The 72089-nt window shown below is 43.0% G+C and overlaps 2 protein-coding genes across 2 annotated transcripts in view; both read left to right on the top strand.

The window, feature by feature from the left end:
- Positions 1-997, top strand: part of GEM (GTP binding protein overexpressed in skeletal muscle) — an 8880-nt gene extending 7883 nt beyond the window's left edge. The window contains exon 5 of the mRNA XM_082499579.1: positions 1-997. This exon is cut by the window's left edge and continues 203 nt beyond it. Within this exon, the coding sequence (XP_082355705.1) occupies positions 1-75 (75 nt within the window). The 3' untranslated portion in view covers positions 76-997.
- A 24613-nt stretch (positions 998-25610) lies between these two features.
- Positions 25611-51879, top strand: CDH17 (cadherin 17; the record flags this gene model as incomplete). Its single annotated transcript, XM_082479837.1, has 17 exons — positions 25611-25655; positions 28446-28544; positions 29205-29342; positions 30861-30999; positions 32199-32357; positions 33024-33223; positions 34923-35054; positions 35939-36089; positions 36797-37012; positions 38276-38352; positions 39798-39989; positions 41255-41499; positions 43333-43463; positions 44648-44884; positions 46848-46964; positions 47064-47180; positions 51471-51879. The coding sequence occupies 17 exons, from the start codon at positions 25611-25613 to the stop codon at positions 51578-51580; spliced, it is 2505 nt and encodes an 834-aa protein (XP_082335963.1). The 3' UTR covers positions 51581-51879.
- Positions 51880-72089: the final 20210 nt, after the last annotated feature.

The following is a 72089-nucleotide window of genomic DNA, read 5'->3' as shown; positions in this document are numbered from 1 at the left end:
ATAGTTGCCAAGAACAACAAGAACATGGCCTTCAAACTCAAGTCCAAGTCTTGCCATGACCTATCGGTACTTTAAGAACGCTGGACTCTGCCAGAGCTTGTGGCATTTTGTGGACATTATCTAACTATGTCGTGGGACAATCAATCAATCTATATTAGATTGGGCTATCAAAGTGACTTAGGTTCACAGTTGTGATTGTGATACGTGCTGGCATAAGAACAGCACCGTGCATGGAAATATCTCTTTCTTCTTTTTTTTTTTTTTTTTTGTGTTGGTAGTTTTGAAAGAAAAGTATAGTCCAGAATGGCCCAAAGTTAAGCTGGGAAGTGCTCTGGAATATACATCTTGTTTTTCCTCTCACCTTCAGATAATAGTGTAAGAACCTCAAACTGTCATGACTTGGGAAATGAATATTACGCTCTTTATTCTTTCTCCTTGTTATTATTATTTCTTTTTTAAAACTGTCAAGAATTGATGAACAGACTGGGGATTGGTCCTTTGCCAGTTGGCTGGTCAGGCTTGAGCACCCACAGCTGAAAAATCTGCATTTTTGTAGAATAGCCACCAAGACACTTTTTTTTATTTTATTTCAACGATTGGTTTTAATGAGTTTACACATCTCTTACTTTGAAAATATTTAAAGGAAAAATCCTATAATCAAACAAATTTTCCTCTCATATTTTCATATTATGGGACTGTTTAAGAATCATAGTAAAATTAAAATTAAAGTGCAAGTTGTATCAAAGTGCATCAAGTGCAGGATGCCAAACCTTTATAAATCACCTGAGCTTTTTTTAAGACACCACATGGACTTCTTGTATCCAGCCTTGGCCTTTCTCTATGCCAGAGCTATGCTGTATTTATTGTTGTGCAAAATAACAAACATTTTAATGTTGAGGGGAAATGTATTTATTACCAAGTTTCTTAAAAGAATAATGTTAATTTTATTACCGTTTTCTATCTAATATCTTTTTTCAGATATGCAAGTTTTTACTTACATGCCTTGTAATAAAATAAATAAAATATATGACTGCCTTTGAGCCTCAGTGGGGAATCCCTAAGAATTTTTTCAAGTTGAGAAAATATTTTGAACACAGGACAAGATTGCTACATGACAAGTACAGTGAGGATTCTTTACGTTTCTGAATACGGGCTACTTAGCAACCTAGGATCACAAAGCAAGAATTGCCCGGAGCCTCAAAGCTATGAGTGTACAGTATCCCTCATGTCTAAATGTGGTTGTGGTGACAGAGATAAAAATAAATCATTCTTAAAAAAGGTATTTGGCCCTAAGCCTGAAAACACTAGAAATGTAGATGAACACCCTTACCCCAATTTTGGAGAAGAAAAGAAGTGAAATGCTGCATTCAGGGACAGAAATGGTGGTGTGGGGTGTTCACTAATCCTCTTATGTGGACAGGCTGAGAGAGTTGGGGCTGTTCAGCCGGGAGAAGAGAAGACTCTGGGAAGACCTTATTGCTGCCTTCCAGTACCTAAAGGGGGCTTACGGGAAAGCTGGGGAGGGACTTTTTACTAGGGCGTGTAGTGATAGGACAAAGGGGAATGGCTTTAAACTGGAAGAGGGTAGATTTAGATTAGATATTAGGAAGAAATTTTTCACTCTGAGGGTGTTAAGGCACTGGAACAGGTTTTCCAGAGAAGTTGTGGCTGCCCCATCCCTGGAACTGTTTAAGGCCAGGCTGGATGGGGCTTTGAGCAACCTGGTCTAGTGGGAGACGTCCCTGCCCGTGGCAGGGGGGGTTGGAACTTGATGGTCTTCAAGGTCCCTTCCAACCTAAACAATTTTATGATCCTATGTTTAATTTGGGGCATAATTGTGTTATTTTCCTCCTGACTCTGCTGTTTTTTGTGGGCACACTGCAGAGTAAAAGGTAGAGGTACAGTCATTACGTTTTGCCTGCAGATGGCTCAGAAAAGCCAAATCTCCAGCCTGGCAGCTCATCTTCCTTGATGATGAAGGCTACAAAACGTGACAGTAAAAAGGTGAGAATTGGGTTCCCCATCTTGGGCTGTGCAGCTTTCATGCACCAAATGCTCTGAAAAGGAGTGAGCTTGCTGAGTGTTTGCCCAAAACTGCCTCTGTTGAGGGGATTTTTAGCAGTTCTCTAGGAGTAAAATATCACAGAATATCCTAGATTGGAAAAGATCCATAAGATCATCTAGTCCAATCATTAACCTAACACTGACAAGCCCACCACTAAACCATGTCCCTAAGCACTATATCTACATGACCCTTAAATACCTCCAGGGATGGAGATTCCACCACTGCCCTGGGTAACGTGTTCCAATGCCTCATGACCCTTTCAGTAAAGAAATTCTTCCTAATATCAAATCTAAACTTCCCTTGGTGCAACTTGAAGCCATTTCCTCTTGTTCTATCACCTGTTACTTGACAGAACAGGTTGACTCCCACCTCTCTGCAACCTCCTTTCAGATAGTTGTAGAGAGTGATAAGATCTCCCTTCAGCCTCCCTTTCTCCAGGCTAAATAACCCCAGTTCCCTCAGCTGCTCCGCATAGGACTTGTGCTCCAGACCCTTCACCAGCTTCGTTGCCCTTCTCTGAACACGCTCCAGCACCTCAATGTCCTACTTGTGGTGAGGGGGCCAAAACCGAACACAGTACTCAAGATACGGCCCCACCAATGCTGAGTACAGGGGCAAAATCACCTCCCTGGTCCTACTGGCTACACTGTTCCTGATACAGACCAGGATGCTGTTGGCCTTCTTGGCCATCTGAGCACACTGATGACTCATGCTCAGCTGGCTATCAACCAACACTCCCAGGTTCCTCTGTGTTGAGCAGCCTTCCACCCACTCTTCCCCAAGCCTGTAGCATTGGTGAGGGTTGTTGTGGCCAAAGTGTAAGACCCAGCATTTGGCCTTATTGAAACTCATACAGTTTGCCTTGGCCCATCGATCTAGTCTGTCTAAATCCCTCTGCAGAGCCTCCCTACCCTCAGGCAGATCAATACTTCCACCCAGCTCAATGTCATCTGCAAACTTACTAAGGGTGCATGTGATCCCCTCATCCGGATCATTGATAAAGACGTTAAACAGGACTGGCTCCTGTACTGAGCCCTGGGGGACACCACTCGTGACTGGACGCCACCTGGAATTAACTCCATTCACCACCACTCTCTGGGCCTGGCCTTCCAGCCAGTATTTTACCCAGCAAAATGTATGCTCATCCAAGCCATGGGCAGCCAGTTTCTCCAGGAGAATGCTGTGGGAAATGGTGTCAAAGGCTTTACCAGATAGATCTTTTGTCCAGATAGATCATGTTGCAGGATGACTCTGTGCTTGTGCAGTATTCAGATCTTCCTGGAAGGGAAATTCTCATCTAGAATAAACTGTTGGCAAGAACAGAAAACATTTTGAATAGAGCACAGACAAGATCCCTGTTGCTGGATTTTGAATGAATGCTTTTGAGTTGTCAGCATGCAACTTAAGGTTGACCCAGAGCAGTCTAGAGAATGATACTCACTCTGATACCAGTTTTCAGAACTTTTAAACTCTCATAACCTTTTCCCCATTCAAGAATGGAAACAAAATCACACAAATTACACACATTTTTAAGATTATCTTTGAGAACCAAAAGTAGAGGTGAACACGACCAGTACATTTCCTTAGTTTGTTCTGTATCTGTCAACCTATGGATCCAACAAATCTAAACCAAGCAGGTTTTGAAGCAATATAAAATGTCCATGTCGATCATACAGCCTTTAAGGGTAACAGCCATCCATGTTCACAGCATCACTGGATGCATAGATGGGGTCATTAAAATTTGGAGTTACCTAGTAAGGTTTCATGCCTTCAGTTGTCTCCTTCCACTCCTTCCAAGGATAACAAAATTTCCTTCTAAACCATGACTTTTTAAAGAAAAAACCTGATGTGGTAGGCCCGTTCCTGAGAGCTGCCACAAGCTGCCACAAAGACCTGTGTGGTGGTCGTGCACAGCATGCTGTATCACCACATTTTTCCCAGGGTGGGGAACAGACATCACTGAAAGTCTGTTTTTTGGGGCTGCTGGGGGACCAAGCCTGGTCCCTCTGAATAGCACCGCACTGCCTTTGGACCGAATCAGTTTAAAGAGCTGCCTCCACCTCTGCATGTCCCAGTCAACTTCCTGCTGGCCCTCTTGGTCGGCCCTGCAGGCCCCTGCCTTGCCCTGGGTTTTCAGGGAGACCATGGAGGAAGCTGTGGGGTGAGTTTCATCTGGAAGGGACCCCAGCCATCTGCTGCGCACTGCAGGGCTCCAGCGAGTTATAGGCATGGAGGAAGGACTGGGGCTTTCTTCTGCAGCTTATGAGAGGAATCTGAGTCATGGTTTTAGCTGATCATCACCAGATTATCAAATACAGAAATGCTTACTATATATAACAGCTAGCGTACCTGGAATGACTAATTAATACTAATTTAGTCTGGAATGCTGACATTCCAAACCCTTAATATACACAATCCCTCTGTTTGTCTCAAATGTGAGTGTCCAAAACCATGGAATGGATCAATCAGCGATTCTAATCACTGCTCTGGCTATTTATTAAGTCAGGGCTACAATGACAGATCCTAATGTGATAATTACAATGTCGGCCTCAGAGATCTGGCAGTAGCTGTGGAATACGTGAGTCACAGCAGTGAGCGCACCAAGGCCAAAATGGCAAAACTCACAGAGTCCAAATAAAATAAAATAAATATGGAAAAAAAAAAAGAAAGAAGTCTAAGAACACACAAAATGCCAATTATAGAGCAATAGCTGTTATAAAAAGCTCTTTTTAGGAAGGTAGATCAGATCAGCAAGAGGAATTAAGGAGCACGTCCAGCTTTAATTAATTTAATCATGACAGATTAACTGCAAAAAGAACGGTTTACTTATGCTTTGGGACAAAACTACACTAAGGAATTATTCATTATTAAGGCACTATGTGGATTTGCAGGGTGCTATGTGTTTTTGGATTTGGGAAAATTATTGATAAAATTTAGTCAAGTAAAAGAGAGACATTTTCAATAAAAACAATGGATGCACTGTGTGTTTAACCCTCACATATACAAGCTTTTCAGCATGAACCCCTTGGAAAGCTTTTAAGACCGTGGACCAGAGTTATTATCGTTCTTGGGCTGATTGGAGAGCAGATATAAATGGAAGAAAGGCCTCCAGACAGAAGCAGCTGTGGTGATGATAATGTGACCTACAGAGGGCTGCAGCAGAGGAAGGCAGCAGTTGACTTCTGTGCAGTATTGCCTCTAGGATCAGCTACAGCTCTTCTTTCTCTCTGGGAAGGCTTTTCAGAGAAAGCTGTGGCACCCAGAGAAGAGAGGAGGTGCTAAGGAGTGCTAATGCTGTTTTACTGGCAAGATCCCTGGACTAATGCATTCTTGAGTCTCCAAAAGTGACCCCTGCAAGTCAGTCCTTGCAATGCCTCTGAAGACTGTACAGCTGAAAGTATTGCAGAAACCATTCCCCTGTCTGACCCACAAACTCAGAAGACAAAAGTCAGTGAGAACTGTGGGGTTGGTCCTCCCCTGACTCTCTTTTCTGGACTCATTAGAGAGAGTTGCTCAATCAGGGAAAATGCTATGGGCTGTGTGGTGGTGTTCAGCACACCGCTGGTTGTTTAACAGATGTGGCTTCCAGATGCACAAAATAACACTCAACGAGAACTGTCCACCTTGTCTGCAGTCTCGGCTTGTTCTGGCTCAGTGGGGAAGCACAGCACCCACTGGGCAGGTAAAAACGTGATTTCTTTGGTGCTTGTCCACTTGTAGGACCCATGCAAAGCTAAGTGTGTGGTAGCACTCAAGGCACCTGTGGCATCCTGTGTTAAAATTATGCTAAATGTCTCATTGCTGGTCATAACCCACCAGCACTTTTAAATGTGGCAGACTCTGTGAGGGACTTACATAGTGACATCTAGGTCTCTAAATATAGCCCCTTCCAGTTAAAAAAGGGTATACAACTATGTTATGCTCTTCACTATGCTCCAGAAAGACTGTGGAGTAGCCTCGCTCCTGCTGTTGCTTCCAGAAGAGACCATGGGCCAGTGACTAACAGGTGTAGGGAGCCAACATCGGAGAGCTGCAGGAAATAGGGTGAGTCTCAGCGTCTGCCATGACCAGTGAATGCATGATGTGTTAGCATGCAGCCTGACACACAACCCCCACCTGTCCCCTCCTTGTGGTCCTCTCAGTCCAGAAATCTCCTACAGACACAGGGGAGAGCAGGACCTCCTCTCTCAGTGACCACCTCACACAGGGGCTTGCAATATTTCTCTATTTATCCTCTGTGATCACATAGGTAAGATCTTCAAAGTAGTGGCTTTTTACTTAGAGACACTGAAATTGAGTGTATTTTAGCAATTTTGCTGTCAGACAGCGAGGACAACGCACCCCCACATGAGAGCACACTAGTCCTGTGTGGCTCCCTTTGCAGCGGCAGCACCGTCTCATCACCTGCTTAATAATTTGCTAAGAAACTGATTAGTGTAACACACTTCCTCTAGGTTTTGAAACTTGTGCCTGGGTAATTTTGAAATCAAATGATTTTCTAAGTTGTAGTTGTGTCTCTGTATTTATGCCTTCTGGGTTGAGCAGCGCGTTTGTACAAGTGCTCTGACATCAAGAAAACATCAAATTTCAGAGCAGCATTTTCGTGCAGGGGCGACGGGGACCACAGCGACTGCCCCTCTGGAGGACGGACCTCCAGCTCTGCTGAGTTTTGCACCCACTCTCCTCTGACTCTGCGTGGGTCTCCCTGAATTGCTTAGTGGCTTAACATCCACTGAAGTCAGAACAGACCTCACCATAAGTTTCACAAGGCCAGGATGTTATTTCTGTGTCTTACCTGTGGCTTTCACAAGAATGTCCACATTTCTCTCATTCACAACTTTGCTCTGGACGTATTTCCTCTCTAAATACTTTTGAATCACTGAATGATGCTTAGATGGATGTGCTCAATCTTTGCCACCGTAATATCATTCTAGTCACTTTTTAGCTATATTTTCAGTCTTTTGTGCTTTAAGATTTTCCTTCTTCCCTTGATGCAATCTTTTGGCATCAATGGCTGCATTTGCTCCCCCCTTGACTTGTTGCATTCAGAAGTAAGCCACTGGGGCTGGGATGCTCCCTTAGCACCCGTGGCAGGATTTTTGCCCGCAGTTGTACTTGGGAGCCACCCAGCCTCACCAGGATATGCTTACAATGCCGTGGTACGTGGGCTTCCACTGTGCTGTGGGTGGGATGTTGCGCCCAGCTGATGAAGCCCTGGGAACGGAGCTGACCAGTGCATCTCTATTGACACAATCCATCAATAAATGCAAAAACACCTTGGCAGGAGCATGCTGAGCTCCTGTCCATGTCCCAGGTACTCCTTAGGCTGTTGAGAGAGAAAGTGGGGAAACAGCTTCCAGTAAATAATCCTGGGGGTTAGAGAGGTGGTGGAATAAATATGCCTCCCTCAGGTCCCAGGTAAGTGCTCTACCCGTACAGAAATCCATCTTCTGATATTTTTGGCAAAGCAAATTGATATTCTTTGGTTTATGGACTTCAGACTGCCCCTGGAGAATTATCAAAAAGGAATCTAAGAACCCAGTGGGAAGAAATGCCCTACTGCTTTGGGCCAGTGGTGCTTCCAGCCCCGTACGGTCTCTGAGAGGGGGAAGCAAGGTGGCAATAGGAGATGCTGTTTAGTGATATCACCTACGAGACCTTATAAATAGCAGTTTTCCCACTCACTTTCTCCACTAGCTTTGTGAAACTGAAATTATCAGTCTGTTTCCCCCTCAGCCTTCTCCTCTCCACACTGAAAAGTCCCAGACCTTTTAGTGCTTCCCCTAAGGTGGCTGCTCCAACTACTTAACTGTGTTTGTTGTCCTTCTCTGTTCCTTCTCTAATGCTCTCCTACCTGAGAGGCAGAGGCTGCAGCACATACTACTCAAGGTGCTAGGTTTTAGAGAGTGATAAAACATCATTTTCATTCCCACTTTCAGTACCCTTTTGATTATGTCCCACATTTGTTGGCGTATTTGGCTGCCATTACACACCGATTTCTGACTACAGTCAACGTTGACTGGTCACCTGCCATCTTCTTACCCACTCACTTGGTTTTATGAGATCCTTCATCACTAAAAACAGTTTTTATGGAAACTATGCTCCATTTAAATGCACTGAACATCTCTTTCATGCATTAACTTCAAAACAACTAGACAATTTGTACTGTACAGCCCTTGTCCTAATTTGGGATTTAGATACTTATGTTTAGTTGCAGGATACAACTCCTATATTCCAAGTGGAAAAAGTTTTCCTTCATATGGATTGTCAGGTCAAAACCTTCTTGCAGATAAAAATCTTATATGGGAACCTGAAAAGAGGTGACTAGTTGATAAAGGGCAGCTCTGTTAACCCTGTGAGTCCACCATACAATGAATGGGAAGAGGGATGCCTGCCGCTACTGTTTGCAGATGTTTGCTCAAGCAAGTAGTCCAGTTGACGTTACTCATACTAGTGCCATATGAGGACTAGACAGTGTCCTTTTTATTGAACCAAGAAAGAATTAAGTGCCAAAAAGGGATTTTTTTTTAATTTGTTTTATTAATTTGTTTATTAATTTTATTAATTTGTTTTATTTGTAAGAAGTTATGTCATTCTCCCACATGAAAAGGAAATACTTCATGGTTTCATCTGGTCCACCTGATACTTTCTTTAAGGTGTGTTCTTATCTCCAATGGGTGGAGCCCGGAAATGTTCTGCACTTCGGCACACACTGAAATGAGATATTGTACTGAGACTAAGTACAGACTTTTCTCTAAACTGCTTAGCTAGAGGCTGTTGGACAGGGGAAAATTAAACTGTTGTGCAAGTATAATTTTCCATTTGGGTTGTACAGGCAACTTCTTCCATAACTTGCTCTCCATATTACCAAAACCCATTAAAAGTGGCTACAAGCCATGAAATAGCATGTAGATACGCTAGTTGACTCACATTTGCTCTGAAAGAGTATTATCATGCATAGAATTTAGTTGGAGAGAGGCCTCTCTGAATTTACAGCAATCTCTGGGTTAAGGATCACATCTTAATTTTATTCCTGAATCCTTTCTTGACTTCAGATCCTGTTATAGCTGGGGTATTTAACAAACATGTATCTCAGTTTGCCCTCTGCAGGTTGAGAGCAGTACTGCCTCCTTCTCTACCATAGGTGGTTGAAAGAGGTCTTTCTGAATGCCTGGGCAGGCCTTGATGCTGCCTGCTACGTCTTGGGAGGCGTGTTTCTCAGGAAGAAGTAGATGACTTCCAGCCCTGTCAGCCCCCATGCACAGCACAGTGCATCTGCTCCCCAGGGACCTGAGGATGATAAGAAACACGGGCTTTGCCATGAGGAAGCTGAGGGCTTACAGGCCTGCCAGCTGGGAGAGGTACAGGCAAACCTTGCCCATGGTCCAGCTCCACATCTGAAGGCCACTGCTTTAATAGTTCCTACCTGCAGCATTTCATCAGCATGGTGATTGAGTGCTTTTATTTAAATAGAAGAGAGAAATGACCAGAGTGCTGTAGAGCCATAAAAGGATTTAAATACTTGTCTCTGGAAGACAGGATTTGCTATGAATGCCACGGGGACCGTGCAGAACACCTGCATCCCTGTTGGAGGGCACTTACTGCAAGGCTGCTGATGTACAAGCAACCAGTGACAGTTCTGGTTTCCAGACTGGTAACTTGGAGGGGAAAAATGCTTGCTCCCAATCCTGCTGTGGGAGTCAGAAGACTTTGGTTATAAACTTCTAGACTGATGAATGCTAGACGGCAGAGGAAGCCCTTCTGTAGAACTTTAGCCTCAGACACTGCACAGGCTCTGCCACTGTGCAGTGATTCTGGCTACCCTCAGCACAGTTTTTTCCAAAGTTTACTGAAATACAAGTAAAGCAACAAACTCTTGCTAATTTAAAAAAGAGTTCAGCGTGATGGCAGGTCAATGTATGTAAGATACTTAGTTACATAGTGTTGAGATTTTGACCTTGAACTACAAGATTAAGAATTGCATGTCTAGAAGCCACATTTTTGCCTGCATGCAATATGTACCTAAAGCGGTTACAGAAATATTAACCACATTTACAGAAACAGAAGACCATAGTCAGCTATTGACGCATATGCTAAATTCTATCATAAATAATAGACTAGCTAAAGAAAATGAAACTACTTTAAATCTAAATAAGAAAAAAACCCACAAGTGTTTCTAATGTGACTCCCAATAGATCTGCAAGGATTTTAGCATAGCAGAAGCCTCCCTGCACAGCACCTCTGAAAGGCCCCTAGAAGACCACATATTGCTGTTCCCCTGCTCTCCCCGCTGAGTTCCTGCCGTCCTGGGCTGCATCAGTAGCGCTAATGCTGCTCACTTCATATGTCTTCTCTCTCCATTGTCATCTTTGCTGTTTCGCAACAAGACTCTGCATCAAAAGTTATCAGTAAGAAACGTGTGTCCAGAGGTGCTGCCCAGCTGCCTGGCTACCATCTCGCTGGCCTGATGACAGCCCCTGGGCTCTAATGGCTAGCTGGAGCTGACGCCGGCCAGTCCATGGCTACTCAGCAAATGAGGCATGTGTAAGTAATGACTACAGACTCCTTGTCAAACTGGCAAGCAAGCAGCAAGGACCTTGAGGGGCATACAAGAAGTACAAGTTTCTGTTTGGAAAGAAAAATGAAGGGGTGAGCTAGTGACCTGTTGGCTTTGAATTCTCCCAAGCCAATATAATTAAGGCCTTTGGGAACGCTGTGTTGTCTTTCTTTTGTTTTTGCCTTTTTCTTGCCTTCTTCTTGTGAATCTTCCCTTTCAAAATGCATGCAAGTGAGAGTGGGATGTGGCTTGGAACCATAACACAGCCAACCAGAAAGTTTCCTTTCTGCCTATAAAGATAGTAAGGCAATGGCAGGAGTGAGACAAATTATTATTTGAATTAGTAGCAATGCACAGGGCCAGCATTCCACTCAGAAATATTGAGACAGCAGCAGCCGATGCAGGCTTGCTCTGTGCCAGATGCATGCTTAGCTCAGCCACGCTGGCTCCTGTGGGCGACAACTGTCCTCTGGTTGTCACCACTGTGGCTGGTCCCACACGTTCCTCCTGGAAGCCCTCCTGGGGGCACCAAGGGTGATCACAGCTCTTGTCCTCAGAACTAAATTCTATTTCTTAAATAGTGTAGTCATCATGCATCCAGAAACTTTGTTCTTCCTCTTAAATAGCCGTAGTCTTCCAACAAAAAACCAGCCATGTGCTTCTTAGCACCGGCCAAGAGAACTTCCCCAGCAACTAACTGAACTCCAGCTTTCAGCAATCAGTAGAAACCACCATAAAAGTCAGTCTCGATTGCAGTCGTAATCTGCATCTTGTGTAGATCCTCACACAATAGTCACTGTTGTCTAAATACAGAAGGACACCAATGGAAATCCTCAACGGCATAAAAATCCTCAACGGCATGAAAATATATTTCTGGGAGACCTCTGATAAAATCTTTGCTAAGGGTTTTTTTTAGGTTGGATAAAAACTAGTAACAAAAATTTAGATCAGTGCTACAGATACATGGAGTTGTGCTAAATATACAAAGTAAAGTGTTTATATTAACCATATAAGAGATAAAGAATTACAAATAAATTAAGAACATGCATTTATATGCTATATAAATAAAATATTTATTTTTTTAATAGACAATAATGTCATGCTATTTAAATAGAACTTATTTAACATATATATAACATGCCCTTCCATGTGTCCATCACAGCATCTCTGTCAAATACTTGTGCTTATTCAACAAACTGCTTTCCTTTCTGCAAGTAACCTAGAAAATATCTACATAAAAATACACACACATAACTTCCATAGTAGCTAGATATTAAAAGCAAAGAAAAACAAACCTAAAACCATCAAAACTGACATTCATTCTTAAAGTGTAGCAGAAAGTATGCAAATGTGGCATATTTAAAACTGGATTCCACAAGTAGCCAAAAATAAAGAACAAAAACAAAACAAGGAAAATAAATTTGCTTCTGTCATGCTCACCAAGTTTAATTTAGTAAAAACTTGCAGTGGCATAAAGTTACCATTTCTAAGACTAATTAGTACTTTGTAGGAATTAACTGCAAAGATCCTGTTGTAGTCACACTATATACACACTAGTGAAGCTTTTATTTTTACCTGAAATGCTATACCATTGTCAAAACCTGCTACTTCTCTCATGCCTGCTTTTAAAAATAACCAGAATATCAAATGCAATAATAGGCTTGTGTTTCTTTCTCTTTGAGTTAAGATGTTACTGGAAGCAAAAACGGTCTTAGTGGGGGTTAGCAAAATAACCTGATTTGCATTTTCTAAGGAAAGAAAATTCAAGTCTTAGTGAAAAAAGACTTTTAAAATAAAACTACCATTTAAGAGAGAATTAATAAAAGTGTCAACATCTGACAAAGGTGATCTTGCAGTTAGCCAGTACTATTGCATTTTTAGGAATTATTGCTCCTTTGCTACCTGCTCCACTGGAAATTGCTGACTTTGCAGCAGAGTAGAGGGAACATCTCCAAATGTCTCGATCAGTACGGTGCAAAGGACTGTGCGGTGCTGTAAATGAAGTTGACTTGGACTACAGATGTCAGAGTTTGCATTTAAAGCAGCTGAGGCTTAATGGGAACACCATCCCTCTGGCACAGCAAAAGTGATGGACACACCTCCTGACCGGCCTTTCTGGTTTCTGAATATCAGAAGTAAAAAAAATGTATTAGATGCTTTTGCAGAAGTAATGCAGCACAGTAACGGAAAGATACAAATAGATTAAAGCTAAGATAAATTCAGCAAAAACCTATCAAAGGCAGAGATCTGAACTAAAAATTAAAATGTCTCCAAAATAAATATGAATGTAGCTGAACATGTTTTGGTCAACAAAGAACCAAAAAACCTCTCCAGTTTCCTTAAGAAAGCCAACCAGCTACCAGAAAGAGCAACAGCCTGTCCTCATCCCATCTCTCATCTCTGTGATCTTGTCACAGTAGATATTGCATGAAAATCCAAGGCATTGAACACATATTTCTCCTCTCTCTACATTAGCTGCTCATTGTGCTGTTTGACTTTCCAGCGAAAGTCATTCATAAAAGTTTACTACTAGCACTACTGTTTCATGAACATAACTCAAAGTCCTTAGACTGGTAACCTCTTCAGATTAGTTAAAGATATGAGCTAAATATCTCTGCAGTTCCAAACAGCAGAGCAATTAATTTGAAGAATACATAGAAAGTTCAGATAAAGTTATATTTTTGTTTTCTCAGCACACTGTGTTGAAACAATCTTATTTCTTTGTTTGATAGCTTCTACGATTCTATGAATACGTGAGAAGTTTTCTTTTGCTCAAAAAAAGTCTAATCTTCATAACTATAAAGAAATATTATGAGTCACACAGCAAAAGGTGAATAAAGACATTAATTCATGTTACTGTTCTTATTAAGACCTTTTTAAACCTATCATGGTATTTTGGGGCCTGAATTATGGTTTTTGAATTCCTGGAATTGGTGGCAGCACTACTTTTGTGGACAGGAGATGATTTTTCTTACAGAGAACTTGCAGAATTGCATTAATCCAAGCCTGCAAGATGCTTGTAACTCCTATAATGCATTATCCAAATGCCAATGTGTCATTAACCAGTAATTGATATAATTTATTCAATATCCCACAAACTGCTGGGTCCACTCAGCACTTACCCATTTAAACCAAGAAATTCAGGAAAACTGTTCTTCAACAATCTGGGGCTTTTTTTGGTTTATAGATACGCTGCTAAAGTGTGATGGTTTCCCTTTGGACTGGGAGGAGAATCCACCCCACGGCAGTGAGCTTGCTGGGTGCCAGGCGTTTGTTTGCTCAGCCCTGCCCTGCTGTACCTGTGCTGGGAATACAGTCTGGGAAGCAGCTCCGGGAGGGAAAGGCAAACCTGAAAGCAGCCTAGAGACGCCGCTCTGATCCGAGCCCAGCTGATGGCAACAGCTCCCTGGAGTCTGGGGTAAAAGGAAACAGCTTTGCGCTTTTGTTTCTTAGTGAAACCTCTAACCTTGTGTTTGGGCTCCTCAGGAAGAAGCCTGCCCTCTTTCCCTGTTGTATTTGACTATGAAATAAACTCCCGAATGCACAGCATTTAGTTTCAGTTTTGCCAGTCCTGCATCCCTGTGGGGTAGGACGGATGTTGGTACCAGCAGCCCAGGCCAGCACTGCCGCACCTCTGCTCACGGGCACTGCCGTGTTAAAAGCACTGGTTCATCCCCTGGCTGCACTGACCTTGAGATGCAGAAAGGCAGAGGTAGCTCTGAATTGACGAATTTATCCCACTGGCTGCCCTTTTAACTCTACAGGTAATGAAACAGATGCAAGTTTGAGACTTTAAGGTGGGAGATGAGGGAGGGCATGAAGTCATAGAATCATAGAATCATAGAATTGCTGAGGTTGGAAGGGACCTTTAAGACCATCAAGTCCAACCATTAACCTAACCTGACAAAAACCACTTCTAAACCATGTCCCTAAGTACCACATCTACGCTCTTTTTAAACACCTCCAGGGATGGCGAATCCACCACCTCCCTGGGCAGCCTATTCCAATGTTTAATAACCCTTTCAGTGAAAAAGTGTTTCCTAATATTCAATCTAAACTTGCCCTGACATAACTTAAACCCATTTCCTCTCGTCCTATCACTTGTCACCAGGGAGAAGAGGTCAGGCCCCACCTCTCTACAACCTCCTTTCAGGTAGTTGTAGAGAGTGATAAGGTCTCCCCTCAGCCTTCTCTTCTCCAGGCTAAACAACTCCAGTTCCCTCAGTCGTTCCTCATAAGACTTGTCCTCCAGACCCCTCACCAGCTTTGTAGCCCTTCTCTGGACATGCTCCAACACCTCAATGTCCTTCTTGTAGTGAGAGGCCCAAAACTGAACGCAGTACTCGAGATGGGGCCTCACCAGTGCCGAGTACAGGGGGATGATCACTTCGCTAGTCCTGCTCACCACGCTATTCCTGATACAGTCATGCAGTTTTTATTAATGTTAAGCAAACAGAGGTGTATGTTCAGGGAGGCGTTTCCATATAAGTCACAAGTGAGGCCAGGAAAGAGCTAAAATGGTTGCACTGCAATCTTTGGAAGTACAGAAGAAGTGAACGTGAAGTACATATACTGATAGCCCAATACCACAGCTATGCAGTCACAGAAATAGTCCCTTGAGGTCCTAGCTTGTGTATGGTGTGCCAATGAAAGCTGGTTATCCACTGCTGGCAGAAATAAAAACTATGCGGTATTTCTGGCATTTTCTATTCTAAGCACAGGAATTAGTCCTTTAAATAGTGCTCACTGTAGGTAGCTGCAACACAAAATGTGCACAGTCCTCTCTTCCAGACCGTAGGCCTTATCCTCTAATGGCTCGTCCATGTAGTTAGGTCTTGATCACCAAAGTAGGTAATTGAAATAAATCAAATTATTTATGTTTGTCTTGGCTTCTAATGCATGTAAAGTTCCTTCCAATAGGTAAAGGTCAGCCTCGGCATTGATTCAGGTTTATGATGTGAGCCATAAAGTTTAACTCTGAAGTGAAATAGCCAGATCCCTAGAAGGCTCAAGTCCACTTGTAGCACTTCTCTGGGAGTTCATAGTACTTTCAAGTAGAAGGCACAGCTGGAACCAGACCTCATGGTCCTGCTGAGATAATAGAACTGATTTGTGACAATTTTTCTGGCAGGGATTACATTTATGGCCATCTGGCAGTTCCTCTGAAAAGAATGCGCACTAAAACGAGCCCTGAATTTGATATTTAGATGTAACATACCTTCATCGCTAGTCAAAATCAATAAAATTATTCAGTTCCTTGCTACCAGTTCCTACCCTTGTCAAAGTCTTTAAGGAAGCCAATTCAGTGTTGGAAACGCAGATGTTATTTAGGGAAACATACTCTGGGAACTCAGCTATCAGTAAGAATTCCTGATGAGCTGAAGTTTTCTGCTCTTCTTGCTATTACAGTTGCCGGGACAAATATTTATGAGAGGTACTGTACTCAAGGGAGCCACTTGGTATCTTATCAGGCTGTAAAAGTTCCACCCTGTGATGCAAAGCAACACTGGCTACATGGGGAAGAGAAAGGTAAAACCAGGGGCTGATCCCTGCTTAGGGAAAGAGCATGATTTCTTTTAACATATCCCAGCAGAACAAGCTGGTTAGAAACCTTAAAGCTGAAGCATTTTTGTCTTCACTGGACAATCTCTCCATTTCTTAGGTTTATATTAGCATGGCAACAATAAATCCTGCCATTTAGAGGACTCATCAAACTCGAGACGAGGGTGTTGGAATGATGCCCTGTTGCTGGTTTTAACTCCATCCCAGCTGAAACCAGGACACACAGTCAGGGAAAAGTGAGAGTCAGGAAAGCCTGAGCAACAGAAACTAATTTTGTATTCAGAGCTGGGCAGGCGGGAGGGAGAGACAAATGGTACCAGCTTCCAGTCACTTGTCCTGGTCTTTGAAAGAGGTTTTCATTCACAGGCTGGTTTTCCCGGTTGCCAGCTGAGGTGTGGGACACAGGGCTGCCCAGGCCCTGCAGGTTTATGTGTATGGTCCAGTGAATTTTGGTTTAGCTTTAATTTGTATTTCAGTCACTATATGCATATTGCATTCATGTATATGCACTGGATGCATATTGCATCAGATGCATATTGCATATTGTTATAGTAGTTTTTAATAAAGAGGTTGAGAATCAGATATAAGAAAGATCCTGAACACTGCTGGGCTTTTTTCTTAGGCATTTGATCCCCAGAGTAAAATCCAATCCGAAAGCTCCGAGACCTTATTCCTGTCCCAACTAAGAGGGTCACTGAAACACCTCGGGAGGGCAAAGCCAGGGGGTGAGGAGGCGAAGCAGTGAGCTGCACAGTGCTGGGCTACACCTGCGACACAGAACCCCAGTTCCCCCCGAAGTCCGTGGGGATTGCCTGGCCATGATTTCTGAGGAGTGGAGACGGGAAACTGAGTCCTGCTTCAGTTTGCAGGGGCCGCTATTGCCATCTGGGCTTTGCTCCTGGGCTTATTTCTGATTTTTATCCAGTGACTGCAATACGTAACAGTCCAGGCAGCAGAATCTGTGATGACAGTGATGAACAGAGCCCTAGAGACTAATTTGTTTTATCGTGCCTATTTCAGTGTCCTACAGGTGGGCATGTACATCCAGATGACCAAGTGATCTAAGACCACCTGCTTCACAGGTCCTAAGGCCATCTGTATTTACATATGAGCGTGAATAAACAAGAAACAGAGTCAGCCTGCCAGCTTAATGGTTGTTTCATGTCATGATACTAACATGCTTCCTAAACAGGCTATAGTTGAGAAAAGTCTTGGGTTTCCTATTTTGTTTTGAGACAGTGTTATATATTTTGAGCTGTGCAAATTGTGGACATGTCTTTATATGTATTGAGTAACGAATGAAAAAGGTAAAAAAAATTGCTTCTTCAGCATTTATAAGGAAAAAAATGTAATTTTGAAATCTGCAGTTCATAACTTCTAATGAACATGCCACCATAAGACCTCATGAGAATTAACTAGAGGACACCACCATGCTGAAAGAAAGTGAATTTCCCCGTGCTTCAGTATGGAGCTCAAGTTTTAATCTCCTTTGGAGGTCTTGCAATAAATAGTGTAAGCACAAGTAATCTCTAGAATATGCATTGTTTATTCCAGAAGAGCCATTTGGTTCCATTATGTCATTGCTTGCAAGAAGAAAAAGGGAAACTAAAATCTATCATCTTGACCTGGGCAAGTTTAATAGCTCAGAAGTTTAACAGCATTAGCTCAGCACCTAACAGAGGCCAGGACCTGATGGCAGCAAATGGGGGAACTTCTCAACAGGCCTCTTCTGTCAGCAGTGAAAAAAGCAAGCCAGTTTGGTCTGTCTGTGTGCGGTGGGAGAGGTCAGATATCTGTGCCTGGGGGAGATGGATGCCGTGGCTGGGAGCATCACATGTGCGGGGCAACCTCAAGGAGGCATTCTGGGAACAAAGGTGGGGCTGTGCTGCCTCATTAGAGCCAGGTGTGCTGCTGATTCAGCTTCCTCCTGCTTTCAGGAACATGCAAATGAAACCAGCTTGAGATATCTCCACCCAAATCCCAGTAGAAATTTATTGAACTGTGAGGTAGCATTGGTGTCAATGTGAGCTGAGAGCAAGGTACCACATGGGTGAAGGGCTGCCAGAGGGGGTGGTTAGGCTGAGGTGCATCAGCAGCTGGGAGAATTTCATCAATATAACAGACATGGAGTCCTCCAAGTATAGCCAAATGAAGATGCTGGAGACAGAGCAGCAACAGCGGGGAAGGAACATGCCCCTTAGTGGGGTAGAAATGGCCTGCAAGCTTCCCTGAGGAAGGACAGAGCCCATGTCTTCCAGCAGATGAGCAATTCACAATGAGAGCTCCAAGAAAGAAAGCAAGATTCTGTCTCTGCTTCTGAGGCAGTGTTGGAGACCTTTTTAGGTATCTCACCTGAGCTCCTGGTGGCCTGTTATCTGCTTCCCCAGGCAGGATAAATGATCCGACTGAGAATTAAGATTAACGGGTCAAAAATTAATATCAAGTTCTGGGAACAGGGATGATTCAGGTAAGATTTTCATCATCTGAGGCGAAGTCATTCATGGGCCAGTCAGAAAGCCACATGTCCTGGGTAGGAGAACAAGGTTGCACAAACGGTATAGCTTCATTCACCTTGGCTGTCAAGCATTAACACCATGAACTGCTGGATACATCTGCTTACCCTTTCTGCAGGGAACTTGCTGAACAGTCAGTGCCATACTTTGTTCCTATCCCAACGCATGCCTATATAGCTCACCCCCATCTTATCCCCTTTACCACAATGCCTCTTGTTTTGCATGATTGCTCACAAAAATGTGTCCATCTGATCTTCATGGTTTGTGCTTTTTGTCCAAGTTCCCTCTCCCCAATCCCACATTTTGCACCATCATATAGATGAATTATCTCAATGTGGACAGGGGTCTAGACAGTAGAAGGGTCAAGGCTGTCCAAATAGAGTGAGAGATGTACAAGGAAGGTCTGAAGAACATCTGAAATGCAAGGCCCTGTAACACAATATGTTTTCAAGATTACGAGAACCACAGAGATTTGGCTGAATGACTTAAAACTGGACTGTTTGTATAGAAGAGTAAAGTGCTTCAGAAAACTCTCAGAAAAAAAAAAGTGAAATGGTGATGAATATATTTATTTTGAAGTCCAGAGTACAGGAGATAGGGGTGATGTAAGTGTCTGGTAATTTTACTGTGATGGGAGTCCACAGTCCTTGCAAGGAGAAAGAGGGAAAAGGAAAAAAATGGCAACAGACTTTAAAAAAGCTGATTTCTATAAAATAAGATTATTGATAAGAAGGATTTCATAGAAAACAAGCCACAGAAAAGCATAAGCTGAAATGACCGAGTCTCTGTATAAATGAAATCACGGGCATGATATATCCCAATGCAGAAATAGCATTAGGCAGAGTAGTAAGAATAAACTACTTTGTTAAATCAGAGCTCTTCGGTGTCCTCAAACTCACAACGGAAGCACAAAGACAGTCATAAGCAAGTTACACCACTAAAGGTGAGTATACAGCATAGGCAAATACAGACAAAATCAGAATTATGGAAGTGCAACTAACAATGCAACGAAGATAACATGAAAATACTTCATAAGTGCATTGGTAAGAGTCGCATTGCTCAGGAAATACTGGTTGTAAGAGCCTGTCCTCAGCAGCACTGGAAAGTCTCACCTGGGAGAACCTGGGGCACAGCTCATCAGCAAAGGTGGAGAGTGACTGAGCCGTGTTCAGAGGACAACAATGTGAATGAGCAGAAGTCTGGAAGTACCACAATGGATTACCTATGGAGACCAAGAGTGGCCATTATTTGCATTTTTTACAATCAGGGAGGTTACAGGTGGAGCTGATTCTGCCTCAGGAGGAGTAAAGGAACTAGATAACTAGAAACTTGAGTTTCTTTTAAACATTATTTTTCTGTGCTGCTTTTTCCTCCACTGGTGCTAGCTCATTTTGACACATACTGATGATGTTGTGAAATCACCATGCCCTAAGAAATTCCTAAAAGAAATATCTTCTGAACAAACAGAAAAGGAAAGAAGCTGAGGTCAGGGAGGTCATGTTAGTTTTGGAAATGGAAGAGGTACATGGAGAGACATCAGGTGAATCAAAACCAGGAGTAAAAGTAAAAAGACAAAAAGAAAAAGTGGAAAAGGAGCAAGGGAGGAATGATAAAGCTGATAAATGGGAAGAGTGAAAAGGATGTGACTAATGATATGAGAAGAGTTGTTTCTGGAAAAACTGACTCGTCAAACAATGATTCACACAATAAACACCTGGACTTTTGCTGCCTTTTCCTCAGATTTGCTCAGAGAAACAGCTGGCTCAAGGCACCAGTCTCACTGTTGAGTTTCTTCTTGTGATTTTATCTGTGGCACCATGTTATGACTGTTGTAAAGCTTTAAGTGCTTCTGGACTTTGTAATGTATTTGACATGGGAGATTTTATTTTTTTTTTTTTTACTGTGTGGTTACAACCTGTGAGCTGTTGCTTTGTAGCTGGGAAATTATTTCAGCCAGAGAAAGACACTAGGGATGAGCAGGCTCACCTCTTCCAATGACTTTAGAAAATACAAGCATTCAATTGAGCATATTAGTTACCTTAAATTTGTACTTCAAGTACCCCACTGCACTACCTAATAATTGGACTTCCAAGCAGAGACTAGCATTTGAAAGACAAACGCCTAACTTGTTTATTAGGCTTTGGCTTCTGACATCATGACTTGTGTTACTCTGCACTTGTCATGTACTGATGGGCTAAAAATGAAATTAGGAATTTGTTTATGTGAATTTATTATTGCAGTATGAATTCCGGCTGTTTTGACATTTACACTTCAGGCTGAAAGTACTTCTCATTCATATACAACTAGTACACAATTAATCTGCATCTAAGTCACTTAAAGTCAACATATTTCCAAGAAAGTTCAATTCCCTCCCCCATATTATAATTACTTTGAAATCCTTAACGCTGAGTTCTAATGCTTTAATGGAAACTATTGGTTTTGAGCTGTGCTCTAAAGATAACCAACTGCTAGCAGGCAGCTTTGAGAAAGTCTGAATCATTCTGAGTGCATGAGCAAATGGAGAAGAGTTGTGTTTGAAAGCATGCTGAAAGCACAGTCTGGAGGTGTTTTCTAGGAGAACAAATGCTGTTTTCAAGGGAAAAGTGTGATCTGAAGCACAAACATAAAGCTCACCTTTCCCAGAATTGGATTCTAAACATTTCTTTCTTCGGATGCAAAATACTTAATGCACTGCACAAATAATTTAACGATGTTCAAAAGCAATCTAACATACTGAAGAAACTGAAAGCAGAAGTTTGAACCTGGATGAAAAGTAGAATTTCACGAGAGAATAAAATAAGCCTGTTCAAAACTTCTGGAATAAGCATGATATTTAAAAAAATGTTAGCAGAAAGATTAACATTTAAAGGATTATGATTTTTTAAGAGTTTCTGGTTTTCCCAAATATATTTTGTTTACTATTAATTTTACCATAGTCCTTTACACTCCAGTTGATTTCAGTTCTCCTTACTACAGGTGCTATAATGCAGAGACTAGCAGGGACTGGTTCCCTTAAAGGGGTGAAAACCAAAACAGACATGAAAGAAGACACACAAGGGAAAGGAATCATTACATCCATTATGAGATGAGCATCTGGAAACGAGCAGATAGAGTCATTTGCTCAAAGTTATCCAAAGTAAATTTGTTTTAGAGCTCAGACAGAATTTGAACTTTCTGAGTCGATGACTGATTCTCATAACTAGGCTGAGTCCTTCCCATGCACAGATCTGCTGTGAAAACAAGCCACCTTTATGTCCAAATGCTTGTCTTCTGAATGGGAATTATCCCTGAGACTAGGCAAGTAGCAAATGTTACCTCCGCCCAAGGCCCATACCTTCTCCTTTCCACTTCCTCTCCTACAGAAAGGACTACTTTGCCCCCGCGGCGTCCAACCCATGCCTCGCGTGTTCTTTTCTCGCAGCCCTGCTGAAAAAACTGAATTCAGGAAGAAAATCCCAAAGGACATAAAAATACAGAAAGCTGTAAATTATCTCGGAGCTAAATTGCTTGCTTACATGGCTGCCATTTCATACCACACCTAGTCATTAAGAATCAATAATTCTCCATGCTGTTAATGTTTGAGCCGCTTGAACCTCTAGGGCGAGTCTGAGGAACTATAAACCGTGTGGAGAAGCAGGGACGGACACTACCAACCTGTGCAAAGCTGATTCCCACAGCTGAAAGAAAGAAGCCTTTTTAGAGCAAAATAAACTTTTCATGTTACAGGTAAGGGACGATCTAACTGTCATTTCATGGAAAGATTTAAAAAGCTGAATCAAGGGTTTTGCTGAAGACTTTTCTGGCAGCGTCAGGAACTTGGCTGTCTTTGTAAAATGGATGACTGCTGTGCTAAGGCTTAGTCTGGTTTGTATTTGATTTGGATCAATTTCCTCTGTTTTCTCTTTACTGAATTTGCACATCTGAAATCAATCATTTAAAGAAAATCAAGATATTTTTTTTTTCATGGAACCAGATACTTGTGATTCTTACTGATCTTTAACCTCTGGGAATATTCTTTGTTCTCTGAATGTTTATTATTGAAAGTCACTGGGATATTTGTAGTATGGTTATCTCAGAGATTTCTGTTCAGGCAGGGGAACCATAAGGGATTATTAGGGATATAGCACTGAGATGAAACTAAGACATGAAGGGGAAAATATGGCTCCAGTCCTCTGCCAGATCTCAGGCTGCTTTTAGTTAAGCTGATCCTATTCTAATCCTGAGGCTGTCTATTATTGAAAACTTTTGTATGAGTTTATATATACTGAAACTCTATTTTGAGTGACAGAGGAGTATGTATTTTGGGGCTTTGGTCCTTGGCAGTGTGATGCTTCATGAGACTTGGTAGCAGCTTCCAGCCAAAAATGAATGATCAAGGGCTGATCAAGCCACTCATCCTGACCTTGCAACTGGCCCTCCAAATGGCATGACATTAGGGAATGATATTTATATTCAAAGAGAAGGGCACAGCAAAGGCTGTTTTCATGGAAACCTGTAACCTAACAAAATGGCTGTGTTTCCCCTGCTGCGTTTTGTAGTTGAATCTGGACAGAGAAACCTGGCTGAGACACAGCATGGTCACACAGCCACATGAAGGAGTGCATTTTCCAACATTTTCTGTCCCCTCTGCTAGGGCTGGACGTATCCCTTCCTTGAATTTTCTTCTCTCCATAGTAGATCTTCATACTTCTATTTTCCCTGAATCCATACTGTGGTATCTCCACACCACCCCATACCCTTTTTCCTCACCTCTTGCCAGCCTCACCCCCGGAAATTTTTAGCTTCCTGGTGTCCCCCTGCTGCGGGTTGGCCAAGGGGCATGTAGAGCCGTGCCTCCCCCAGAGGCGCAGATGAAGCCATGCAGGCAGCCACTGGGCACACACTGCAGCCTTACCCTCAGGGAGGGCATGCCTTTGTGCTCTCCGTCCCACCTTCCACCCCAAATTAATAAGGAATTAGTTTTTTGAAGTTCCCACCCTGCTATTAAGTGTGGCTGAAACTGGCTGACATGTTCAGAAAAGAGCAGGAGGAGGGGAGAGGCTGTTGGAAAGATGGAAGACCTAAACGAATTTCTGTTGACTACGTAACTGAAATATCAGCAATGGTATTGGATCAAAGTGTCTTCCCAGGAAGTTCAAAGTGTCTTCTCGACCGCTCTGTCCTGCCTGTGCCAAGCCCCAGCTCCTCTGGCTGCAGGCAGGGCAGTGAGGGACCCTCTTGGCAGGCACCACAACAGGCAGCTACAGGGACTTCACCGTCAGTCCTCATTTCCTGGCACATTTAGTGATTTTCCTGATCGCTTCTGGTTTCAAAGGAGTGCCATTTTATTTTCTTCCAGTACACACACAGCTAGCTCCAGCTCAAGGAAAGAGACCAGTAATTACAAAGGGCATAATTGCACACACAATAAGACTCTGCTCAGAATGGGATTTGCAAGATAAGATGTCCTGCGGCTCATCCTGAAATGAGTGCTGGAGATAACAGCAGTGTGGGCAGCAGTTTCTATATGAACAGGTCCCCTTTTTGGTCATCTAGTGAGGAAAGAAAAGGAGGAGGGGAAAAGGTGTGATGGGAAGCCCAAGTCGGAAGGCATCTGGAGGGAGCTGGGCCTCCACACTGCCTTCTTCTCCTTAGGAGCCTCCATGGGACAGAGCTGTGGTGGTTGAAGGACACCTTTAGGTGTGAGCCACATAACACGGAACACCACTGAATATGACAGCACTGTGCACCAGCCTCACCTCTCTCCAGAACTGACCTTGTCCTTTCTGTTAAAATCTAGAAGTAGTGAGAAAGCAGGATTTCCTTTTTAAGGAACCCATCTAGTTTCCAGGATGATATAACACAAGTCACAGCAGTGTGTGCTCAGCACTTTTTAAAATTAAGGCAAGCAGTGCTCCTTACAGAATCATAGAATAGTTTGGGTTGGAAGGGACCTTTAAGGTTAACGTAGTCCAACCCCCAGCAATGAGCAGGGACATCTTCAACTAGATCAGTTTGCTTAGAGCCCTGTTGAGCCTGACCTTGAATGTTTCCAGGGATGGGGCATCTACCACCTCTCTGGGCAACCTGTTCTGGTGTTTCACCGCCCTCAATGTAAAAAATTTATTCCTTATATATAATCTAAATCTTCCCTCTTTTATATTAAAACCATTACCCCTTGTCCTATTGCAACAGGCCCTACTAAAAATCTGTCCCCATCATTCCTGTAGGTCCCCTTTAGGTACTGAAAGACCACAGTAAGGTCTCCCTGGAGCCTTCTCTTCTCCAGGCTGAGCAACCCCAACTCTCTCAGCCTGTCCTCATAGGAGAAGTGGTCCAGCCCTCTAATCTCCTTAGACTTGGAAATTTTGCCTCCAGTAGCCATGTTGTTTTAAGGAATGCAGACACCTCTGGCTGCCTCCGCCTCTGCAAGCTGCACTGAACGGTTGTGTTTTGTAACCGGAAGACTCAGGCCTCAGGATGGTCCCTGCAAGACCTCTGTCTCCTTGTGGTTATAGTGTTTCCTGTGAACTTGTTGCTGCCTTCAGTAAAGCAGAAATGAAAATGAAGCTTGCAAATAGGGCTTGTGTGACAGAATCATTGCAAGAGTGAGGTTACACAGCTTGAAGTTTTGTGCCAGTTTCAACTTTTGACAGCCCTTTGAGGTTCTCACAGCATGTGGCACCTCCTGCACCACTGGGGACAGACCTGATGGGCACGACCTTCCCGGGCAGCCCAGGGACACCAACGGTCTCGCCTCCCATGGGCAGAGCTGCACCTCGTCCTTCAGAGCTCATTCCTCAGCTGCTCTCTCCCTACAGCTTCGGGAAAGCTTAGCTGTAGCCTTTATTCGCAAATAGATTGGGCCAACTCTACGGGATTAAAGTGACTATTGCGTCTTCTTTGCAGGAGCTGAAGCAAAGCATATTCAAGTATGTTTAAGCTGTGGGGACTTCAATTTCTGCTTGTCGTTCACTCGGTGAGTTACAGCTTTTCTTCTGTTTATCTGGGAGCAAATGGCAAAGGTTGACTGTGAGCCTCTGAGCTCTAACCCGTGGGGCATCCCAGTCTGCAGGTCCAGCCGACAGCCTGTGCCGGCAGAGCGGCTGTAACACTGGGTGTGGGAGAGCGTCGCTGACACGTGTGTGACCCCACGGCCAAAAGTTAAGGAGACGTGTCAATCATTAGGAAAAAAACTTTAAAAAGCCTAAGAAACACCAATTTACCTATTTTGCCTCTTGTACTTCCTCCTTAGATATTACTTTTTCCAATAAGTGGATTTCATGCTAGAAAAGATATAAAAATACTGCAACAAATCACCAAACAGTGAAGAGATCTGCATCATGTGTTCTGTATTACAATCCTTACATGTGCTGACATATTAAATGTATTCTAAGACATATAATGGCACATAGTTTAAACCGTGCATATTAATTATTTGTCCTCATTATTCTGTCTATGTGAATCCCTTTTCAGGGGATTTTCTGGAACTGAAATGTATTAATTATGCTATTTATGGACCTCATCTATTAAATTCAATAGCTTTACTGATGTTTGTAAAGACTACAGTGCTGTCTTCTACTTTCACAATTGGAATTAGCAGAAAAGATTAAAAAAAGAGTCAAATTCAAGTCTATTAACAAATGCCTCAAAATATGGGGACCCTGAGGGGTGGGACTGATGTGCAGTAGTGAGCACCTCCTCCTTCCTTCCCATTTCAAAAGCTGCTGCCCATGGCAGTGCCAACCCCCCATGAATCCACTCCGCAGGCATTACGGCCATCTTCAAAAGGGATGCCAGATGGGTACGGGCCAAGGAGAAAACCCTATTTCCCCTTCAGGCCCCTGAGTAGTGATTCATGCTGTAGACATACATTTGGAAATATTTATGGTCCACATAAAGTAATTTTAATTGACAGGAGGAGATATCTCTTACTTGCTTCACAGCCTGCACTTTGAACCCATTGGGTTTTATAGCGTCAGCCTTTGTTCCTCCACGGCGAGGAACATGACCAAGCAAAACCTCTCCACAAAATGGCCCTGGGAAAAATGGTCCAGGAGCCAAATCGTGTCCACCAATGCCACATGGGAACAGCCCTAGCAGGTCAGATCCAGGGTCCTGCTATCTTGTTGCTGGCAGAGGCCAGCAGTCAGCATTGTGCAAAAATAGTAAAGGGTAGCTGTAAAGTACTCTTTTCTGGTATGCGTACTTATATTACATGGCTTTTTTGGATATTTTTCTGCTGTCACTAGTGTTCACTAGCATCCCTCCCCCTCTTTCTCCAGTTCTCCCAGTATTCTAGTTTTCCTGATTGCAAAAGGAGTCACAAGCCCTTGTAAGTGAGGAGGGCAGCATCTCTGGCTATTATTGAGCAGAATCTGGCGTTATTCAAACACCACTTGTGACACACATACGCACACACACAGAGCAGCACTTTAGGGTAAACTGCGCTGAACTTAGCTATGTTTTTGTCATAGCCAGAATTAAGTTTTCCCTTGGTAATAATGTAAGCTGTGCTTTTCTGTGAGAGGCTGAATAGCTGTCCCAGCAGCAATAGGACCAAATCCAGGGGAAAAGTCATGCAGCAGAGAACATGCATTCCCAGAACCTGACTCTGTGGGGTGATGGACAGCGCGGCAATGGCACTCTGAATCCATAAAGCAGAAAAAAGTCATTTTCACATGAGAAGAAAGGGACTTTTACCTGTGCAGCCAAATGATGGAGCCCTAATTCTGGCAGGCGGCTCCTCAGTGTTGGCAAGAGGAGGGTGACAGTGAGAGAAGGGTGGGCATTTAAGGCAGTTTGGTATTGCTTTTGAAGGAACAGGTAGATTATCTGAACCATAGGCTGAATTATCTTGTGTGCAAGGGCTGCTTTAGGAGAGTGATTTTTGCCTTTTGTTTGTTTGTTTGTTTTATTTTGTTTAAGAGCAAGAACAGCCCTGAAAGATTAGGGCAGGATTGTGTCCAGAGCATTTTGGGCACTAGGGAGGCAATGGTTATAAAAGTCATAAAAGATTTGCCAGAAAAAACACCATGGGAAGTCATTGCCAGCTATTAGGAAGAAAACAGAGGCCCGAGACAGACTTACACAGTATCTTTGCTGTGAGGTAGAAACCAGAGATCAGCAAGATGTGTTTGCTCTGGCTGCGGTTTATACTCACATGCAACTGATGTGAAGGCGCGGGGCCTGAGCGGCTTGCTCAGATCACCAGGGAGCTGAGGGTGGTGGAATGGGGGACCTGGGGAGGTCCACCTTTTTCCCTTACAAAAAAGGTTTGTGTTTACTGAGGAAATTACAAGGGGTGCAGCCCCAGTTCCTCCCCATCCCCAGGTGTGGCGTTGGGTCTCCCAATACTTGTGGCCACAGGACTGTGCAGCTCCTGGATGGGATGTGGCTGGTCCTGCTGGGGACACAGAGGTGATCCAGAAATGCTTTTCTGAATTTCCTCTTGCTCTCAGTCTACCCTCCGCTCTTCGGTGCTTCTGTTTGCTCCTTAAGTTAGATCAGATCTCATTTAATTATGTAGTGGTTAGAAAAGGGCAGGGACCAAATGTTTGTTTTCAAATTAATTAATAAATAACACTGCTTTTAAAAATGGATGTGTACTAAAGGACCCGGAGATGTTCAGTGCAAGCCAGTGTCTCGTCCATTATGCTACAGCAAAATAACTTGCAAGAGGCTCAATGATGGAGAGCTGCTGTTCATGCATGGTGACAGCAGACATCCCTCAGCTGCTTTCCTCCATCCCTTTCTCTCTCTCTCTCAGGCTATGTGCCAGAACTTGGAGGACCTGCATGTAAGCGGGCCTCTGAAGGACATGAATTTCTCTATTCCAGAAGGAGGCGGAGTGCGTGTCGTTTACCAGGTAATCAAGTGTCTCTTGGTATCCACTCTGGTCAAAAAACACATGATTTGCCACACAGTGACCTCACGGGCAGTGTTGTCATCTGTGCGGGCAGGAAGAACTAGTCCCCTGAGAAGATCTGAAATTAACTTTAACTTCCTCTATCTGGGAGCTCAAGACTCTAAATACAAAAAGCAGGAGAAAATCCCTTCTCTCAAACACATTTTAAGAGGATATCCTAAGACAGGGATTAATAAAATCATCATTCCTAGAGAATAGGTTTCCATGTAACTCATGTCATCATTTTCCTTCAGCTCTGCGGTTTTCTTCTCAAAGCCATAACCACAGAAGGACAGATCCAGCTCCCGGGCAAATGGAGGATGTGTGTCATTTTTTTCCATTCCCGTGCTCAGACAAAGCCCTGTCCTAAGCAGACGTTTGGTTTGGAAAGAGACTACAGTTGGGATTTCCTGCAGCATTCAGGAAATAATGTGAAAACTCCTCTGTTGAGGATCAGAAAAGAGTAGATTTGTTTGAGCAGACTCTTGAAATATCGTTCCCCCAGCCAAGCACACTGTTGGCAATAGACTTTAAAAGACACAAAAACATGAAATTATTTAGATTATGGTGAAAATGCTGAAAAAAAGGATGATTTTCCCTCTGATTTTTTCCCCATTCTAGTTCACATCCGAGCCACCTGCTGTGAGTTTCAGAGTAACTGGTGAAAAAGACGGAATAATTGACATTGTGCCGAAGACAGGTATCCTGTATCTCAATGGGTCTCTGGACTGGGAGACCAAAACAGTGCACAGGCTGCAGGTAAAAACTCAATGAAAAATAGAAAGGGAAGGTTACTTATATCCACCCTTTTTTTTTTGGTAAACCTGAAATTAATGGGAAACTGTTGAAATTTCAAATTCTTTCTTTCGTCTGTGTTTACAGACAGTTTTTTCAGTTTTAATATTGAGCTTTGCCAAAAGAAGCATGGTTTTATAGTTCTGACTTTGCACAGGAAAATGCTCCTTAGCACAGGAAGGTTATGTTGAGAAAACAAAAATTACCCTGATACCAACACCAATCCTTTAGTTCTCCTAACATTAGGAGGACGCTTGACTGGAAATGAAATCTGGTCCCATGAATGAGATTCACTTGTTATCTCTGAAGACTGATAGGGTGAATTCCATGGCTGGAATGGGAAAATAAACTATTGCAATCTATTTAGGAAGATTATAATCTATTTAGTGACAAATGCTCTGAGTAAATGACATTTAGACACAGAGGCACAGATCTAACCTCTGTTAGATAACAGCAGAAAGCTGTTTGGCAGATGCCGGAGGCTATTAGGGGCAAGAGCATTGTATGCATGTCTTGGTATTATGCTCCTTTCATAAGGATCTCATCATAAACACTGTTGGGAGTAGGACGGCAGGTAGGTGATCTTTTGGTCTCAGTATAGCCTTGTGCTCTTATTCTGTGTCAAAAATGCTACTGTCTTTTTCTGAGGCAATAGCAACTGAGAAGGAGATGATCAGGAGAGGATCAGTATCTGAACAAAGTACATGGTGACGTTTTAGTTACTCTTAGCTGTCTTCCCATAGTCTAGCGCTTCAGGTTTAATGGTTCTCAGCTCTAAAGCACCCTCGGATTGCAATTAGAGAGGACAATTTTCTAGCCCCAGAAGTCATTAAACCTAAGCATGGGAAACCTTTACAGGCAAGAAGAAGTGATGACAGAACTGAAAAATGGTACTCGGTTAAGCATAAATAATCATGATTTGATGTATTATGTGCAAACAAAATAAAGTCTGACAGACATAATATGTACTCGGTGCTTTAAAGTCAAAGGCTGAAAAATAAGAAGTCAAGTTGTTTGCAACAAAAATGTGATCAGAACTAAAAATTTTCTTTACAAACCCTTAGATCAGTCTATTTTTGTGGTTGATATTTACAGCAGCACACTTGAGTCCACTGTATTATGTTGGGTTTTCTTCTTGTTCTTTAGAAAGTATCTCTTTCTATTTAAAGAAAAGCATGAAGTCTAAGCTGTGCAAGAATACAAGTAGTCTGCTGAGACTGTAAGAAATTGCCTTCTGAAAAGTGTCAGCACAAGCAGGAGTAGGTTATTTTGTTTTGTTACATTATATACTGTGATGAATTATTGTCAGTGAGCTACCATGGTAAATTTGTCCTTGTAGGTGGAGCCACCCAGTGATGGCTCTCACCAGATATGCGTCACAGTAAGAATGACTTGTCATTTGACATCCTGATGTTCATTTATGTCTTTTAATTTGTCTACATGAAAATATGTCTTTGCTGTTCCTTCTTTTTCCAAATCAAGGTGGAAAGTCTGGATGAAAAGGGAAACATAGTGAAAGGCCCATATGCTGTTACAATATATGTGGAGGATATCAATGACAACCCACCAGAATTTGACCAATTAAAGTACACTGGAGTAGTGAGGCAGAACTCCCGTCCAGGTAATTGTCATAATAATAAAATATTACAGTTAATGAGAAGCTAGGTAAAGTAGTTAAACAGGAAGATAAAGTGGGAGCTATGCTTCAACAACTGAAAAAGATCAGTTTTCCTTCCCACAGGACTGTACAAAATCAGGATGTAAGCAAGTGTAATATAATGAAAGGGCAAATAGGTGCCCGCTATGCAGTGTAAAAGGATGAGTCTAATCAGATATATTTCATAGTACTTGTTGCTTTGCAAGTATCACTTGAGGCAAATATTCCTGTCCTCTCCATTACACTGAAAAAACCCCTATGCTAGGAGTTTAAAGTTTAAAGATTGGCAAAGACTGTACAGATGAGAACGCTAATATGTGAGTCTTTGCACACCAGTGAAATAAAATGCTAGCATAGATATGAGGTATGTGTTTACTGTGACTGATGCTTCTCAGAACATGGGCTGAACCTTAATGTCTAGGAGAGAGTCTTAGATGATGGATTGCAGTGATCCAGTCCGGAAATCAGGAAAGTATAGAAGAGCAGTTCGAGACCCACATCTTGAAAATGAAACAAAGGATTCAGCCAGCTGTTATCCCCACGACTATGGACTCAAGAAGAAACTTTTACTAAAGAACACGCGCATAAAGCTCCATAGGGTCAGAAAACCATTCTGCAATATTTTGCCGCATTCTTCAACTGCATTCAAATAAAAAAGGTTTTGAATTTTGTATTGGTGATCAAAAAGGCAAAAATTCACTTATGTCACCATGCTCTTCAGTATTTTTGTCTCTATATGAATGTTCCTTTAATTGTAACTGTTTTGCAGCTGTAGGGCGTTTTTCTCAAGGTGCTTTGGGTTTAATTGATTTGTATAAGGACTGCAAAGTGGCCTTAAAGAGAGGTACCAGTGAGCTACGTTCTAGGTGCAGGCACTCTTGGGTGGTAGATAGACCTCCAATTTAGCTCTGTCACCTTCTTCGTCAACTGGTCTTCACACCTATTGTGATCCTGCTATGCAGAGCTGGTGGAGAGGGAACCTGTGGGATGGTACACAGGCAATGCAATCTCTGTACACAAGCATGGCTTACCATGAGAGATGCATGATGAAACAGTGGCAGCTCCCCATAAGCTGCCTTCCTGGCTTGAGAGCTCTGCTCAAACAGACTATGTGTTCAGGTTTCAGTCTCCTCTTACCGTTATTTCTTCTCTAATCTGAACAGGCAAGCCCTTCATGAACGTCCACGCCACTGACCGTGATGATCCTACAACTCCCCATGCACAGTTGACGTACAGCATTCTCCATCATTTTCCCAACCCTTATGGAGAAATGCTTTTCCAGATTGATAATGTAACTGGAGCAATCTCACCGAGTAAGAAAGGTATGTAAAAAGAGTCTTGTTTGTCAAAAAGCAAACATGAGTTCCTGGGTGTACATAGGAACAAAACAACACAGCTCTGATGTTAAATTCTGAATAAACATAGTCAGTGGGACATACCGCACTGAGGCTCTGGTTTTGGGGAACTTTGTGTCCCAGTAACTTCAAGGAAAGTTAGAAGAAATTGAGATTGGGATCTAAAAGTACCTTGAGAAGAGAGGTAGATCCTCTGGTCCTCACAACTGTGCTGAGTCATACCTTGGGATTAATTCTCTTCCTTGAAATCTAGAAAATGAAAAGCAGTAAAGTGAAAAATGCAGAAAAAACTCAGACGGCCACATGATCCTGACAAAACTGCAATGATTTAAACCCCCTGTCTCTTCAGCTGGGCTGAACAAGTGCCTAACTGGAGTGAGGGCTGTTCAGCTATGCATCTGCACAACATGAGAACACAGCAGTGAGGTCTCATATGGTTATCTCCTCCTGATGTTGTGCTGCATCGTTCACAGAAGCCAGAGGAAACATCTTGCTGAGATTTGGCACAGAGGCCAGTCTAAGGCGTGAATCTGGCACAGATGAGGCAGCATGGTGCATGTGGGTGGCAATGGGCAGGTGAACCATTTCCACCGCCTCTGATTTATTTCACTTAGGTCTTTGCTCTGTCTCTAGGCTCTCATTACTTAGATCCTCAAAAGCAAGACACCTTCACGCTCGTTGTCACTGTGAAGGACATGGCAGGGATGACAACGAATGCTTTCACCAGCAGCACTGATGTAATCATCATTGTGAAGGAGAGCCTGTGGAAAGCTCCCCCCATCATCCGCATCCAAGAAAACTCAACCCAGGTCCATCCTGTCAACATCAGCCAGGTAGGGTCCTTGGAGTAATTTTCTCCCAGCTAACTGTGAAGGTGTCCCCACTGCATTCAACACCAGGCTCTTCAGAAGGACTTTGGCACCTCCCAGTTATTTTTTATATGGTATCCTTTGGAAATGATCTTTAGTGCAGGTCTCATTAACTTATTGTTAGTACGAAAGTTAATGGTTTGAAGGTTACTGAGATACAGTCAATACAAACATTAAAGTGACTGGACTTTGCCCTTTAGTTTGGAGAGGCTGTTAGCACCGCCTGTGTGTGAGCATATCCCATGGATAGAAGAAAGATTTGGAGAATTTTGTTACAGCGTAATGACTGGAAGAAAAAGGGTGCTTTACAAGGCTATTTGGCACAGTATGAAAGATAAAGCTCTTGAGATACCCCAAGGGAGCTCCCAGACGGACATGTGACAGTTGGGTGCCTCTGCAGAGGTGCTTCTCTTCTCTCCCAATGGGTTTCTTGGAGCACTTCCAGGCGTACGCTAACACCATGGGCCCTCCAGGCTTCGGGCAAACCAAGACCTAACCTGTTGAAGGTTGTTTTGAGGTTAGCTTCTTCCATCTGCAGAAAAGCCTGACAGGGGACCAGCTCCAATGCAACCCTGCTGTGGGCAGTCCCCCGCACTCAGGGATATCTGCTGTGACAAGTTTTGTGTGATGCAGCACACCTGCTATATCAAAAGTAACTTGTAAGGACTGAAATGCCCTCATCTGGCATCCTGCATTCCCATGGTATTCCTCTTTTCACGGTGCAAAGAAAATATTTTGCCAATAACTGCAGACCAATAGTGATGTATATACATCAGTAAATATTAACGAAGAGGCCAGCAGCCTTTCAGAAATGTTTGACTTAAAAAAATGCCTTGGCACTCACACTCCCAGTGCCGTCATCCCTCGGACATGGCAGGATTCCTCGGATCCTGCTTACAAGAGTAACTGACTCGGTGCTATTCCCACTGGCCTCAGTGACAGCCCAAAGAAGTCCAGAGTGAAAACAAGTGGAAGAAAAACTAACGTGCAATGCTGCTCCCATTCTAGGGTCACTTGTATATAAATTTTGTGTGGCAGCCAATGATATGTTGATTCTGCCAAGGGAAAATGAAATGCAGTTACTGCTATGTAGTATAAAACATAAACAGTAATACTGACTCCATTAATCTGGCAGTCTGTTTACTGCATTTCATTTTAAATCTGAAGTACCTCACTAAAGATCCTTCATCACAGACTTTGATGCATGTAAAGAGCACGCACACACATACGTGCAGATAGGTACTGGTTATTCGTTTTGTTGTTCCACATCTCTGAATTAGACAAACCAAAACAACAGTCAGGAATAGACAGTGTCAGCAGATGGAATAAACTAGTGGCAGGGCATTCAAATACATATAATGCTTTCTTCTCATGTATTTAGCTCTACATCCCAAAACCCTTCCATAAAATGATGTGTCATAGCCCATCTGGACAGCTGGAGAAACTGAGGTATAATGGCTTCACCACAACAATTCAGAGAGCAGAGGTGGATTATCAGTCTGGTTTTCTGCAGCTCATCCCAAGAACCTGCCAAACTGTTATTTTTCTGGCTTACGAAGCTAACAGGAATGCAATCTTTTCTGTTTGTGGCCCAGAAACCATCCCTGTTAAATCTCAGTCTACACTTCTGACTTCCTATCCTGACTTATTTTTGTGTTTTTAGGTGCACTCAAATGAGCCAGATGTAATTTATGACCTCTTTGAAAAAGAAAAGCTGCCCAGGCTCCCATTTTCCATCGATCAGAATGGGGTTATTTATGTGACCGAACCATTGGACAGGGAAGAAAAGGATACTGTAAGTAAACACGTAAAACCTTACCAATGGGAGACACCTTAGCAGGAAGGTGTGGGAGTAAATACGAGAAAGCTCATTAGAAAGGACAGAGGGGAAAAAAAGAAATAAAAGCTTTGTTTCTTGGTTTTTTGGTTTTTTTTTTTGGTTTTTTTTTTTCTTCTGTTTGGGAATGACTTGATAGATACGAAAGCACATTCATTTACTACACCATAAACAGCCTTCAGTTTGGTACCCTACAACATTTTTCCACGGGTCTGGCAGTAGCAATCCCTGCCCATAGTGTATGTATAATGCACAACATGGACCAGCCATAGCAGGATTGTAGGTGCATGAGCAAGAGGTAGGCAGCGGCATCTGTGGAGGGCAGAAGATTTGGATGTTTCAGATCTACTCTGGATCCCAGGGGCCTCAGGGATCTCTCCGCAGAAGAAGCAGGGTTTAACTTGCAGGTGCAACTGTTAAGTTACCCTGAAATTCCCCATCTGGGGGTCTTTTAGACAGAAAACCGTCTCTGTCCTTTTGTTCTGGGAGGAAGTTTGGGCACAGAATAGGCCAGAGATCAGATATGCAGCAGGAATCCTATCTTTGTATGTGACAGATGAATTTGCAAAGTGACAAAAATGAGATATTCCTGCTTTCCTTGATTTTTTGCAAAAGCAAGTTCACAGTGCAGTGACTTTTGAAGACTTTTAGTCTTCTGAGAACTCAGACCTCAGGCACTAAGGAGTGATGGAAGAGTTCTGAATTAAACAGAGTGAAAATACTAAACAAACATATGAGAGGATATTTCATTTGCAAGGAACGCTCCCATAGTTATACATTTAAATGCAAAATATTGTCACAGTGGACATTCAACACATCTAATCTCAATATTCTTATTGCAGTATTCTTTCTTTGCGATCACAAAAGATAACCAGGGAGAACTGGTGGACAAGCCTCTGCACATTCAAGTTATTGTGGAAGACATTAACGACAATCCCCCTGTGTGCCAGCCAGCCCTCACTGTAATTGAAGTTCAAGAAAATGAAGGTGGAGGTAAGAAAACAGTTTCTACTAGGTTATACACATCATTCTAGTCCTGTTATTGTTTCCAGCTGGGTGCAAATAAAGCTACAAATTCTGATCCCCAAAAGTAAAATGTAGCTCTCCAAGAGAAATGTTTTCCTGTGCAAATAGCCCTGTTGTTTTCACTTCATTAATTCATGTGGAAAGGATTTCAATAACCTGAGAATGACAGATCTAAGACCCCTAATTAAAAAATGCTGTTCCATTTAAAATATAAAATTGCATTTTCCCGCAACCACAGTTTTGGACAACTGCTTAGAACGTAAAAAGAAAAACATCCCTTTTGTTACTGATACAAGAAATACTGCTCTAAAAGTGTCATAAGCCCATTTTCCCTCAACCAGATGCTCCTCTAGCATAATGCCTTTGACTTCAATGAACCATTACTGAAACCTGTCCCTAAATCTTCACATCAGTTATTTTGTTTCAGGACTAAAGTGTCTGCTGTTACAGTCACTTCTTCTGACCAAAACATGCGGCCCAGTCCTTTTGGACTGCCCGAGGCCTGAACCAGCTGTCTGGGATGCTAAAGGAAAAAATCCCATTACAGTGTTTTCCATGCAGTTGTATTTTCATTGCCCTCCTTTGCATTGGTATCACTGTTGTCGGCGTGTACCTCTGTGGAGGAATAAGACCTCCGCATAATCTCACTGACTCCGGTTTCTCCTCTGCCACAGGAAGTAATATTGGCACCCTGGTTGCTACAGACATGGATGAGAAGGACACCCTTAACTCTCGTCTGCGGTTCAAAATTGAAAGCCAGGTTCCTGCTGCTCCTTCAAGTAATCTGTTCTTTATTCAACAAGACACCGGGGTTTTGCAGTTACCCAGCCATTCATTGAACAAGCGCATTGCATCCAACTATTCCTTGAAGGTGCTGGTGACAGATGGAGGTACGTAATGCCTGCTGTTATACATCGGAACCGTTTTGTTCACGCTGGCATCCCCACTGCTCAGCATCCAAGGGATGAGAGGAGACCTAGAGGATGCACTGGAAGCAGCGACAGCACTGGGAGCAGGCTTGCTCTGGCATTGTACTGCTTTGTTCTTGAGATGCAGAGAGGTTAACCATAATTCATAACGCACGTATGGAAAGCAACCAGCTCTAGGGCAAAGCGTGGATAAACCAGGAAGCTTGTTAGCAAGTAATCCAGTAAGAGATTTCCTTACGCAGGGGAAAAAAAATGAGATCATGATTGTGGTTTCCCCCCAAAATCTCTCAAAGGGACTCAAAAAGTCAAGAAATCAAACACAGCTGCTTAGAGAGTACAGATAATGTATTTTAAAAGATTAAGAGCTGAAATTAATCTTCAAAAATAATCTTGTCCATTATGCAAATTCCCAGGAGTCCTTTGTGGTTCACTGAATGGAAAGGAAATCAGACTCCATACTAAAGCTTAAAGTTTTGTGCTGCTGTCCTTATAGTCAGGCAACACTGGTGGATGGAGGAACTGGCATGTAAAGAAAGCAGTGTGACATGTCTGTAAATAAGATAGCATCACTTAGGCAGATGATATGAAAACCTTGCAGGGACAGAAGCTGGTGATTCATTTTGGATGCTTATTTGAATTCCATCCAAATAGTTTTGTTTAGAATATTCCTTAACTTTCATGTCACGAAGCACGTCTGTAAAACACTGAAATCCAGCTACATATGAATAGCACGTGACCAGACAGAGCATGCTTTTAATCACAAGTTCCCATTGCTACGGGTGTCCCTGCTCAGGTAGAGCTCAGGTTTACATAGATCTGAAGGTTAAGTCTGGCTGTAATGAAAACAAGGGTGCTGTCTGATGGCTCACCGAGAGGACACAGTAGCATAACAACCTGGGGCTTACTTTTTGACATGCAAAAGTGATATGGAGAAAGCTAACACAGTTCATAGCCATCATCATCCTGGTAAAGGGATACGGTTAGAAAAAGTGAGGGAAATGAAATGAAACAGGCTGACGAAATTGGGAAGGTGAATAGTAAGATAGAAGTGAGGTTCTCACTGACTACAAGATACTTGAGATCAAGTGCTTCTTACAAAAGTAGGGTTTTGCTTGGATTAGGCAATTTGGCAGGGCTCACTTTTGCTCACAGTCAACCCTTTTGAAGGAAAGTTATTTTCAGCAGAAGAGTTGCCATGACGTTGTTTGTTCTCTTTCCAAGCAGCATTCCAAACAATCTGTGATGTGCAAATACATGTCATCGACATCAATGATCAGATTCCCATCTTTGAAAAATCAGATGTGAGTATTTTTAACACCATTTTTGATGTCCCAATCACTTTTGACACTGTTGAGCACGTGTGCAATGTCTATAGAATGTCAGTGGGAAACCAACCATTTATAGAACAAGTAATAGAGCAATCTGTTAGTGAAAATAAAGGCAAAGTATTGCTGCAAAGCCTGCATATAAGGTCTATCTAGACAGTAGGCAGTGGGACTGACTCATAGTTAATTCTGAAATGTAAAGTAATTTGCTCAGTGGAAAAATATGTGTACAGAAAGAAGTGATTCTACTAATGCAGTTTATTCCAGAAATGTAAGATCTGGAGGGAAAGGAGGAAGAAAAGGTTTTAAAATTAATTAAAATAGCTAAATGGAAAAAGCTAACATCTCCCAAGTTCTCTTCCAAACACAGTATTAATGTATCCAGAAAAATCAGAAGGTGAATGGAAATCAAAGGCTATATTTTCTTTAACCAGAAACAGTGGCCCAGTGATCCATACTCAAAGGGCGTACCTGCTGGCCCTTCGTTCAGGCTCTTGTCTCTTCCTCTGATGGAGGTGCTGGTGTCTGTCAGAGAGACCTTCCATTACTTCTGCCTGCTGGCCCAAACCTCCTGCAGACACTGCAGTGGCTGGAGTGTCTACATTTAGGTGCCTAAGCTCCCACCATACTTGTAGGCAATGCAGGTGGTGGGCTCTGGAGAACTGTCTAGCTCAATGGGTGTAGATGTTCTCTTGGGGAAGCTGTGTTGGGTTTTGGCCTTTGCTGACCGTATTGCTCAGCTCTCTGTTGATGATAATGGTGCTTAGACACATGCAGACTGTGTGCCTACATAGCAGGCTGTTGACTTTCTCACCTCAAGGTCTCGGTCCAGGACTTGGTCTCAAGATGAGACTGCTGGGTCAGAGCACACGTCAGAGTGAAAGGAGCTAGGCTGCTAATGTAGCTATGGCCTGTGGTGCATGAAGCAATTAAATATTTAACAGTCAGTGGATGCTCACTGGGTACAGAGGAGATCTAGGTATTGCCCCTACTGCTGCGAGCATTGCGCATACGTGGAGTAAATCCAACAGGGGAGGTAAATGCTTCTCCAGAGGGTCTGGGACTGCTGCTCTACTCATAGCTCACCCACTGAAAGAGAGCCCATCATCTTTGATAAATGTATGGCTAAAAAGGGGGATATAGCAACATTGCAGAAGATCTAGTACCCATCTTGCATCTCTGGGCTCCACTGGGCTGTGTGGTAGCTGACCTGTACTGCTGCAAGGCTGTTCACTGATGATTTTGTACATCTCTCTAACCTGGCTACATTGTGAAATGCACCCACCGCTTCCCTCCCTCACATGGCTGCTGTGCGTTGAAATACATCCATGGTCAAGAGTCGCGAGTTTGTTGTAGCACTCAAGATCTTATCTGCAGATGGTGCTCAGTGTGTCATATTTCAACAATCTCTCTCTCCTCAGTATGACAGCGTGACTATTGCAGAAAATGTCCCAGTAGGAACAGTGATATTAGAAATTCAAGCTACTGATGGAGATGAGCCTGCCACAGGGAGCTCCTACATCATTTACCAAATGAAGGAAGGAGATCCAAACAACTCATTCATCATAGAGACAGATCCTGAAACAAACCGAGGGTTCGTCAAGATTAACAAGGTGAATAGACGGGTCTATTCTTCTCCTTTATACATATATATACGCATATATACACACACACACTTTTTTATATATATATTTGGCATAAACAGTATGTGTCCTGGTGAAAATTTGCAGAGGGAAGTGTTGGCTGGTAGTGGGGTGAGGACACCCTAAGCATGGTGCAGACTGCAGGAGGTCCCAGTCTTGGGCTCAGGCGCTGTGCCTGTGCAGTGCTCAGGCACACCTATACTCCCGCCTTTGCTGCCCCCTACCCACCCACTGCCACCAGCAGCTCCTTCCACTGCCTCTGCTGCTGGCCCCTTCTCCATCAGAGCACACTCTGGCCGATGAAGTAGGTCTTTATGAACTATAAAGAAAAAAGTGGCATTATTTGAGTGATTTTGCAGCAGTGTTTCTGGAAAAGAGAAAGCCAGCTAAATGCTTCCATGAGCTGTGTTCATGGTGGTGGGCTGTCACGGGGCAGATCTTCCTCCCTGCTGGTGCTCTGGGCTGTTGGCGGTTTTTGCAATGGGAGGTGCAAGTGAGACCACCATGTCTCACTGTCAAGATGGAGAGGCAGCTTGTTCCTGCTGAAGCAGACATTAACTGTGACAAAGCCAAGGTCAGCACGTGCTGCGATGGGTGATGCATTCCATATGTTGAATGCTTGAGACAGGAACATAAGGAACACTTTTTGCTGCATCCATGAATTTCAATAGCAAAAGTGGTCTCCCTTTGAAATTAGCCTTCTCAGGCGCTTGAACCATGGCTCCAGAAAACCTATCACTCATTTGCCAAAGGGTAACATGTTGTTTGCCTCCAGTCACCTGCCACTGGCCAGGCCAAGGGTAGTCAGATGCAGCATTTGATGGACCATCTTCAGGCTCAACCTCGCATCGTTTTTTCCCAAGGAGGCAATTGTGAGAAACTCTGCGGTGTAACAACCCTTGCATGACTTTTGTCACCCAGAGGTCACCCAAGGCCTTCTCATACAGAACTATAAATACTATTGCTGTAAACAGGATATAGTTATTAAACTTAGTCAGGCAGGTGGCAACATTATTAGGAAATGTAGTTGCTGAGGAGGCCTCCAAATGCGCATATGGTTTCATTTAAATTGACTGTTCCCAGTGTTATTTTGCTCCTGACAGCTCTCCCTTGTTTTGTCTCTATCTGGGATGCAATCTCCTCCTTGAGAAGAGGGGGGCTTTGTGGTTTCACACGGGAGCTCCCCATGGCAGTGGGGCCATTGTTTAAAGCACCTTTTTTTCTCATTTATCCAGGCTCTTGATTTTGAAGCAGCTCCAGTGTACAACCTGGTGATCAATGCCACTAACCCCGAACCCTTGGTGCCGGGCGTGCAGTACAACTCAAGCTCTCTTACCTTGTTTAAAGTTTTTGTAACAAATGTGGACGAGCCCCCTGTTTTCCACAAGCCAGTTTACAAAACAGAAGTGTCTGAAAACATTCCTATCAACACCCTGGTCATGACGGTGGAGGCCTATGATCCTGAGGGGGATACTGTACGGTAAAAGAGTGACCATGATTTATTTATTGAATTTAAGATTTAGAAAGTTGTTCTAGAACAATCTAGTACAAGGAAAACACACCCAATATTTGGCATGCAGGAAAAGACTCTCATAAAAGTCTCATTTCCTAGTGGAGGTGTGGTGGGGTGGTGGCCGGTGACCTGCTTGCAGCAGACTGCTGGGCAGTGCTTTTCTAACCAACTTTGTCTCTGTACTGTTATAAGCATCAGCCGGGGGGGGGCAGGAAACTAAAAGGGAAGAAGGCCCATAAATGTCTTCAGTAAAAAGGCAAAACTGGTCTGAGAATAACAGGGTTTCCATATCTGTAATGCCTTTGACAAATGAATGAAGCATATACTGTGTACTCCTAGGGACCAGTGGGGCAGTAGCTGCTTTTCATGTCACACAGGAAACCATGCAGGGCTTTTTCTCCACCAAAACAGATAACCTGGACTGAAGCCCAAGTCTATAATTGACAATTCCTTCGTTTTCTCTTCCAACTGCCAAAGATGATGTACCTGCTTCCGCTGCGGATGCAAAGCTCTGTGCAAGGCAACTCCTATGCTCATGGGTTGGATGCAAACCCTCAAACTGCCTCATTCAGTATCCATATTGTATGGTCAAGTCACCTTGAGTCCCTGCCAGCTCACGGATCTATGCACAGCGCTGTGTTGCATGGTGTAAATGTACCTTACACAGTAGAGTCAGGTACAAGGATTATTTGTGGCTCTTGCTGCACGGTTTCCAGCTGGGATGCTGAATAGACCAAACCAAAACAAGCAATCCCCGAAATTTAACTAAAATTCAGTGAAACACCAAGTAGTTAATGGAGTTGCAGGATATGACTGTTAGGCTTTCCCTGGATTTTTATTCCCAGAGGTTTCTCATCTGGCTTTCTACTTTCCCCTAACTTTTGGGAACTTAGCGTGTTTGGCCTTCTGTCAAACTGGTTTGAAAGTGAGCCACATAGTCCAGAAGCTCTGGGGATGATGACAGAGACAGATGACAGGAATTCATATTTACACAAACCACTTTTCTGCTAAAAAATAGGTTAAAGGACATAAAATACAAAGTATTAAAAGCAAAAGATGTACAAGCATGTCAGCATGCTGTTTTTAATGCAAGGGGTACTGAAAGAACAAAAGCGTTGAATGAGAAGGTCAGGTCACTTCTACCCAAGCAAATGCCCATGCTTTAACTGGGTCATATGTTCATGGTTAAATTTGTGTAAGTAAATACCCAGTGACCTTGTGTTGTTTTGTTTGTTTGTTGCTTTTTTTTTTTTAAAAACAATAATATAAAGGCAATTATGTGGTGATATTTAAAGCACTCTCTGTTCCAAGGCTGCCCGGATGATAGTTACAGGCTGCTCCAGACTGGCAGCAGATGACCATTGTAGTCCAGCTTGGGGTCCCAGCCCCTCGTTGGGGTGCCTGGATGCACTTCTCCCTCTGCCCCCCAGCCTTTGGCTTGTGTCCCCTTCGTGGGAGATGTGATGGGGAGAGAGGGACATGGGGTTGGGACAGAACGGACTTTTGGACCAAAAAGCTCAGGAACACCCCGTGTTTCCCAGTTAGGAGAAAGGTGGTGTCGCAGTACACAGTTTGGAGGAGCAGTGGCGTTCCCACTCTTTATTCTCGATGGTTTGGCCTTCCTTCTTCCGTCTGTCTCTCCTGGTTGGCCGTAGTACTGTGAGTCTTCCAAGAAACCTCTCTTCGAGTACAGTTGTAATCAAGCCGCTTGCCTAAAATCAGTAAAGAACTATTTGCTTTGTCAGCAATATTCCCCAATTTTGAATAGTATATGTGACTTTTTCTTATTTCTTTCCAAAGATACTCCTTAGAAGGTGACGTAAGGAAATGGCTGAAGATTGATTCAACCACTGGGCAGATACACACTGCTTCCACTTTGGATCGAGAACAGCAAGAAATGTACACGGTTGAAGTTGTTGCATCAGAACAAAGTAAGTGATGAAACAACTACATATACGCTCGGAGGAATCCCCTGCTCTTACTGCTTTATGAGGAATTGTCATAATTCCCATGATTAAACCCCTGAAATGTACAGGAACATGTGATGTATACTTAGAAGTCTATATTTCTTAAGCATTTATCTTTCTTAAAAGAAATCTTGATGTTGTAGATAATGAGGATTAAAATAGCTTTCGTGAAGTTAGCTATCATATGCTGTTATATTTGCTTGAGCCACATGGCATATAGAGAAGGTTAGAATTTCTTCAGTGTTTTCAGCATCAACATTTTCTGCCACTTTTTTCCTCTATACCTATAAAGATTTTAGTCTTTCCTGTAGGTATGCTTAGGCTTCCTGAAAACATAACTTGCAACCTCGTACAGAATTTCATTTTATTATGAACAAAACTAATACACTAGTTAGTCTGAAATATGTTAGGGCTTCTAGTTCCAGCCATTAGAATCTTTTAGATAGCCCACCTGGGGAGATTTCATTACCTGATTTATATTGAATAGGGGTTAAAAACTCTGGACTATATCTGATTGAATGAAGTATAAATCTAGGTTTCCTTTATTAAACACAAATGAACAATAATGCTGTCCACTGTTTTGGGGGATATGGGTAAAGATGCAGTTCCTGTATGTCAGAAAAAAGGATTGCTTCGTCAAGCACCAAGGTGGTTTGGGGCTGTTCCTGCAGGAACAGTCTGGAGAAATTATAGGGCTCTGAAAGCTCTTCTTGGGGCCCTTGTCTTGGCCCCAAGGCAGAATATTGACTTGCATTTCCTATATATAGAAGATAGATGGGAAACTGAAAAAGTTTCATGTCTAAAAGAGCGCTCCAAAGAGAACTGGTCACCTTGGATCTGACCACTTACCAGATATGGTGGATGTGACCACTTACTAGATGCAATGGTCTATCTGCCTCCTTTCACTTGCTCATGTTCTGCAGTTAGCAAAAGTTGGGGGTAAATAATCCACACTTTTTAAGAAGTGGTGACAGCTACTATGAGTCCCTCAGGACCTCCTGAGACCTTGCCCCTGCAACCTGCAGACAGAGTACCACCTCCCACTGCCTGCCTAATGGTGTACATAATATACAATAGCCGCAAATGCAACAACCCAGCGTGTAAGTTCAAGATGTGCATGTAACTTTGCATTCTGTTAAACCCTACAGATAATGCAGCTCAGAAATCCAAAACAAGCTTTGTACTACACTTAAATGATGTGAATGACAACCCTCCAAGGTTAGTTATGGAATATCCTCCTTTCTTCTGTCACCCGCTCATTGGAGGAGAGAAAGCTTTCATTCAAGCTACTGATGATGATGAACAATGGTTTTATTCATCATTTACTTTTTCTCTTGTGGAGGATATGAATACAAAAATTAATTGGGAAATCTCAAAAGTCAATGGTAAGTTAATAAAGCTATTCTTATAATGATATGGGACTCTCTAAGTACTCCAGGAAATATCAAGAAATACTGAATTCCTTTTCATTCTACTATTGCATATCCAGTATTCCATGTTGAAAAAAATTAGGGTTTTGAGAAATTACATGCATTTTGGCATGTATTTATTTGAACACTTAAGTCAGTAATTAGTTTTTCAAGAGATGGCATCTAGTGTGTTGCAAGCTATAATTTCACTAGTACTTACAAGAGAAGAAACATGTAAGAATAAAATGTACTGTGTACTTAAATGAATACAAATAACTTGTGCTAAAGAAATAGAGCCGTTTGCAAACTGTGTATTTTGGACATTTCACGTGCAAAAGGAAATCATGCCTCACAAACCAACTGGAGTTCTTTGAAGGGGATCAGTAAGCACATAGATAAGTGCTTGGCTGATAAATCCTATCTGAATTCCTAAAAGACGTTTGATGAAATGTCTCAATATAGAAAGCTGGGTTGCCATGATGTGAAAGGGGCAAGTTTTGAAAGGATAAATAATAACTTCAAATTCAGGAGTTGGAGTAAATGGTCAGCTCTTGCAGTGAAGGGAGTTCACATGTGGTTTTCCAAAGGGTTTTTTGCTAGGATCTGTGTAGTTCGGTAAGTATGGGTGTGCAATGAGGAGGCAAAGTTTACTCATTATACAAAGTTATTTGAATAGGAACCCAATGTGAAGACTTGCAGAACATCTTTGCAAGACTGAGCTGGTTGAACAATAAAACGGCACATTCAAATGAACCTCGGACTCCCAAAATCATATTTGAAATCATGGGTGCCTAGCTGGTCATTACAAGTCAGGAGTGAGACCTGTAAGCAGTTCCATGAAAATGTGAGATCAAATTACCAGTAGTGTTCAGAAAAGCAAATTTTTCCAAATATTGGGAATTACTAGGAAAGGACCAGAGAAGAAATCAGAGAACATCATTATGCCCCTGTACAAATCCATGATTTGATCAGATCTTGAACTCTGGTCTCTCCATCTCCAAAAAGTTGCAGTAGAACTGGAAACAAGTTCAGGTAGGGTGACAAGGATAATCAGAGTTATGGAGTAGCCCGATATAAGGAAGTGTATGGAAGCAGTAAGGTAAGACACTGCCTTTTAGCTTGGAAGAGTGTAGGGAAAAAACACAATAAAGGTCTATAAAGTCATGAATGCTATGGTCAGGGTGGCCAGAGGTTTGTCATTTGCCCTCTCTTCCAGTACACAAACCTGTGAGCATCAAATGAAGCTTATGGGAGTTATCTCCAGTGCAGACAGAAGGAGGAGGTAGTTGACTGTGGAACTTGTTGCCACAGGGTGTTGTGTAAGTTTCTACAAGTTCAAAGCAAGAAATTACCTCTCGCTCAAGAAGTCCCTGAGCTGAAAATGGTTGAAGGCTGGGAGAGCATTAGGAGAAACTAAAATACATGCTTGCATTTTTATTGTAATCTCCACTTATTCTAGAGACAAGATACTAACATCGATAGACCTTTGGTCTGATCCCAATGGCTGTTATAGTCTTACTTTTCCAAGTTTTAAAGAGGATTAGATGTGACAGTGTAAGTGTGCTAGAAGGATGGTCTGTCCTAACTAAGTTATCTTGGGAACAATTTAAGTTGGTTACAGCTTGTATGAGTATGAGGGGGTATTCTCGGTTTAAATGTGATGCTACCTGTGTAGCACCACCTAAGATCAGATTTGGCCTGCTGTAGAAATTAGGAAGGAAATTCTCTGATCATATTATGCTGAAGGCCAGACTAGGCGTTCAGATGGTCTCTTTTGACTTAATGTCTGCAAACCAATGAGACCTGGGAAGACATAGGGGAAATCAAGAACTACCATCATGTGCAAAGCAGCCTTAAAAAAGAGTATTTGCAGCTGGTGTGAATATTGAGCCAAATTTCTTTCTTGTGCTGACATGAATGTCCCATTTCCTACTTACAGCTACTCATGCTTACCTCTCTCCGAAACATCCTAACTTTGAAGAGAAGGTGTATAATGTTCCAGTAATAATTAATGACAATGGAAGACCACCTTTGGAAAGAAAAGTGAATCTAGAAGGTATACTGTGCACCAGAACTATTCATTTCAAGACAGCAGTTACATTTATGAATAAGACTACTAAACTTCCCATTAACCTCATGGCATTTCTTTTTGCAGTAAACGTCTGCAAGTGTTCGAGTGAAAACTCATGTTTTATTGAAGTAGAGCGTGAGCACTCCCGGCCAAGCACCGGCCAGGCAATTGGAATTCTTATTGGGGTCCTGCTTATCATTGGTAGGTCACTTTTCCTTGGTTGATATGAAGCCAGATCTCCAAGATATGATGGTGCTGCTGCATTTCTGACACTGATTCACTTGTTAGGTGAAGACGTGCCATGAATATTGCAGAATCAGCAATAGAGGGAAGATCTCATGTCTGTGTATCATGATTGCTGCATAATTCTAAGATTTTGGTCATAGGAATAGCTTTCTTTGGCCTGTGCTTCTGCATGCATGTACAATGGCACAGCAAGCAGCTATGACAGAAGAAAATGTTGCACTTGTAGCATGTTGTTGCTTCATTGCTACCTACTGTATTTTCCCTGTCAGGGAAGGGATTGGAGCCTCGTCTTTGGCTTCCAGACTATAGTGAAAATAGTGAAGCATCCAGGGATATCACGTTTAAAATGTCTGTACCCATAGCTTACAATTATGATTTTATTCACCTATTTCAGCTTCGTAGGTTTCCATTTTTCATATGGAGAATTGCTTTGAGCTGGCATTTACATGAACAAAGTACAGTTATATTGTTAAGTGGTAGTGAACAGTATTATGTTCTTATAGGCATGAGCTGATGCGACTTCAACAAGAAGTTTAAAACTTTTTCCAAAACAAGACAAAATCTTTTTTTCATATTAGAATAGAATAGAATAGAATAGAATAGAATAGAATAGAATAGAATAGAATAGAATAGAATAGAACAGAACAGAACAGAATAGAATTTTTCCATTGGGAAGGACCTACAATGATTATCTAGTCCAGCTGCCTGACAACTTCAGGGCTGACCAAAAGTTAAAACATGTTATTAAGAGCATTGTCCAAATGCCTCTTAAACACTGACAGGCTTGGGACATTGACCACCTCTCTAGGAAGCCGGTTCCAGCGTTTGACCACCCTCTCAGTAAAGAAATGCTTCCTAATGTCCAGTCTAAACCTCCCCTGACAGAGCCTTTGAACCATTCCCACATGTCCTGTCACTGGATACCAGGGAGAAGAGATCAGCACCTCCCTCTCCACTTTCCCTCCTCGGGAAGCTGTAGAGACCAATAACATCACCCTTCAGCCTCCTTTTCTCCAAATTAGACGAACCCAAAGTCCTTAGCCATTCCTCATAGGACATTCCTTCCACCCCTTTCACCAGCTTTGTTGCCCTCCTCTGGATGCATTCAAAGACTTTCATATACTTCTTAAATTGTGGGGCCCAGAACTGCATACAGTACTCGAGGTGAGGCTGCACCAATGCTGAATGCTCTTTTGATCGGCTGGTTGTGCTGTGTTTGATGCACCCCAGGATGGGTTTTTCCCTCCTGGCTGCCAGGGCACACTGCTGACTCATGCTGAGCCTGTTGCCGACCTGCACCCCCAGGTCCCTTTCTGCAGGGCTGCTCTCCAGCCACTCCTCTCCCAAATTATACTTGTGCCTGGCATTACTCTGTCCTAGGTGCAGAATCTGGCACTTGGACTCGTTAAATTTCACGCCATTGATGATTATCCCATGCCCCAATCTATCTAGATCCCTCTGCAAGGCCTTGTGTTCCTCAAGAGAGTAAATAGCGCCTCCCAGTATGGTATCATCAGCAAACTTGCTAAAGGTGCATTCAACTCCTGCATCCAGGTCACTGATAAAAATGTTGAACTGAACTGGGCCTAGAATTGAGCACTGCTAGTGACCAGTCACCAGCCACATGTAGCCTCATTCACTACAACCCTTTGAGCCCTGCCCTTCTGCCAGTTCTTCACCCAGCACACTGTGAACCTGCTCATCCCACAGTTGGACAACTTGTTCAGAAGGATGCTGTGAGGGACAGTATTGAAACCCTTACTAAAATCCACCACCTTCCCTTCATTCACTAGATGGATGACTTTATCGTAGAAGGATATCAAATAAATTAAACAGGACTTTCCTTTTGTGAGCCCATGTTGGCAGTGCCTGATGTTCTTTAAATTGTTCTTTAAATGCCTTTCAATAGCACCCAGTATGATGTTGTCCATAATTTTTCCAGGGACTGAGGTTAGACTAATAGATCTGTAGTTCCCTGGGTCTTCCCTCATTCCCTTTTCGTGGATTAGAATAACATTGGCTAGCTTCCAGTCAGCAGGGACCTCCCCAGACTGCCAAGAAGTTTGGTTGATGATAGAGAGGGGTCCTGCCACAACATCCTCTAGCTCCTTCAGTATTCTCTTTATCAATGTAAGTGCAAAAGTAGTGAGGATGACTGTTGATGGGATCCAGTCCCTTAGGAAGCAAAGCACAAGAAGAATTCAGTGCTCAGTCCCATGTGATTTTTGAATATGATGGTCACAAGAGCCAGACTGGGAAACTGTGACTCAGCTGTACAGAGAGGAGGGAGTGTGAAAGACCCATGGAGAAAATCAAAGAAAACAAATTAAATATGTTACAGACCTCATATTCAAAAAAGTTGGATTAAATTAGAGGATAAAAGGGAAAAAAACCCAAGAACTTATGTAAGTTGCCATTACTTCAATGCTAAAAGAAAAGAGAACGAGCCCCCAAGAACAAGTCCAGTACCTAAAAAGACAAAACCAAAGCTCTGTGTTGATTTTTCTTTTGTAATACACAAACCCCTAAGCAAGAGAAAGTGCCGATGCATATGCGATGCATATGTTTCTCTTTTGAAGACAAAAAGAAAAAAAAAAAATTCAAAGAACTTAAAATGGAAGAAGCCATACTCAGACCATGCAGTTGACAGAGAAATCCCTCAAACTACACCTTTATCATCTCTATTCAAGCTTCTCACGTCGCTTATTACTGCCAATGCCTTAGTCTGATCCCTCACTTAGTATAGTGACACATTTAAGTGAAAATTATGTTGGATAACTGACTAAAGATGTTTTCATTACAAGAGAGCTAGTCAGCTTCAGAGAGCACAGTAAAAGTTACTACTACTTCATGACTTTTCAAAAACACAGTGTATGTAGCTTATAAAGGATTTCTAAAAGAACTGCTGAAATGAATACGCAGGTATTTTCAATAGGAAGGTTTTTTTCACTTTAAAGGCAAAATCAGATGATAGCCTTTCAGGTGTATTTAGCAGGATCAGACATGGGCAAGGAAAAAACAATGAGAAGTATCTAAAGATCTTATGAAACCTGGAGAGATTGCAAACATTGTGTTTGGCCATGAAGCTCAGAAAATATGACCATAAAACCAGCCATCTCTTGGGTGCCTGTCTGACACCAGAATGAATTCCTGCATGAGCTCAGGCCTCTCTCAGACCTCAGCACCTTTTGTTCCAAGACCAAAGATCCTCTGTAGTTTCACTTTCTTTAAAAGAAACGTGGAGCATACACACTGGAAAACAAAATACAAAAAGTAAAAAATGCACCCCAAACCCTCAGCCAATCCATTCTGATGAGAGAAACTCTTTCATTAAGACAAATTGTCTTCCTCCTGGAAGGTATTTCCCCCTGAGATGAGGGTGGGAGAATAAATATAAGGTGGCAGATACTAGTCATGGTCCTTGGTTAACTACTCAGGTACCACAAGTATGAATGTAAAATAAGAACAACTACAGAACAGATATTCAGAGCAATGAATGGGGCAAGTGGAGTAGCTGAGCACTATTATATACTTTACTAAAGGAACAGAGATCTTGAAAGTGATAGATAATCTAAGGCTGATAAAGAGGAAATAAATTTACATACAGTGTAACAAGCTTATCATGATTTAAAAAGATCAAATATATAATATGCATATTTGATGTATGTGTATATATATGCATATGAAGAGATATGAAACCTTAGATTGGATATGACAAGTGATGATAAAGGGTGTAGGCACTTCTAATCCGGGCTAGAAGAAAATCTCGGTCATTCTCGGCCATAGGTGCACAAATTTCTGGGGTCCATCAGCTACCCCTAAGAGATACCAAGGAGTTCCCAAAGAACAAATTTGCTGTCAGTACTCTCAGCTTTACTCTGACAGAATTGCCATTCCATTGGGAAAAAAATCCCCAGCGACTACAATTTAAGAAAAACATGATAAATCACTGCTCAAAGGGATGGGGGTTGAAGAGGACACTTTGCCATCTAGTCAGATCCTAGACGAATTCTCCTTTGGGGGAAGTCTCCTGAGCCCTGAAGCATCTGATCCTGCCCACCAGTGCTTTGGGTCCCTAAACATGCTGTTGGTTCAATGCTGCGTGGTCATTCCCCAAAGCCGTTTGTTTCTGTTCAAGTCATAAAACAGCACGGATATTACAGTGCGGGTGTGACATCCTTTGCTGAAATACTTCTACAGAAAAATTTCTTTTCCCTTTGCTGATAAGCGCTCTCTGTTTTTCAGGTGTCATTATAGGAGGTGTGTTTTTTCACATGAAGTACAAACAGAAAAATGAAAAGAAGAGCCACCAGAAAGATGTGAAGGATAATTCTGAACTCAAAAATCTGGCTTAATGACTGTTTCATCAAGAGAAAAAAAGTGCTCTTTAAGTCGGGAAGGAGTGAGCTTCATAGCTCCCAAAGCCCAGAAGTTTACTATCACAAACTGAGGATATGAACGTGCAAAAGCGGGCTCCCAGGGTTTTGACCTCACTTTTGTAATACTATTCAGTCACAAAACAAAAAATGTACATACATTTCAGCAGCAGCCATTAGTAAGAATATCAGCTTTGACTGAAGTGTTAACTCATGACAACACCAAATGCTGAGCTCCTGCAAGGATCAATACATGGGACGGACCTTCTTTGTTTGGCAGCTGAAGTAAATATGGACTTTCCAGCTGACTACATTTTATCTAACTGCACATCTTTTGCTCTTTCCATCTCAAGTTACTGAATAACAGAACGGGGAATACAGTCTTGTGCTACATTTGAAGATGTCCCATGAAGTTGCAGGAATCTCTCTGACTCTCAGCAAAGGAGCTCCCAAACTAATGGCAATCTGTAAACTGCACTGAGTCATGCCTGCTTACATTATGTTGGTGAATTTGTGCTATCAATATCTACAGAGTATATCCAGTTTGTGAAGCACTGTCGCCTTTCATTACAACTTCTAAGTTAAATAATACGTAAATAATGTGGAATTGGGTAATGTGCTGTTTTATCATACTGCTGCAAGAATAAAAATGTTCTTTAAAGGCTTTAGTGTCTGCTTATTTTATTAAGAAAAAAAAAAGAGAGTGTGGATGAGAGCAAACTGTTGCTGATTGGTTATCTATTGTATTTAACCCTTACTTTCATATAATACAGATTAAAAATAGCTCTCAGGCCAGAGTGACACATGTCCAGCTGATTCAAGATGCAATGATTGCAGGAGGCACATATATCTTGGTTTAAATAAAATGTATTTGAGCCCAGAGTGACACTCAGAGAAGGAAAGTCGTTCTCCTGACAACATGCCTATAGAAGGGCATTTTTGGTGACAGTTTGAGGGAGGCTTTTCTTTTAAGCTATAAATAAAAGCTGACAAATATTGTGTTAAACTGAAAAGACAATATACTTTTGAAAGCACTGAAGAAAAGGTCATATGGAAAAGAGTATGTTTGTTTACGCAGGATTTTTTTAATAGATTTTGCATGCAGCAAAGAACTAGAAAGAAAAGAGCACTTTTTTGGTAGCATTGCATTATAATAGGTTTTCCTAGAATGCTGCCAGCAAAAACTTTGCTTTTGGGCTTCAGCGGCACAAGCCAATTGTTGTACCTCTTACCCCAGCTTCCCCAGCTGTTGGAGCTCTGCTATTTGCTGTGGGGCTCACTGCTGGAATGTATTTATTTTATGATGGGAATGCAGTCCATTATATTTGGAAAGTATGACATTCAGTTACGTCAGTGTGTCCAGGGATTGGGATTAGTATATTGTTTTATAATTAAAGGAGCCAAAGTTCAGGAGTTGTTGTACTTGTGTATACCAATACGGCTTTATCTGAAGATGGGGAAAATGTGCAGAAGTTCCACTTTGCTTTATCTCCCTGACCTGTCTCTCTGTTTGCTAGTTTTACCCAATGCATTGCCTATTTTCAACAATTTATTTTCTGGAGAAGAGTCAAAAAATTTTATGTTTTGTTTGCCTACATTCATGGCTCGTTTGATAGCAGGACTTTATCCCTTTCCTCAGCCTGCAGAGGCATTGCCGCAATTTCTTGTCTCATGGGGTAATTCACTGTGCCCTCTGCCCAGCTGCCCTTAGACCAGTGGATAGCAGAGCTCCTAGGACAAACAAAAAAGCCCAACCTCTATGGGGTCTTGACCATGTCATCAGTCTTGAAGACTTTCAGTCTTGGTCAATCAGGGGTCAACCCTCCTGCTGGTATTGCTCTACCAAAGGTGGTTCCTGTGTGGTAGGAGAGGTCTGAATGAAACCGCCTCGGGGTCCTCCCTCTGCGGTGGCTGCCCTGGATGAGTATCTCTAGGGGATGAGCACATTTTCCCTCACTGCTGCAATGACCCCCCACTTGCGCAGAGTCCCCTGCCCTCGAGGGATGTGCCATGTTCACGCTTGCATGGGCATTACCTGAGCAAAGTAGCTTCTAGCTAACCTCCAGCTGGAGCACCAGGCACTTCTTAGTGCTTCTTGTACTGTGCATTAGTCCCACCCTAAAAATAAACCAAAAAAATAATTAAAAAAAAAGAAAGAAAAAAACATTTCCAACCCAGCCACAAATATTCTTATTTTCTTCACCGTCCTCCTGCCGGCCTGCCTGCCTGCCTGCCAGGAATTCCCCCCCAGCTCTCCAGGGGTTTATTTAACCCAGTCCTGCTCTGGCTCTGGAGCCAGACAAAAGCTCTCACCCAGCCTTAACCCTCTCCCCCGCAGCAGACTGTCACCCCCGACCTCCTTTCCAGAGGACAAATCCAGTTTTCTTTGGGTCTCTGGAGAGGAAGAGAAGCAATACTTATTATTGTTCCTTCCCACCATGCTTCCCACCATCCCCAGCTGGTTCCCAGGTCCCCACAGAAACGGCAGATACTGGGTCATTTTACCCTTGTACATTAGATTTTGCTCTGAATTCAAGTGTTAAAGGACGAGCACCTCTTTTTGAGCTCCTCAAATTCCTGTCAAAGTCTGTTAGTCACTGCATCCTCCAAAGTAGTTTCACTTCTTGCTAATAACTAACAACACACAAAGTGCACTTTACACATAAAAGTGTAAAGATATAGACAGCACTGAAAAGAGAATTTAGTACAGACCTTCAAAAAATAGTTCTCTGAAGCTGGCCACATTTTTTTTAAACAACTTTGAAATATTGGCTTATATTCATTTTTTATGCTTGAATAATAGGTATGGCACACTGGCATAACTTGCACACATACAGGTTTCACTATGAACAAACTTGTAAGGTCTGCAAGCATTAAAACTGAATTAGTGCTTTTAATGCATGATACTTAAAAGAAAATGGTAGAGAAGCTAGAGCTCTCCTACTTTATATCCATAAGTTATTAGAACAACTTTATACATTGATAGCAGAAGGACAAATTTTGAAAACAGTGTTGATGGTTTCGGACTCCAGTTTCAACCTTTCTGCCAAGAACAATATCACAGAAGAAGTCCAGTGATGAAATCTGCTGAGAATATGTCCTCTGGCACCGTTCCTTTCCATGGCTCCTCCTCCAAGCACGCAACATCTCATTACAAGGTTCACAGATAACAAAAGATGTTTCAGTGCTTTCTAATTCTTTTTTACAAGATTAGAGACTTATCGGGGGTTTGATTATCTCCAGGATTAATAGCATACATTAATTAAACTGTCATTATGCCTATTTTTCAACCCATTTGTAAATATAAACTTGAAAAGTACGAACAAGATTTTTATCTGGGTTTATAGAACGAATGCCACAGAACAGCAGCTCTTGGGGGAAAAAAAAGTATCCTTAATCCATGTTTTGAAATATGGTTCATCAGCTCTGCTCACACGATCAAACGCACAAGGCTGTATCCACCACGCATAGCTACTGCTGCGCCTGTTAATTGGGATAAAGATAAGGCAGTGACTTGGCGATGGGTGGGGAGAGCTGTGTGCCAGCAGTGCGGCCAGGACTGTGCTGCTGCCCAACTGGCTGGAAACACTGACAGTAGCAGAGGGACAGACTTTCTCCAGGCAGGGTGGGACATCTCTACCTGGAGTATGAAGGGAGAAGTGTGTCTTCACCTTCAAAACAGGTCTGTAGTGAGCTATGCTCTTGGGGTAGACAAGCCCCCTGCGGAGGAGCACAGAGGGCACTTAGGCAGGATGAGGAAGCTGACCTGTGAAAGGCAACTGGTTTTGGCTGAAAGAGGATGGATGCTTTCCCATCCCCTCTGTGTAGCAGCTTATCCTAGATGCACCTCGCTAGGAGTTTGAGAAGGCTTTATTTAAAAAAAAATAAACACAAGTATTCCTTGGGTTATTTCCCATAGATTTGCCAAAATTGGGAGCTGAAATTAACTAGTTGCTTGGGCAAACTAAAGCAAGGAACAACATAATCCATAGATTTACCACTCTTTCTAGACACCAGATATCTTATGCCTAGTCTCTAAAGGTTATTTCAGTGGCATTACCCCCCTCAGAGCATTCCTCCTTCCCTGTTGGCTGACTTTGGACCGTGAACAGGGGACCCAGAAATTTGCAGCTTAAACTACAAGACAAAGTCCTAGAGCTATAGGTTGCTGCAACAGCAGGGGAATATCCTCTCTGCATGGACCTTGGAGAAGTGAGGCACATCAGCCTGTGACCAAAGAGTTACAATGATGTACATGAGCATCCGTTAGTGTGGTAAAATACCATAGAAACATTCAGAAAGACGGACAGCATCGCCTTGTCAAGGATCTTAAGCCAGGAAAAATAATTCCATATGTTTAATTCCGTATTCCAAAAGCAAAACAGAAGATTGAAGCAAACCAGCAGCAGATCCTTGAACTCATTGCTGAACAACATGTTCCTCCACTGATAGTGAAAGACTGTACAGCACAAGGAGATGAACTACTCGAGCCTGTTCTGTTTACAGCTTGGGGGCCAGAGATAGGCAACAAGTACAGTTGCAAAAAGATATTATGCCGCAGATCAGCTCAAGGGGAAGAAATGTCATGCGTTTGCAGCTGGGAGGATGACAACTGTTATTGCCATGAGCTGCATGCATACTTACATCCAGTTCATCTGGTTACGATATCAGTATCATAACCGGACTCATTTTGCCATTCCTGAACCATTCTGTAAGACATGCGTTAATGCTGAATATGGTCAAGAAATATGTTTCCACAACCTCCTCTTCCAGTGCACTGCTCCTCAGGACTAATATTTAGCTTGCAAGTCCTCTAGGGAAGTGTAGGTGTAGCACATCATTCCTCGTTCTCAGAAGCAGGAAGAATAGCAGCTGGAAGCTAGAAACCGAGGGTGGTCTCTGGTGCAGTAATCCTATCACTGGGGTTGGTGTCCGGTTGCTAACAGCCAGCATAGGAACACCTTCTGTCATTTCCCCGTCTGCCAGAAACAGCCTCTTTGAAGATTTCACACCCTGAGGTCTTCATTGCAGAACTACATTTCCTACATTTGAATTATTTCTTTTGCTCGGCAAATCCGAAGTGACACAAGTGCTGATCCCACAGGACATTTCCTCAGGTGAGACTCACGGAGGGTTTATTGCATCCCTCTGCACAGGGCAGCGAGCTCACTCACAGTGCTTGTCCCTTCCCAGCAAAGTAGCTTGTCTGTCCTCACTCAGCACTGCGAGGCCATTGTGGGAAAGCAGTGGAGGACCAGCAGTACCAGAGTGGAGCCAGTAAAGATTTGCTGACTTGATTTACCTGAGTTACAACTCAAGAAAAATTTCAAAACCGGCTGAGCAGACTAACAAGAGGTAGGGACTGGCATAGCTGGTGCTGCGTTGCTTTCACACACTCAATCTAGACAGTGAAGGGTTTCCAGAAGAGGTGATGGTGGGAGAGCATCAAAGGGCAAAAGGAACAAGGCAGCAACACTGAGCAAGACATACCAAAAAATGAGAGAAGAAGCATACTCAGAGCCCCAGTTGAAGACCTGCATGAGCGGCCATGCCTGAAGGCTGTGCAGCTCCTCTGAACCACCGCTGTGTTTCCTACCTGGAAGGAGGTCAGTGAACTTCAGGATGCACATACATCCTTCTGGATCTGGTGGCTGCAGAAGGATTAGAGGCAGCAAGTGCCAGTGGCTTCAGAAGCCAGGGGATTTCCAGCTGCCACCCCTCTTGAGCTCCTTTTGCTGGTGGTTGCTTCTGCCAGACCTGACTGAGAAGGCGCCTGTTTTTCTTTCATTTTTGGCCAACATAGGAAAGGCTACAGATTTTTTTCTTGCCCTTTGGATAACTCTGTTGATGTTAAAATCAACTCTTATGAAACTTTTTCCATTTCCCCGGGAAATTTTTTGTATTAATATATTCTTATCCTTTCCTTATTGATTTTATCTGCAACGCCTTTTGCCAAGTCTAATTTTTCGAGCCTTACGTTTATTGTCTTAGGCTGCAGTCATTAAGTGTTTTGCTGGGCTCCTTTTTTTTTTTTTCCATGATGCACAGTGCACTTCTTTCAAGTGAGGCACAGCTAAGAGGGGTTTGTTTTTTCTGTGTAAGTCAGGCTGTCAGTGTGGTCTAGCAGACAGGGTGAATGAATCAGGGGAGCTGAGGCCAACAGAAAACTGAATGATGCTTAATTATTCAAGATAAGAAGGAAATGAGAAGGGGACACGTGGGAGGCCCTAGGCGGTGACTGTGTTTGCTCATGCTTCTGGCCATGTGGGTTCAAGCATTAGTAAGCCATTTTGTGCTAACAAGTCATTTAGTTATAAATATCTTGTATTTTAGGAGCACCCTGGATGTTGGGCTTGCAGGTTTGCCACCTGCTAATGTCTCTTACCTTTCCAGAGCTCTGTGATGGTGCAAGAGAAGGTGACCCTGGGGACAAAAGGACTCTGAATGCCCCTGAGTTAGGGCAGGTCACAACGTACCCACCCTGTGTCTCTTCTGCATGGGCCATTTGTTTGCTTTGCTGACATCAGCCCATGTGCTTGCCTCATTTTTTTAAGGCCTAGCTCCTGAAAGCTGGAAACTGTAGTTACAAAAGCAGGTGGGGTGGCCACCCCAGCAGAGCACCCTGGAGCAGTGAGGAGCCCTGCCTGGGACAGCATTGATGCTGGGGAGGGAGGGAGCTTGGCAGAGCCACCGAGATGCTGAGTGACTCTGTGAGGGCCATGTAAAGGATGTTCAGTTTGCAGGGATGTGGAGAGAGCCGTTTCCCAGCGACTCAGGGAGGTGTTATCACAGCAGAGCTGTGACGATAGCCACTTTCCCAGAATATTTGGAGTGAAAGATACTGTGAACATTTAAATATTATTGATACTAGCAATCTCCAGAGCCTGTTTGATTTGCAAGGGCCTATCGCCCGGCCTCAGTCTGCCTTTGATGTGCATTCCTGCATACGCACAAAGCACATTCATTTCCTTTTGCAGTGTTTTCATTTGCTGCTAGGGAGCCTCTCTGTCCCTCAGACAGGCCTGTGGCTATTCAAACAGTGTCAGTAGCTTTCATATCACTGGGAGTCTTAAACAAACTCTGCTAGTTTTCTGCTGCACTGCATACCAGCATTTTACCATGGTGCAGAGAGTTTTAAATTCCCACAGTAAGACCTATGACTTCTCTTCAGAAATTACCCACCATTACCATTGCAACTGGCCAAAATATTTGCTTGAAAATTGAGTTCTTGCCAACACCCACTGTGGAGTCCCACTTTCTAACACTATAGTATAAAACAGGGCTTTTCTCTCAAAAAAAAAGGAATCGAAGGGCGCCACGAGAGCACACGACAGGAGGAATAAAATGAGGTACAACTCAAATATATTCTGAAGATGCTCTTAAGCTGCACAGGTTTGCATGTGGCAATGTAGCTGGAGGTAGTCTTAACAAATAAGTCTTTCCATAAAACACTTCTACAAGAAACATCCCTGTAAAAACTAACATGTATGGGAGACAAGGCAGTTCTCCGGCATCATGCTGTTCCCTATGCCCCTTCTACTTGTGCCATTTTTTGTCATTATATGATGCTCACAGCAAGATGACTATAATCAATCTGCCAGTGGCATTACTGTTTCTCAGCGTTCACCACTAGGCCTTCAGAAGATGGTGACATACAATGATAGAAACGTCTAGGTTGGAAGGGACCTTTAAGATCATTGAGTCCAACCATCAACCTAGCACTGCCAAGTCTACCACTAAACAATGTTCTTAAGTGCTATGTCTACACGTCTTCTAAATACCTCCAGGGATGGTGACACAACCACTGGACAGCCTGTTCCAATGCTTGATAACCTTTTCCATGAAGAATTTTTTCCTAATATCTAAACTAAACCACCCCTGGTGCAACTTGAGTGTGTTTCCTCTTGTCGTATTGCTTGTTACTTGGGAGAAGAAACTGACCCCCACTTCGCTAGAGCCTCCTTCCAGGTAGTTGTAGAGAGCAATAAGGTCTCCCCTCAGCCTCCTTTTCTCCAGGCTAAACAACCCCAGTTCCCTCAGCCACTCCTCATAAGACTTGTGCTCCAGACCCTTCACCAGCTTTGTTGCCCTTCTTTGGACATGCTCCAGCACCTCTATGTCTTCCTTGTAGTGAGGGGCCCAAAACTGAACACAGTATTCAAGGTGCAGCCTCACCAGTGCCGAGTACAAGGACATGATCACTTCCCTAGTCCTGCTGGCCAGGCAGGCATGAAAAGTCAGGCAAACATGTTGCAACTGAGGTGTTTTACCAAGGGTGTAGGGTGGACCAACTGAAACTGGAGGAAAGCAGAAGTAATGGCAGTACACAGTAGGATTTGCATCAGAACAGGCTGGGACCAAAGCCAGGGTAGAGGTGTGGGACAAGGTGGGCCCATGGTTGAGTGCTAGGTCATGATTCAAAATATCAATGAGCCTTGAGCATGGTGCACCCAGTGGGAACACAGGGGTGCAGTCTGGAGTCACAAAAATATCAGGAAACTTAAAAAGCAAGGAGGGTAAGGTAGACAGTGACTGGAGCAGGGTAAACAGGCTGATCAGGAGCAGTCACCAGCACCTATGAGCCCTTAAGCTATGGCTGAGTGCTTCTGAGGAACACTTGGGTATCCTGCCTGGCCTACAGATATTGGGCCAGGAGGCTGCAGGTCCCCCACAGATCCTGGGTGACGTCTGCAAGGCCCAGGCAGATGGCAATGACATAAGCTTTCCTAGCATGTCAATATGGGAGCCTGTGGCATTACCCTCTAGGGTTCAATATGTGTTTAACTATAAAGCCGTCATGACCATGGATAATGACTAATGGGGGACGAAAATGAGGAGGATGTGAGGAAACAGAAAAGGGTTAGGCAGTGAAACATGACAGTCTTTCCTGGACTTTTGTAGTGGGCAAGAAAGTAGTAGTTTCTTGGGCAAGAAAACACAGCACGCATCGGTCCTTTAGCTGAAAACAGGTCCAGATTACAGTGGCAAGTAGACCTGTTGTTTGAGGACTTCCAACTCTTAGCCGTCAGCTGAAAAGTTAAAGGCTTTCAAGGAGAAGCAATGCAGATGTTCTTGCCAAACTTTCTTGGCATGGTGGTTGATCAGCTTTGCTGCACTGGGGGTTCAAATGAAGCCAGTAAGTGCAGAGTGCAGAGGAAACCCCCAGCTGACAAAGAAGCACCCCAGGAATTAAAGGCATGGATGGCATTGTCCTGAGCAAGTGTAGTCAAGGATTAGGTGTACACCACATAGCTTTGATGAAGTTTGAGAAGGCAGTGCTGTTATCACAGAATCATGGAATTTTCAGAGTTGGAAGGGACCTCTAGAGATCATCTAGTCCAACTCCCCTGCTAAAGCAGGATTGCCCAGAGCACATTACTCAGGACTGCATCCAGGCAGGTCTGGAAAATCTCCAGAGAAGGGCACTCCACAACCTCCCTGGGCAGCCTGTTCCAGTGCTCCCTCACCCTCACCGTAAAGAACTGTTTCCGTGTATTTGAACGGAACTTCCTATGTTCTAACTTGTGCCCGTTACCCCTCGTCCTGTTACTGGGAACCATTGAAAAGAGCCTGGCTCCATCCTCCTTCAACCCACCCTTTAGATACTTGTATGCCATAATAAGGTCTCCCCTCAGCCTTCTCTTCTCCAGGCTAAAGAGTCCCAGCTCTCTCAGCCTTTCCTCATAAGGGAGATGCTCCAAGCCCTTAATCATCTTAGTTGCTCTTATCTAACACTGATTTCCATTGCTGGGGACTAATTGACAGACACGTAGCAGGATTTGAAAATGATGTATAGAAGACTAAGGATTTACCACCAGGTATAAGAAATGAGTGTGGGCCTTAGCCTGAAATTACTCTGACCAACACAGCAGGGAAACCAGAAGCTCTAAAGGGCAGTGGGCAGTGGGTTACCCTTGCATGAAGCCATCCATCTCTGAGGATGCTGGTCACCAGATACAGTCATGTAAGCAAGGCAGCTCAGAGGTGATTTCTGAAAGCAGAATCACTGATGACTGGAAGGAATGAAGTGCTGTGAGCCTCTGTGGATTGGAATGATCTTAGGTACTACATGAGTCAACAGATATTCAAATCTTGGGTTCATATGTCTGGCCACCAGAAATTGTCCATGTTCCAGTATTTCCAACCCCATTTGTACTTCCAGGGTGAAATCTCACCTTTTTATGAGAGTAGCATTCAAGTCTTAATTTAAATCCAAGGTAGATGGTTTTGTCTGTCAAGGTAGGGCAGATCTGTACTAGGATTTTTACTGGAACTATCTTACTAGGATAATCCCAGCAGAACAACCTCTATAAATTGCACGGTTTTTCACTGTTGTAACTGGGAGGTCTCAGAACAGTATAACTTGTATTTGCTCTTTACTGGGTGTCTGCCTTGGTGTTTTGATTACTTTGCTGATAAGTAACAGAAATCTAAACACTGAGGAGAACAAGGACCATGCCGCCTGTTGCTTTGATAGCACAGCTTTAACTGCAGAGTTAAAGGCATCTGCCCCCACAAAAAGGAGCTCTGCTGGGTTTCAGTGTGCATGTGTAGGGTGATCACCTGATGGTGATCATCTGCTTTGGCTACTCCAAACCAAAATGGACCTCCCTGGAACATTTAACCTCCATTTTGGAGAGTGCAGCTAGAGGGACGACTCACTTGAAAAGCCTTTGATGAACCTGTAACCTAACGCCGACAAGGAAGTGTGCCTTTTTTTTATTTAGTTGGAGCAGCAGCCAAGCTCCCAGTATCAAAACAATGATGCAGAAGAGAAACGTCTACAGTCTCTTGGAAGATGTTATGAAGAAATACCATGACTGTCACTTTGTTTGGATTAGATAGATTAGCTTGACAAAGATGTCCCAGGGCAAAAGAAATGTAAAGATTACTCTAGTTTTCCAACACAAGACGTGATTATTGTATCATGTCATGATACGTGAATCTAATGATAAACCATTATGGATAAAATTCTGGAACATCAGTGGAGCATTTAAAGACATTTGGGTATTTCAAGATACCCAAACATCCATATCAGATGTAAAATATGATCTTCTATTCACTGCTCTGATAGATGCAGGTGTATTCCCTGAAAGCCAGCTTAAATTTAAGATCAGTGCTTCCCACTATCTTTGAAATACTTCATTCCTGAAGAGTAGGGGATATAAATGTCCAGATTTGACTTGATTCATAATCCTGTTGTCTACAAAAATGACAAAAGCCTGAACTTGCCCTTCACTTTTAACTAGCAAGTTCCAGAGAATCCCTGGATACACCAGCAAAGAGTGTTATGGGCTTGTTCATAGAGAGCGGGGCGAAAATGTCTTTATTGTTGCTAACTCAGTAGAACCACATGAAGGCAATGCATCAGCTAGTCCAAGATTTGGCAGAATACCTGCAATGCTCCCTCACCCCACAAAATAATGTTTTGCTTTGTGTTTTTAACTTTCTAAACCCAGGGCCAGGAGCATCGGAGCTCAGGTACTGTATCGGGTGTCTTGACTATGGCAATGGTATGGCAGTAAACAATAACAGCAGCAGCTGTATCAGGAGGGGCTTCAAGGATGAAATTCCTCACATTTCAGGAGCCGTTGCTACCTGCAGGACATGTGAGGACACTGAGGGTATCTCCATGATTATGCCACTTAACTCCAGTACATGGGGAGTGGAAAGAATTTTCCTTGGCTGACTAGACCAGGCATAGCAAAACTAAGAGGAAACCAATGAATAAAAGACTATAAAATGGGAGCTTAGAGTTCCCTGCAACAGCTGTGAAGGAAAATGTCAAGGATAAGGAAATTCAATGATGGAAATTTAAATTTGTTCTTTAGGCAGAAGTGGAGATATTTCCAGGAATGGATGTGATGACAAAGATGACAGAAGCTGCAAGAAGACTTACCTGACAGCAGCTATTTATGCATGAAGTCCCACCTGATGTGGCTGATGGAACAGAGCACCTGTGGGCAAGCAGTAACACTGCAGATGGTCAGGACGTACAAAAAGGCATATCCTGGTGTAAGAAGTGGAGAAGGATAAGTGTGTTATTGAGAGAAGAAAACAAACAATGAGGAAGAAAGAGTAAAAGAAAAAGTGTATACAGGAATACAAAGAGGAAATAAAGAAGTAAAGAGGATGTGGTTGCACTGAAGAATAGAAGAGCAACTATCTCCACCAAAAAAAGAGTAGGATAGAAAAGATACAATCTTTAGAAATTGAGCTAAGAACTGGTAGGAGACCATCAGTGTACGTCTTAGTCATCAAATGGAAGCAGAACCTAAATGTTTAGGGTGTAGTGATTCTAACCTTCTCTACTCTAACCTTCCAAGTTCGGGTTGAAGGAAAAACTCTATTGGACCTTTGATGTTCATAGATGTACTAGCTAGAAGATGCTTTCAAAAAGTTACTGAACAAACATAAACAATACTAATTCAGATTTGACTTGAGTAAGTGGGAAGAAATTATAGAATGGCTCGTTGCAAGTCCTAAAACATGAGCTTTGGTAAAATGAAGACAAATGGTGAAGCTGGCTGAACGCAAAAACTCAGAGAACCAAATGAGGAGTAGTCTTGGTACTTCTTTCAGTCAAAGATGCAAAAACTGGTGGTAGAGACAAACTTACAGAGAAGCACTCCAGACTTAATTGGCTGAGTATCCTCTCAAAGAAGATGTTAAGAATAGTCCTTAATGAATACAAACAAATTCTTATGAGCATATAAAGTTATGGTCCTTAAAGAATACAAACAAATTCTTATGAGCAAATAAAGCTATGGTCCTTAAAGAATACAAACAAATTCTTATGAGCAAATAAAACTATGTTTTGTACATCAGGATGTGCAGAGATAAACTAAGAATAAGCCAAAAATCATAATAAATTTAGATGCTGCAATGAAAATTAAAAACAAAATGTTTTTTCAGCATTATAATAATGAAAAAATACAACGGGGAAAGAGGAAGTGGAGCCACAACAGAGCAAGGACTAAATAGCTGAAGGATTCACTTCATGCTTTGTCTTAGTTTACGATAAGAAAAATGAAGTAAAGCATGGAAACAAGCAAGGCAACTAAAGGAAATTGTTGCATTTGAGGCATGAACAAAACTTCAGGTACTCTAATAATGGGCTTCCATCTCCTAAATTCTAGAAAAATCAGTTACATACAACCACAGTTTTAGTAGCCACAGTTTTGTTAGCAAGTTAGAAATGGTGCAATTATGAGTAGACAATAGCAAATATGATGCCTCTGAGGAAAGAGGCATATTTTGTTTATTATATTCATTAATGACTTGGATGAGGGGACAGAGTGTATCCTCAGCAAGTTTGCTGATGATACCAAATTGGGTGGGGTGGCTGACACCCCAGAGGGCCGTGCTGCCATCCAGCGTGACCTGGACAGGCTGGAGAGCTGGGCAGAGAAGAACCTAATGAGGTTCAACAAAAGCAAGTGCAAGGTCCTGCACCTGGGGAGGAAGAACGTAAAGCACCAGTACAGGTTAGGGGCGGACCTGCTGAGAAGTAGTTCTGAGGAGAAGGATCTGGGGGTCGTGGTAGACAGTAAATTATCCATGACTCAGCAATGTGCCCTTGTTGCCAAAAAGGCCAATGGAATCCTGGGCTGCATAGGGAAGAGTGTGGCCAGTAGGTCGAAGGAGGTCATTCTCCCCCTCTACTCTGCACTGGTGAGGCCACAACTGGAATACTGTGTCCAGTTTTGGGCTCCCCAGTTCAGGAGGGACAGGGAACTGCTGGAGCGAGTCCATCAAAGGGCAATTAAGGGCTTGGAGCATTTCCCTTATGAGGAAAGGCTGAGAGAGCTGGGACTCTTTAGCCTGGAGAAGAGAAGGCTGAGGGGAGACCTTATTATGGCATACAAGTATCTAAAGGGTGGGTTGAAGGAGGATTGAGCCAGGGTGTCTTCAATGGTTCCCAGTAACAGGACGAGGGGTAATGGGCACAAGTTAGAACATAGGAAGTTCCGTTCAAATACATGGAAACAGTTCTTTACGGTGAGGGTGAGGGAGCACTGGAACAGGCTGCCCAGGGAGGTTGTGGAGTGCCCTTCTCTGGAGATTTTCCAGACCTGCCTGGATGCAGTCCTGAGTAATGTGCTCTGGGCAATCCTGCTTTAGCAGGGGAGTTGGACTAGATGATCTCTAGAGGTCCCTTCCAACTCTGAAAATTCCGTGATTCCGTGAAAGAAAAACTAGTGTTCTGGGCCAGGACTAGTACTCTGACTTCAGGAGTAGGCATGGCTTTAAAGAACAAGCATAACTGAAATAATAAGAATAATTAAAGTCATGAAAATAATTGCTGAGTGGGATAAAAGGCACATGGGTTTACAAAGTTTAATTATCCCAGACTGACAGAAGAATGAATTTGCCCTGAAAAAGAGATACAACAGACCTAATCCCACTGAGTGTCAGCTGATATTTTGATACACTGTCAAATGGGAAATGGTTAATATAACTAAGGAAGGTAGAGGACAGAAGTGGGATTAAAAATCATACCAGGGTTTCACAAAGTGAACGCAAAACCAGACCATGTTGAAAAGGAAACTACTGGGCTGAAGTACATTGCTAGAGTTTGTAAAAGATCAGTCTTTGCTTCATCTAATTAAATATTTTCCTTTGGGATTTCAGCAAAAAATGTAATTTTTCCAATGGCATTTGCTAGAGACACAAGTAGTCTATAATGGTCAACACAATGCAGAACCAGAGTATTACAAAGGAATAAAAGGTGACCTTGAGAAATAAGTAATAGAAATGGGTTGAAAGTTAATAATATGAAGAGCACCACTACTTGGGAATCAAAAATAATTTCTACTGTATCATCTGAAACAACAGAAGGGAACAGCCGTGGGAGAAACCTAATATACTAGTGTGGTGTTGTACAAGCGTGAACTGCTGCTGTGACACAGCCATGAGAAAAGCAAATATGTGCCTAGTGTGTATCAGAGAAAATAACTTTCACTGCAGATAGCAAATTACGGATGTTGGTCTCCAAGACCATGTGAGATCTCATCTGAAACACTGCGGACATTTCTGGTCATCCCCTGTCAAGAAGGGTTAGTTGAAACAGGAGCAGATACAGACAATGATCAGACCAACGGACACTCCAACAGGAGGGACTGGAGCCTGCTCAGCAGGCAAGAGAAAAGGAACAGAAAGGGTTTCTAGAAATACATCAGGAAAGAATAAACACTGAGGGAAGAATAATAGCTATATAAGGGAAAGTGGCATAAGATGGAAATCGAAACTAGTTACAAACAGCATTAGTGTAGATGATATAATTCGTTTTTTATGACTCAGAAAAGCAAGAGCGTGGTACATCCTCCCAGTAGAAGCAGTGGAACAAGAAATTTGCCTGGTATCAATGTGCAGCAGGATGCCTGCATAGAAGGACCGTGCCCCACAGGGTTGCCTGAGAAGCAGGAGACTGCACTTGGTGGTCCCGTGTGCTCCTGGAGGAAGATGAGGCAGGCCGCTGTTTCTGGTGGCATGGCTACCCATGGTTCCGGCATCTGAGCTGTCAGCCTGGTTTAACTAGGGCTCTGCAGCTCTCCCTAGTCCTTGAATTAAATGTTCTATGCATGGAAATCTAAAAGTGCTCATCTTCTGCAGCCAGCAGTGCCTTTAACTCCTGTTCTCCTTTAGTGGTACAATTAATTCCTCCCATTTGAACGAGAAACTCTCCACATCAATCTGGTTGTTAAGCTTTATGTGTTATTATATATATTATGTGATTATACTATATCACTGCTAGACATGCACCATTGACACTGTTCCAAAGTGGAGGAACACATACTGTGCTCCCTTTTTGGGGCTGCCAGTTCTCTTGACTGCCAGGAACACGTATTCCCTTATAGATTATACAGTACCAACTTCTTGCGGTGGAAGGTTATCTCTATTTAAGTTACAGAAAAATTATATTACCACAGGCCATGCATTATATAATAAAGCTATAAGCTGTGCATAATTTTGCAACGTATTTTCCTTGTAACAGTAAACGTCTTCAGTAGTACAGTGAGTGAAGTATAACAAAAACAGCTTACAGTTAGTGTCTAAATGAAACAAAGCATAAAGCGGATTAAGTGCTACCATCATTTTATCATAGACATGTGATTAGGAGAACTGTTTTGTTTAAAAGTCACAAATTTTTTCTGAAGTCTAAGCTTGGGTGAAGCTAATCTGCACAGGAAGCAATCATTTTTCTTTCTTTGTATGTCACTGTTGTTCTTCTATTTCAGCTCCCTTAGAGTTTGTGCCTTTTAAAGCAAATACGCTGCGGGGAACTGAGCGGCTGTATATCCCCCATCTTGCACAGTGATGGATGTATGCAAAAGCCTCGGGTTTGCTCTAGTGCCCAGTCTAGACCACAGGACCTCAAGAGTCAGATGTTCGTGTTTCATGTTCCCTGCAAGTGTGTGAATAACTTGGGATTCACTGGCCCCAGGATCTAGGAAAAAAAAAAAAAAAAACAAAGAGAAAAATTAATGCTGGTGGCAGAGAATATGGAACGTGAGAGGAAGCAGGTGAATTGCAGCTAGCAGGGAAAGCTTGGGTAGCAATTAACGGAAAAGTAGCTGAAGAAGCAGAGAAGAAGGGAAAAGAAACAGGAAGCAGAATGAGAAAGGCATGTGGGTACGCGAGGAGCTGGTGTAGTTATTCAAGGAGAAAAGCACTCACCCGCAGGAGGTGGATGGGAAGGGAAGCAAAAGGCACAAAATTGCAGAAATGTTCAGAAGTGGTTTGCTGACTGTGCAAAGCAGGTGCTAAACTTAAAGCACACTTAGGTGCATTCAGCATAATAGGTTAAAATTAAGCACAAATGTAATTTCTTTTGTGATTCCCATCTTGGAACAGAAGGCAGATTAAGAACAGGGAAAAGGTATTATGCCTTGAACACCCAAATGACCACCTGGTTTGCAATGGAGTTTGTAACAGCAAACAGCTCCAGAGTGGGCGCTCATTTACTCAGTCTTCCACCTTTTCCATTTCCATGAGCTCAGAAGGAAAAAACAGTGTCAGGAAAAATTACCCAGAGCTGCCTGCTGTCCAGGGGCTAAGCAGGCACTTCAGACATGCCGAGGACGTGATTCATGTTGATGCCTTTACTGTATTTCGTGATTTCCTCCTTCCTTCCAGTCTCTGTGTTTTGGTACTGGTCGTAGAGCAGTGCGGGAACCAGAATATCTGTTTTGGGAATGTCTTTCTTTTTTTCTAATTGGAACAGGGCACCACAACATTTTCACAAAGCAAATTATACCGGTTAAAATCAACCATTTCCTGTCCACGAGAATATTTTGCAATAACTTTTGCATTTCCAACAAGAAAAAAATAAATATTTTGAAAAATATTATCTTGAAGTAAAAGAAAAACATTGTATTTTTAATACTGACTGTTGAAATTTATATTAATAATATAAAAAACAGACTGAAATATTCCATCTGCCTAAAAAGCTTCTGAAGGTTTTCCTTTTCCAAAATTAAAATGCTCTTGACATACCCATGTTTCCACAGAAAGTTTCAGTTTTGACATGAATGGCATTGTTTGACCAAAAAAACAGTCTTCCACTGGAAAAAAAATAACTAGTTCTCGTGTGGCCATCCACACCCTTTTCTTTCTCCTCAATATCTTGTTCCACTCCTGATCAGCGAGTCCCGCCCGATAGAAAAAGGAACAGAGAGTGCGTGTTTGCTGCTGTTCTGTTCGTTGCTGTGTGTACCCTGGGCTTTTTCACATCAACCCTTTCCCCACTGAGACCCTGCAGGTTTTGGGGGCAGCCACCACCTCCTGCTCTGTGTTTGCGCCATGGGACTAGCACAGCAGGGCAGGATCGACCCACAGACCCCATCCTAACACCCCACCAGAGGAGACACCTTGCTGTGGGCAACGGGAGTCCCGCAGTTGGAGCAGGCAGGCTCTGGTCCTCAATAAACACAGGGCATTTTGTTACGCTGCATGTTTGCTCTCCTGTTCCCTCAGCTGCCTCAGAGTTCCCTAATATTGAGTAAGTGCTGGTTATTGACAATTAAAGGAGTTCCTTGTGCAGTCAGCACTGATTATGCAGGCCTGAGGCAGGTGCTGGCATTTATAATTTAATTGCTTCTGCACCACATGAGGAGGATTTCTAGGAATGGTCAGGGTGGTCGTGTGACCTCTGCACACAGGTATGTCGAGGAAAAGAGGTACTGCACATAGTAGGTCTTGGTTTCCAGTGCTCTGAGGATGTCATTAATTCCACATCATCCTAAGGCAGGTGAGTTCGTGGCTCTGGCAGTGCTGGGGAAAGATTTATTGCCGTTCCTTGGGTTTGTTAACAGAGCACTTAGGCACTGGTGAAGGATGGGGCCATTCCAGTAAATGCAGTGGAAAAATTGCCCATAGAGCAGAGCCGTGTGTGTCCCGAGGAGCCGAGTGAGGGAGGGGGGAGCGTGCCAGCCAAGTGCCCCTGCGTGACCCTCAAAACATCTTCAGCTCTGCATTAAAAACAGGCGCTTGTTTTAAAACCTCTGTTACAGAAAAGTTAAACACAGCTAAACATCACTCAGAGCCCAGCTACCATTTGGCTTCAGGTTGTGATGACATTAAGAGGGGGGTCAGGACTGGGGTGGGATGTCTCGCCGTGGCACCAAGGTCAGCCCGGCGAGCCATTCCATGAAATACCCCGGCTCTAGAGCAGGATGGACGGTGGGAGACCGCCCCAACCAGAGGGCTGCTCTGCAGTGGCAGGAAGGAGCAGCAAGCTGTAAATCTCACTGAGTGGAAAGAGCAAACAGTGTGTGACGTAGCTCCTCGCTAGAGCTTGGCTGTAAGGCGTAAATGCTGCCCTCGCAAACCTTCATGGAACTACTGCTGGTACGAGATCAGGGGCTGGGACTGCTGTGGAGATGACAAGCCTTGGCAGAAATATTTATGGGTCTGGAGCTGCTTAAAAACAAGAAAGCTGTTCTGTGATCAACTTGTGGGTCTATCTAAAAATGTGAGCAGAAGGGTCTTTCATCCCTCAAATACTTTAAAATTAGCAGGTGCTATCTTTACCCAAAGAAATCTTTAAAGCTTTACAACATTAATTCCTCATTAATTGAGTCTTTGATGTGCCATCTGTCCTTGAGCCCATGTTTTGAAGGGAAATCTAAGAAACATCTGAATAAAGCAAAGCTTCATAAAACACCATGTCATGCCAGGCAGTGTCACCACTTAAGGACCAGTGTCACACCACAGGTACTCCTTTGGGGCAGTGCTGTCTCTCCTCTAAGCATCAGAGGTACCATTTCCACCAGAACTTTTGATATCTGCAGAGCTCCCAAAGTCACATGCCCTGAGAGTGTCCCTGGTCTCTACCCTGGGGGTGCCACAGCCCAACCAGAATGAGTGGGATCTTGCTTTCCCACTGATGGCCTCCTCCAGGAAGTGCTGGGCATCTGCACTGTGGGAAGGGGCTCACTAGTTTTCCTTAACCATCCTTGAGGTGGGGAAGGAGGAGAAGTTGTTGTTAGGACTTAAATGTGGCTATTTCAGAGGTGATATTCCTCTAGCTCCTGATAGGCAACAAACACCACCCATGAAAGGCACAACATCAACATCAGGGAGGCAGAGCTTGAGGTGTTACTGACTGCAAGGGAGCCCTCAGCGGAAAATACTGGGTTTTAGCGCCTGAGCTTGATTTCAAGTTTGAACCCATGTGTTATTCCCCACCACTTGCAATGACACAAGCAGTGGCACACCACTGAGGTAAAGCCTATGGGGTTTCTTTGCACTCAGAGTTACTGGCAAGAACATTCAGCAGAGGAGAGGCAAGAAGCCTGCTCTGCAAATCCTTCCTTTCCTTGTGTCAATGGAGATGTTCATCACCGTTTATCCTGGCACTGGCCGGCAACAGCAGCAAAGCCAGAGGTCTCTTTTGTTTGTAATCTCTGCTGAGCAGATGAATCATTGCTGTGCATCATCAGATCATTTCTGTTTTATAACACCCTGCTCATTTCATTACAAAAATCCAGCCTTGAGTGGAGTAAATTAATTTGTCTTTTTCTTGTCCTCACATTCCTTTTGATATTTAGAATGTGTTTTCCACAGAAAAACAGAAATACTGATCTGTGCCTGGGGCCAGCTGACATCAGGCCTTAAGCTGTGTCCAGCACAGCACTTTCTGGGCACCAGCCACCATTTCATAGATGGGCTTGTTTGAAACAGACCCCTCTTAGTTATCCGGTTCACATCCTGTCATCACTGACTTGCTGTTTCATCTTTCTGCAAAAGCAAAAGGATTCTGGAAAGTTTATTAAGGCCAATCCTGTCTGTCTAATGTAAAGTTTAAAGCTGCTCTGGCCTTTTTTGTGAGTTCACCTGGGTACATCCTACTCAAACTATACCGCAATGTGCATCAGCTCAGGCAGCTCAGCAGCTGCCTTCAAATCAGGAGATGACTGTGTCATAGAATCATAGAATGGTTTAGGTTGGAAGGGACCTTGAAGATCATCCAGTTCCAACCCCC

Source organism: Vanellus vanellus, assembly GCF_965231255.1.
Source record: "Vanellus vanellus genome assembly, chromosome: 2".
NCBI lineage: Eukaryota > Metazoa > Chordata > Aves > Charadriiformes > Charadriidae > Vanellus > Vanellus vanellus.
Note: the sequence above shows the minus strand (reverse complement) of the source record. Positions and strands in the feature narration are given on the sequence as shown.